Below are 72,089 nucleotides of genomic sequence, written 5' to 3'. Positions count from 1 at the left end.
GTTGAGTTGAGGCATATTATTCTTAATGAGGCTCACAGTAGTCCATATGCTATGCACCCCGGTGGAGATAAGATGTACCAGAATTTGAGGGAGAGGTATCATTGGGTCGGCATGAAGAATGACATCTCAGATTTTGTGGCAAGGTGTTTGACTTGTCAGCAAGTTAAAGCAGAGCATCAACATCCATCAGGTTTGTTACAGCCTATCAAGATTCCTGAATGGAAGTGGGAGTGTATTACTATGGATTTTGTTACTGGGTTACCAATGACTCCTTCGAAAAATGATTCAATTTGGGTGATTGTTGACAGACTTACAAAGTCAGCTCACTTCATTCATGTGCAGGTAAATTATACTTTAGACAAGCTGGCGAGATTGTATATTTCAGAGATTGTCAGATTGTATGGTGTTCCATTGTCTATTATATCTGATCGAGATCCTAGATTTACTTCGAGATTTTGGAAGGTGCTACATACAGCTTTAGGAACAAGATTGGATTCTAGTACATTCTTTCACCCACAAACTGAATGTCAATCTGAGAGAATGATTTAGATTCTGGAGGATATACTGAGAGAGTGATTCAGATTCTGAGTCCGACGGTGTCGTCCTTGTCTCCGTAGGCGGCGGCGCGTGTGGGAGGTAGAGCGGTCAGAGATTCGACCGAGTTGAAATCGAGCTCTCCACCGTTCAAAAATTTGAACAGAGGTTGGTAAGTGACTCAAAATCGCTTAAAAGAATTTTTAGAATTTTTTTCATGAATTATTGGAGATCGGACGACACCTCACGCGCCCCCACACGCCGACCCTGCGCGTGGGGGAGCTTCGAACTGGTTGATTTCATGTTGACCGGCTTGACCGGTCCAAACCGGTCTGACCCGAACCGTTGACCGACCGAACCCGTTGACCAGACCCGACCCAGTGACATTCTGGGAATTTTTTTGAAAAAGGTGACATTCTGAGAAATATTTTGAAAAAGGTGACATTCTGGGAAATATTTTGAAAAATGTGACATTCTTGGAAATATTTTGAAAAAGGTGATATTTTGGGAATTTTCGAATGTGGACTATTGAACCCCTTTGACCATAACTTTGAACTGCTTTAAACGGCCATTAAACGACCTTTGATTTTGTTCGAGTATACTTATTCTGACATTTTTCGACGTGCCGAATCCGTTTCCGAAGTCCGTTTCACCAAAGTCGAACTAGAAGGCCTCCAAATCATTAGTCAAACCCGTTGACTTTGATTTTGACCAAGAATTTGAATTTTTGAAAAGTCATACTTTATGTTTTTCGACGTCCTGATTCCGATTCCGCAATCCGTTTGGTCAAATTCAAACTTGAAATCCTCCAAATTGATAGTCAAACCCGAAAAATGCTTATATACTTAAGAATTTAGCTTTGAACAATTAAGTAAGACTTGGGGCTGATAAATTATTATTGTTTGAAGGTACAAGAGACTCTCCGGATCGTTCGACAGCTCGACCCAGCTCTTCTAGATCAGTTAAACCACGTGTGCCAGTATTCACCCGTAAGATCCGTAAATTTTATGATTTTAGAGATTAATTATGTTACCCATTAGTAATATAGTGTTATTATAAATTAGGTTCGAAAACTGTAGCAGAACGTGGTGAGACCAGCAATCAGTAGATCTACTACTTGAACCTATTATCGAGGTGTGTTCCCTATTTATTACTAAAATGTTTTATTTTGTTTTAATAAGTGGTACACTGAATTCTTTGGTTATTGTTTTACTGATGCACCGATTTAATGTGATGGTTTATGGATTTTGACCGCTATCTGATTTTGTTTTGAAATGGTATATGATTACCATGTTTATGGATTTATGGAATTTATGTCACGATGCAATTGAATTTTTGGAATACAAATTTATAAAGTACAGCTCTGATCAAGCTGGAAAATTTTACGGACCTAATGTGACTCTTAGGTAGGCTCTGCGGCCCTGAGATCATTATCGGGTAGGCCCTGCGGCCCTAAGATGTGTTCTTAGGTAGGCCCCACGACCCCGAAATCTATCTTGGGTAGGCTCTCAGGCCCTAAGATGTTCCCTTAGGGTAACTCTTTTATGAGATTTATCGCAGTACAATTTTTATGAGATTTACTGGACTATGATTTGTTTAGTGTACCTATCATGATTTTATAGTAATGTTGGGACACACTGAGCCTAGCTCATTTTTCGAAAATGTTTTATCTTTTAAATTAACTCTATTTTGGTAACATGGGCCTTATTTTAAAGTATTAGATTTTATAATAATTACTCCTTTGCTAATTATATTTGGTTTATCGTAAATTTGGATTTTTAAGATATGTTTAAATTAATTTGTTTTTCCTCATTATATTTATGATTTGTATTTTTATAGTATACATTATTATAATTTCATAAACATCATTTATAATGTGATTTTACCATGATTGAATAATGGTTTCGGAACAATATCTTTAAGAATCATGAATGTGATTCACTAGACTTAGTCAAAACGCATAGATCGGGTCTAGGGGGTTATATGTGGAATGACTTTGAACCCATCCTCCTATCTTCACTATTAATGTCCTCACTTTTATTCCCTACTGTAAATCCAGTTATGTTCCTATCAACCCCCACAGACACATTACAAATTTCTTCTTCACCATCAGTCAAATCATTCTTATTATCCTAAAAAAGACTGTCAGAAGTACAATAATTAGAATCTTCTACAATACCCCAATTTTCAGGTCAGTAGTTTCGCTCAAACCGATACCCGTCAATAGAGCCCATTAGATTTTCCAAGCTAAATTGGACCAATTCTTTTGAATATTAGGCCTAAGGTAGGCCCAAGAATTAAGCTAAGTGGTAGTTCTAATTTGAGGTAAAAAAAGGGAGAATGACCAAGTTAGCAATTTACCTATAGTTGTTTTAAAGGTTATAAACCTCTTTCTTCTCCAGAAATTTCCATGTGAAAACCAAACTCAAAATATCCTCTCTTCTCTTCTTCCTTTCCTCTCTCATGGTTAAGCAAATAAGTGAGAGCCTTTGAGATTTAAAGCTTAGATTGAAGAAATTAAGGTAATAATCTTAACCATCATCTCCTAAGCTTCCATTAGAGCCCTTAATTTCAAGCTTTGGTTTAGATTTTCAAAAATGGTTTTTATGGGTTTTAAAAAATTAAGTGATTCAAGCCATTTTAAGGAAATATTTGAGTTATAGAGAATGTATTTAAGTTTTATTCAGCCTCTAGTAGAGTACATAACTTATATCAAATACCTTGTTAATGAAAGATGATGAAGAGAGTGCAAAAACCAAGGGTAAAAAAAGGTGGATTCCTAGTTGTTTGAGAGAGGGTATAGAATCCAAAGAATCCATGAAACACACTATTAATTTGGCTGGTTTGTAGAATATAAACTACTCACTATTGTTTCAAGAGATGAGTTACATCGTGAGTACATCAACATCTATGAGAGCAGTATTTAGCATAAAATAGATTTTTACTTATTGTTTTGTCGTAGCATTTTTAGTAAGCTTGTTTGGATTGCTATAGATATATTATATCTTTTTAAGTTGTTTGGTGAATATATGCAAAAGAGGAATAACCTACTAGGTTAATTCTAGACATATCAATCGTGTTGTTAATGCATTGTTAATTGCATGTTGTTATTTGATATGTCATATTTATCTTTTGCCCAATAGATCCATTGTTTCATTTGTGTATGTTGTAATCCCTTTCACTTTATTTTTTTTCAATATCTTTGTCACAACATTGTTACCACAATATTTTTACATTTTTTAATACTTTGTTATAAACAACTCTGATTGTAATCACTGGTCTTTATGGGTTCGACATTCGATACATTCATTTGCATCCACTTTTACTACTTGGTAAATGATACACACACTTGCGTTAAATGCCATAGCAATAAGTGTATAATTAATTACTCACTATAAAAGCGGTGTATGGACTAGTGCAACTTATGAGATATATTATGTTGCCTATGACCCTTGTATATTCCACCTGGTGAACACTTTTACCTAACCTAAATTTTTAAATAGACGTGAACAAGAGTCTATTAGAGTTATGACTATATCAGAATCATCTTTGTTAAATTTCTCAAAAATCTTGTCCACAAAGTGTGACCAAGTTAGTATAACACCTTCATATAACCTTTTAATTTGGATGTCCAGAATCTTATCGATAAATCTCATATCTTTCATGTCAAATCTTGAATTTAACATGTATTTGATATGTTTTAATATTTTGTTGTTACTTCCAACAATGAATATGTCATCGACATACAAACATAGAATGATATATCCAATGTTTGTAGTTTTAACATATACACATTTATCATACTCATTTATCTTGAAGTCGCTTTTAATCATGACACTATCAAATTTCTCATGCCAATGTTTGGGTGGTTGTTTAAGTCCATACAAAGACTTCACCAACCTACAAACTTTTCTTTCTTGACCTAAAAGTACATGACCCTCAGGTTGTTCTATGTATATTTCTTCGTCAAGGTCTCCATTTAGGAAATCTATTTTAATATCCATTTGATGTACTTCTAGATTTTTCAAAGGCACAATTGCAAGTATCATTCTTTTAGATGTTATTCTTGATACATGAGAGTATGTATCAAAATAGTCAATATATTCATTTTATCGATATTATTTTATCATCAGTCTAGCCTTGTACTTATCAATTGTTCTATTTGCTTTCATTTTATGTTTGAAAATTTATTTAGAATTTAGTGGTTTAATCCCTAAAGGAATACTAATTCTCACGTATGGTTCTACTGATGGAATCTATTTCACTTTTAATGTATTTCTTCCATTATGTGCCTTCAGACGATTGTATAACATCACTATATGTATGAAGTTTAATCTCCAACATAAAAGTTAGAAAGTTTGGTCCAAAGGATCTCTTCACACTTTCTCGTTTTCTTCTTCTAGGTTTTATTTCAATTTCAGCCTCTTGTTGATCATTTAGACTATTTTCATCGTTAATCTCTTAGTTTATTTTATTGAACTTTGATCAACCTCCCTAGATTTATAAGGGAAAATATTTTCAAAGAATGATGTATTTTTTGATTCCATTATCGTGTTCTTATGAATCTCAGAATTCTTTAATTCATACACAAGAAATTGATTCGCATTGTTATTAACTGCATAGCCAATGAAAATACAATCCAATATTTTATAACATATTTTCATTTGCTTTGGTAATATATCCATTATCTTGGCAAGACACCCTAAAATTTTCAAATGTTTATAGGAAGGTTTTCGACTTTTCTATAAACCGTATAGTGTCTTGACATTTTCCTTGCGAGGTACCTTATTTAAAAGGTAATTAACTAAAATGACAGTTTCCCCCACATGTTCTGTGATAACCCAAATCTACCTAGCAAGGCTTTCATCATTTCTTTTAGATTATAATTTTTTTGCTCGGCTACTCCATTTGATCGAGGAGAATATGATGGTGTGACTTCGTGAATAATACCATGTTATGAACAAAATTAATCGAATGGTTCATCGTATTCACCACCATGATCACTTTTTACCATCTTAATCTTTTTATTAAAATAATTTTCAACTTCTACTTATAGAGTATAAATTTATATATAGCTTTATCTTTGCTTTTAAGTAAATACACATAACAATACTTTGTTCTATCGTCAATGAAGGTAATAAAATATTTATTCCCTAATCTCGTTTAAACAAATTTCAAGTCGCAAATATTATTGTATATTAAATCAAACAGTTCAGTGTTTCTTTCAATAGTTTGAAAAGAAGACCTTGTTAATTTTGCCTCAACACATGTTTCACATTTATGATTATAATTACTATGAAAAGAAGGGATATGTTCTAAGTTAATTAATCTCTTTAATTAACACGTCTAAGACTACCATGCCATAAATTAAATGACTCAAGCATATGAACATAATAAGAAATATTATTCTTATTCATATTTTTCGCTTTTACAAAGATAGTATTGAGTTTTCACATATCATTCAATGCATATTCTCTACCCACAAACATTCCCCCTTAGAAAAAATCATCTTTTGGGATTCAAATATCATTCTAAAGCTGTGAACACTTAAGAGTGTTCTAAAAACAAGGTTTTTCCCTATGTTAGGCACATACACACATTCCACAACTTGATTTCTTTTCTAGAAGTCATTTTCAAGACCACAATACCTTTCCCCTTGATTTTGAAAGTCGCGTATTGCCCATATAGAGCTTCTCCCCATTGTTGCAAGGTGTCAATAAGAAAAAGAGTCATTTTCGCAACAAATATAACGCGTGGCTCTAGTATTAAGTCATTATTCTCTTGGATTAGAGTCAACCAAGTTGACCTCAGAGATCATAACATATAGATTTATTTCCTCCACGTCCTTAGTCATTCTTTACACATCATTAGTCTCGTGAGCTTTGAATTTCTTTATATATTTGCACTCAGAGTACTTTTGCCCCCATCTTTCCACAGTTGAAGCACTTTCCTTGGAATTGCTCCTTTTTTAAAATTCTACCTTTAATTACTTCTTCGACCTATTTTTGGTTTGTGTTACCTTCTTGAAGCCCCTAAATTGCATCATGTTTGCCTTAGCCTCTTTAAAGTTTTCTTTATTGAGCTTTTTTGTATTAACTATTTTGTCATCTTCTATTTGAAGTCCGACAATCAATTCTTCCACGGTCATTTTATTCTTTTTGTGATTCGCCTATGATCATTCTTTCACCAAGAATTCCATTAAAAATTAGTTGGAGTTCCTCCACATATTTTACTACTGGTTTAGATTTAACCATAGTAAAATTCAAGAACTTGATAACTAAAAACTTTTTAGCTCTAGTATATTTAGCTTTGTATTTGTGGTCCAATATAATGAATACAATGAATCTTGTAGACTATTCAAAATATAGTTCTGACATTCATAATTAGTTTACTTCCAAGCATTAATAATATTGAAGGCAATAATATTGTCTACCTCTCATTCTCATTCTCCCTTTTTAAATACATGAGAATCTTCGTTCAAGAACTTAGAAATGTTCATTGTGGTCAGATAGAAAAACATATTTGGTATCCACATTTTAAAATTCTCTCCACAGCTTCTCGTTGTGGTTAACTGTAACATCCCAAAATAAGAACTAGTGACTATAATGTAAATTTTAGAAACTTTGAGCTCAATTTTGAAATAAATTAAAAGTTTAAGGACTTAAGTATGAATATATTAATATTAGATTAAATTATAATTATGGAAAGAGTGAAGGGTATTATGGTAATTTTAGTTTAAAAGATATTTTATTCCTTTTTATAAGAGATATACATGTGAAAAGTATCCAGAATCTTTTTTCCTTCTTCTTCCTTCCTCCCGTTTGGTCTAGCAACAAGGTAAGTTTGATTTTAATTGATTATTTGTTGAATTTTATATTGGGTTATGATCCTTGGGTGATACATAAGCTTAAGAAAAGCTTAGGTTATCTTAAAATCATAAGGTAAAGGAGTTATGAGAGATTAAAGATAAAGAGTTTTTGAATGGAAACTTGGAATAAAGTTGATAAGTGGAATTTGGAACTAAATTTGACTTGTCATTAATAGAAATAAGAAATTCAAAGTGATAGAATTGGATTTAGAACAAGTGAAAAAATTGGTATGATTCTTGAATTCCACGTAGAGGGTAGGATTTTGAGGTGAGAGATGTGATAAATGGGTATTAATGAGTTTAAGTAAGTGTATGTGAGTTAAGAATTTAAAAGGGGTTGAAATATGACACAATTGAGCTAGAATGAAGTGATTTCCGTGCTTAAAATTGATTTTTGGGCAAGGGTGTATCAGTACCCATTCAATAGGTACCGATACATCAAGAGTAAAATTCAAGAAGATATTCAAAGTATACCGATACATAGGTAGTGTATCGATACCCTCCTTAAAAAGAAGAATTTTGAATGCAATTTGTGTACCGATACATAGGCAGTGTATCGATACCTCAGTAAGGAATGTACCGATACCCTATAGTGTGTACCGATACACTTCAAAGGGAAAATAGAAATAAATCTTTATTTTAGTTTAAGAAATGAAAGATTAGAGTATGCAAAGTGGAATGTTGATATGTATATTATACGTGTGATTGTGTAGATATCAATCGAGAGCAATGTCAGGACAAGGTGTCAAGTAATACCCATCAAGAAGAGATAAGGATTTGATATTGACTAGTGAGGCAATGTGAGTGCATATTCATTGGTATATGATATGTATGGAAATAAGACTCGCGATGAGTCTATTTTCAATATGTGATTGCATGATTTTATGAATGTTAATATGGGTGATATGATTATTATATATGCATGAATACATGAATAGAGTTATAGGTGTTATATTTGATTTCGTGTGCTATGGGTATAGGTAATTGTATGATGATAATGTATCAATTATATGAATTAGATTTAAGCGAATAAATGAGAAGTGAGATAAACGAAGTAGGATTGACCCATATGATAATATAAAAATATGAAATAAGTTATATGATAGAGATTGAACATGTGATTTAAACTACAAGTTAAAGAAATTATATGATATTTGTGAACATAAGATATTCAAGTGTAATATATGTGATATTGTATAAGGGATTATACGAGAAAAGTTATGAGCTCTATAAGATATGAACTACGTGATCATATGAAAATATGACAATGAGCTATGTGAAAGAAGCTATGAGATTATGTGCCAATGTGATATATTTATATGAATATGTGAAATGATAAAAGATAATGCCCATGCTATGTGTCATGAGAGTTAGAGGTATAGTTGGTATGCCAAAAGTCGAGGGTTCTACGTAGTCCTTCGGGACATATGTGTTCTACGTGGTCTTTTGGGACATATGTCTTCTATGTGGTCCTTCGGGACAAATTCTACACTTCCCTAGTGGGAATAATATGAGTTGTGGTGACAACATATGTGCACAACCTCTATGTACTCGCATATATTTGGTTCTCACATGTGTACATGGGCTAATAAAGAAATAACCCTGAATACAATGTATGTAATATATATATATATATATATATATATACGATGTGTGATATGAATTGTATGACATGATATATGTGTGTTATTGATTATTGTATTTGTTATATGATATACATGAATATATGTTAATGTATATGTGAATGAGTATAAATGATTTATGTGAATGAGAAGGTTAAGGAGCAAAGAGGAGCAAGACATGTCAGTTTCTCCTTATCGAAGATCAGATCAGAAGATAAATGAATAATATGTATTTTATTATATATAATCTAGTTGGCATGTAGTTAAAAGATTGAAATTTTATTCGCTCTGATAAGTTTTGTATAACTTATGCATTTTGATTTAATAAAAGTTAGAAGTATCATTCTTTTGGAAAAAGTAATTGTTTTGAAAAGTCAATGTGACACCTCAGACTCGTATCCGGGTCGGGTACGGGTTGGGGTGTTACATTAACTTTCATTGTTAGTCGACTCACATTCAGATTTGAATTTTGAACTGGAATAATCATTGTAGCCTCCTAGTTGTGTAAATAGGTAGAGTCCACTATCTATTTTCTATAAAAGAAATAAAACCAGAATTAGAAATAATTCCAATAAATAGAAAATTAATTTTCGTTTATTTTGGATTTGTTATCAGACAAAATCAACATTTTGAAACAAAATCAGTAATCAATGTTACTTTCATGACTATTTTTGTTAAACAAATTTATCCACTTTAAGATTTAAGCAAACTCGTTAATATGACATGATAAATCTCGAAATAAATTTATATACTATCTTGATTTTTCCCATAATTTCTAAATCAATTCAGATTAAAGAAATGTAGAAGAATGAGCCAAAAGTCTGTCTTAAGATTGTTAATTAAAATTACAACTTGAGATGAAATCAAACCTGAGAAAATAAAACAAAAAGAAATTAAACTTATTTTGAAAAATAAAATAAAATATATGGAAAGAAAAAATATTATTGATCGATCTATCGATCAATAAGGAGTTAAGGCATATTGTTACATAGTTTCTTAAAGACAGATTTACGACTGTTCATTAGTGCTTGAGATGTTTTGGTCGTTTATCTCTCATGATACAAAAACTAAATGATCAACGTATAGTAGCACGATTATCGAGATCACCAACTGTTCTTTGCCTTTGCTTATCACCATAAAACTAAAGAATGAGAGAAAATAATTTTCAAGATTTTTAAAGTTATTGAATTATGATATATGTTTAACCTAACAAGTTAATTCAGTATTTATAAGAGATTTTCAAGAGAGATTTACTCAAAATATATATCTTTTAATATTCAAATTCAAACAAGTAATAATATCTTTTAATTTAAAATATTTAAAAGATATAAATACATTTTACTATTCAAATTTAAGTAGATATTATTTTAATTTAAAATATTCAAAATGATATAATTATCTTTTAATATTCAAAACTAAATAGATAATAAATACTTTTTAATTTAATATATGCAAAAAATAATTATTCTACTCATATTCAAATTAAAGAGAAAATTATATTTTAATTAAAATATTTAAAATTATATGAATTAAATTTAAATATTAAATTCATCCATTCACTCAATTTTTTCCAACAGATACAAATCTAATTAATTTATTAAGATTCTTGACACCTAGAAAAGAATCCATCATATAAGGTCACAAATCACAATCAAATAATTGATTTGTTAAGATTTTTATCCTATTAATTTTGTTTGATTCCATTTTTAATGATACCAAATAACAATCATGCCAACTCATCCTGAATTGATCCCTCAAAGTCATTAATTAATTATATATATATATATATATATATATATATATATATATATATATGATGTTACTTTTACGATTATAAATGGACATAGGTGGAATTGGTCATGTTTTTTATTTATTTGAATTTAATTAAAGTATCATATCTTTCATTTAACTTGATTTGAGTTTAGAGAGATTCTACTGATCTAAATTTGACTTAGTTTTTTTGGGTAAACAATCACATTTGACCTGATCTATCACAAATGTATATTTATTATTTTTATTCGATAAAATATAAATTCAATTGAAAAATATATTTATTAATTTATTGAGATTCCCCCAAAACTAGTATTGAACTTAAATTTTATTTAAGTCATTCCGGCAAGTTATTTAACGACGTAGTGATGTGGTTAGGAGTGTGCAAATTTAGATATCGGATCCGATCCAAAAATTAGTATATCTAAATATTTCAGATACCTTAAATAGTGATCTGATCCAAAAAAATATCAGATGTCTGAATTTTTAGAGATCCAAATTTTTTGATCAGATATCCAGATATTTTGATCTAAATATAAAATTTAATTTGACAAAAAATAATTTTAAATTTTGTGATTTTATATAATTTATTCGATACTTCTACTGTATATATAATTACTACACACAATAAATAATTAAATATTCTAATTTTTATTGGGTTAGAGCTTTTTTTTGGTTGAAACATGTAAAAATGGGTTGCCTAACTGTCCGTTATATCAGCAATTAACAACTCCTCAGCTTCCTTAGGGTAATTTTGCAGAAAAATTGTGTCTTCTTGATACTTCCACATCTGCTTGGCGATAAAATCCGTGACGCGATTGGCATCTCTAGGTATGTGCTTCAGCTCAACCACCCAATTTTTCTTTAAAAGTTTCTCAATGTGTTGCAGAATAGTTAGCTTTCTGTGTTCAATCGATCTGTTCTTGATAAGGTTGACAACTTCTTTAGTATTAAATTCCAAAATCACATTCCTTTCTCAGCTCATCCAAGCAATTGTTAAGCCCTCATGTATACCCCACAGTTCTGCTTCCAAGATAGAATAATTTCCTATTTTTCTACCAAAATCCCAACGCCAGTTTCCATTATAGTCTTTTGCAACTACCCCACACATAGCTTCTCCCGTGTTCTGTCGTTTGGTTCCATCTGTGTTTATCTTACAATAACTTATATCTGGTTTCTGCCATTTGCACCAGAGGTTATTTCTGGTTTGGGTGCTACCAGAATTGGTAATTTCTGAGTTATGTAATTCTTGGGTGAGTCTTTTAGCTTGTTGAATAATTGATTCCCTTTCAATCATTTATGGGTAAAAGATCGTCTGATTTCTTCTCTTCCAAATGTACCAGATTACTGAGCTAAAGAAGGTAGGCCAATTCTCAACTCTTGGCGTAGGGGAATGGGTTGCTTCAAGGTTCTCGATGATCCATTCCTTAATATTTTGCTCAGAAAATTATCCATATTCTGGGGGTCTATCAGGTCTGCCCATATCGACAAGATTTTAGGACAAAATCTCAGCATACGGTTAATGTCTTTTGTCTCGTAATTGCACATAGGGTAGCTTTCATCCATCGTCATATGCCTGCGCACTCTTTCTGAGTTGGTCAGTATTCTATTTCTTCCAATGAGCCATAGAAATGTTTTGATCCTGGGAATATTATTGTGTTTGGCAATGATGCCCCAAATCTTCTCTTCCATAGAATTATTGATATTTCTATCCACTTTTATGCATATTTGACTGAGAATACCCTTTTCTCCAAGGGATCTAGCCTGGAGAGTCCGCAAGGTTTTCTTCCACTGAAGGTGGTGTAGCTTTCAACTTATTAATGACTTGAGCCGGAAGTAGCATTGTAAGTTTGTTCCAATCCCAGGTACCATTATGGTTAATCATCTCCTTGACTTTAGACTTGTTATTCTCCACTTCCATTGATTGATTGCATAATTTGGATAGGGGGCCTTTATTATCTAACCATATGTCATGCCAGAATTCAACATGTTTTTCATTTCCAATATTCCAACATATGTTCTGTTTAAACTTTGGCCATAAGAAGCATATGTGATTCCATAAAGGTAATCATCCCCTTTTTTTCTAGCTCTTCAGGTAGTGTCTCTTTCATCTTGTATTTGTTTCTCATCACCTGCACCCATAAAAGATCAGTTCTATTAGTAAGTTTGTAAGCTAGTTTAAAAATGAAAGCCCCATTTTGGGTCCTTAGATTCTTTAAGCCTTGTCCCCCTCCTTTGATCAGTTTACAGAGAGTATCCCAGCTCACAAGATGTATTCCCTTCTGATCATTTGTATTCCCCTAAATAAAATTTCTGGTTAGTCTTTCAAGCTCATTGCACGTTCCTTGGGAATTAGGATTGATTGTATGATGTATGCAGGAATTGAATTGAGGACCGATTTGGCAAGCATAATTCTTCCCGCCAGAGATAATGATTTAGCTTTCCAACATGAGAGTCTGTCTTTTACTCTTTCGATGATGCTCCTATAAGTTCTTTTGTTGATCTTGTTATGCATCAGAAGGACTCCCAGGTAATTCCCAAGATTCTCGACCTCTTTGATGCCAATCATATTTGTTATATTGTTTCTGGTATGGGCATTAACATTGTTGGACTAGTAGATGTTAGATTTTTGTAGGTTAACTTTCTGACCCGAGCTGCTACAGAATTTTTTTAGGGTGCTCTGAATAATTCCAATTTGAGAGTTGCCAGCTCCCGCAAAGAGGATGAGATCATCTGCAAAGAAAAGGTGAGAAATGTCAGGACCATTTCTAGACAGTTTAATAGGTTTCCACCTTCCTTGTTCCACAGTTGACGCAATTTCTTGTGCTAATCTTTCCATGCAGATGATAAAAAGGTAACTCGAAAGTGGATCACCCAGTCTAATTCTCCTAGACGGTTTAAAAGGCTCAATAAGTTCTCCATTCCAATTAATTTGTATTGTCATGGAAGTAATGCAGTTCATTATGGCCAAATAATCTTATTAGGCAACCCCAACTTCTCGATACTATCCTTAATAAAACTTCATTCCAATTTGTCATATGTTTTTTCAAGGTCAATTTTGACGGCCAACCACCCTTTCTTTCCTTTCTTTTTATTCATAGAGTGAATAACTTATTGTGCTAGGATAATGTTGTCACTAATAACCCTGCCCGGTATGAAGCTCGTTTGGCTATTGGAGATGATTGTAGGAAGAATAGGTTTAAGGCAGTTTACAATAACTTTAGTAATAATTTTGTAGGTAACCTGACAAAAGCTTATAGGTCTAAATTGAGTAATTCTCTCAGGATTATCCACCTTGGGGATTAAGACCAGACTCGTTATGTTTAAAGCTTCCTCAATCTGTCCACCATTAAGGCAATGTTTGACTAGAGAGCAAACCTTTTCCCCAACCGTGTCCCATTTATTTTGGAAGAAGCTAGGATGAAACCCATCAACTCCGGATTATCCAAATTTAAAAGCTTATTTTTTTTGAATTTTCAGATTATCTGAAAGTGGAATTTATATGATATGTATCCAATCCGATTATCAAAAATTATTTTCATATATCCGATTCAAATTATTTAAAAATAAAAAAATCAGATCGGATATCCGAATTTTAAGATCGATACAACGAATCAGATCAAAACTTTTTTTACACCCCAAAATGTGGCTGATGATTGCTGACGTGGTAGTTACACCAAAATGACTACGATCTATCGGAAGAAATTGGTAAAAGTCAAGTGATGAAAACGCAATCTATTATCAGTCAAGTGACATGGGAGTATTTAACTCAATTTTTTTATAATTTAAAAATGAGTCAAATTTGCTTACTCCTCCGTCAACTATATGTAGGTTATGTATATAGTCTTTGTATTCTAATTTAATTAATTTTAGTTTATATAGTTTTTGAATTTTAAATCGAATGATAAAATTCAATCTGTTTATGTTTCGAATTTTGTATTATGTGTAAGCTATAGGTTTAGTATTTGTAACTCATTTTATTTCATCAAATACCTAAATATGAGCTTATTGGATGATTAGGGAGTAATTGAATGGTCGGTTCCGAAACTTCGCATACAAATGGTCAAATATTATTTAGATGCAAGCAGTGTAGGTGATATCTATTTTGGTCTTTAGCTGCTAAAGCCATTCGGACTCATAAGCGAAGAAAAGTAAGAATGTTTTTGTTTACGACTCAATGAGGTTTTGTTTTTTTCTAGGCATGAAATTGTTGGTGAGCCAATGGAAGTTGGTTCTAATCAACCGAGTTTAGGGTTGGAGTTGTTATTGGTGTTGGATGTTGCAAAAGTTGCTGACCATGCTGCACGAGCACTGAACAATATTGTCTCAAGAAGATCTGGTCATATAATGATGTCCACACTGATGGAAAACCCACTCAGGGCGGCATTGTTGGTTTCATGGTCGTTGATCAAAAGTGAGAATCAAGAACAAAATGTCCTATGCATATAATAATCATTATTGATTCCATGCTCACTTGTGTTTCTTATTAGGTTTATGATGAAAATCCCAGATGGAATGAACCCAGACATGCGACACCATTGTTCTGTGTAGGCTTATAAGGTGACAGTTTACAGTTCATTGAAACACTTTGGTTTAATAGCAAGTGAGTTCTGTGTAGGTGACACTGTTGTTGTGTGTCCAGCCAGTCAGTGTCGTAGAATTTGACACGATCGAGACCTTAGGATTTGAGTAGTTCCACTACCTTGATTGCAGACCGGAGGTTGTTGCCAACTCTTTCATAGTTAACTCTAATAGAACCACGGTATGCAAAACAACAAGAGTAAATGCGTCGCATGAAAAACATACAAAAAAATGGAAATGTGCCCATTTGCTCTTATTCTTAACCTTAAATTAGGCTGTAGTAGTATAGAACTATCCATATGAGGAGAGTCTAAGAAAATGCAAGCTAATTTAAGACTGAAGAAAGACGAGATTGAAAATGTTATAAAAACAATAACATTTTCCTTTGGGCGCGTAACATAAAATGTTAACTTTTTCTAAACATTTTTTGTTGAAAACCTTCTACATAACATTTTCAATTGAACCGAAAATGTTAAAAAATTAACATTTTAAGCTGCGTCCAACTGAAAATGTTATGATTTTCATAACATTTTCGGTCGCGTCTATTTTCTCTCGTTCCTTAACCTTAAATTAGGGTGTGGTAGAGCAGAATTACTCGTGTTACCTGCACTATTGAAGGACATTGTTTGTAGGTGTGTTTAAAATTGGGAATGACATTTTTTTTATACTTGAAATACCATATATCGGCATTTTTTATACTAAAATATCGGATCCAAATCTATCAAGTTTGAGTACCCGGAATTCGAGTACTCATAAAAGTCAAATACCTGTAATTTCAGGTCAAGAATATTCAATTCATATTTTTTTAATTTTCTTCTTTAAATTATATTATTTAAAAAATTTAATATAAAAATATAAAATATAAAATTCTTTAATATGTAATCTTCTCATAAAATTTAAATTCAAATTACATAACTAAAAATTCAAACTTATTAAAAGTTAAATTAAAGAAATACAATTAAACTTAAAATAATTTGAAATTTAAAGAAATAATTTATATTATTAGAGTGAAATAATTTAAGAAATCAATAATTTAGAATATTATGATGAAATAATTTAAATATTAGATATATAATGTTAAAATAAAATAATTTAAGAATTAAGAATTAGATTTATTGACTTTTGATGTCTAAAGAATGTTCGTAAAAAATATGTGCATAATGTTTTTTCCGTTACAAGGTGCCTACTGTTGAGTGACACGTGTCACGTTTATGTTTTTTGATTTTTTTAAAATTATAATAATATTTAAAAACACTTTTTTGAATATGAGCGTGCATGGGTCACTTAATGATTTTTTTAACAGTTGATACCTAAAAGTGTAACGGAGAAAACATTATATACATATTTTTAACAAAAAAAATTCTTCAATTATATTAAACATAAAAATGTATAAGGAACCATGTATCGGGTCAACGAGTATCCAGTCAAAGAATGATTTTTGAATTGGGCCTGATCTAAAAACCTAAAAAATAATAGACCAAATACTCGAGTATTTTGGCCTAATACCCCAGGCGGAAAAATTAATTGGCCCAATAGGCCAAAATAGATTTTAATTTGCAATCTACGAAATTTGCTATAATAAACTTGGAACTCTTCACGTCGAGGTGATGAGTTCCATTAAAAATATTTTTTAATGGTCCTATGTATGTAGGCCCCATGTAGGACAATATTTTAATATTTTCACAGGGACTCGTCACGTCGAGGTGAAGAGTCCTGCTAGAAATTAAATTTTTTATTTTTATGTTTACTAAATAATTTAAAATTTTTATAAAAAAACTTACCAATCTCATCAAGTCGATGTGACGAATTTATCTTGAATTTAAAAAAAAAGTAGTTGTTTCTAGTCGTTATAGAACGGGTAACTACAACGAGCAAATTGTAATGGTCATTATGAAACTCGTCACATCGAAATGACAAATTTAGTAGGATTTTTGAAAAACCTAGTCATTTATGGTTGTTGGTTTGGGGTTATAAATAGGGGTTTTGAGTTTAAGTTTTTTATTGTGTTTTGTTAAGAAAAAAAAACAAATTCAAAATTTTTGAAAAATGTCTACCAGTGATGAAATGTTACTCCTCAATAATGTTCATATTTCTACGCTCGAGCTCGATCCGGATGAAGAATGAAGCATTCGTCAAAGAGGAATGAGTCTTAGAGATCTGCCTGAGCGGATTATTATATATTTGCAACAATCTGAGTTGTATCCAGGGACATTTTTACATGGCTTTAAGGTGAACCTGAAATTGATTACGGCTCTCATTAAACGTTGGAGGTCAGAGACACATACTTTTCATTTTTTGAGTGAAGCGACAATTATATTGGAAGATGTCACTTACCAACTCGATATTCCGGTTAATGGTGCAGCGATAGTAAGGAACAATAGTTTCGACTAAGTCGGAATTGCTTACAAAATTTTGGGAAAGGTGCCACCAACAGAAATTTTAGACGGGTATCAAATACAAATTACTTGGTTGGAGTCTGAATTTAATGTGACAGACGCCTCTACCAAGCAAGATGTGATTTTTACATCTCGAGTGTATTTACTTCAATTGATTGAAGGGAAATTGCTATCGGATAAATTTGGTAATTAGACTCACATTTAGTATCTTCCGATATTGTAGAATTTTACTGAGTGTCACAACACTAGTTTAGGTTCGACTATTTTGGTTTTTTTATACTGGGAACTTTGCAAGGCTATAATTGTCGAACATGGTCAAAAAATGAATGTAACGGGTTGTCTAGTCTTGCTACAATCTTGGGCATGATACCAGTTCCACTTTTTTACGCCAATTACAACAGTCTCAATTGTTTCCGCTCGGCGCAAGGTATTTTTTAGTAAATTTTTAATTTTTATGATATTTTTAATTTTTATATTATTTAGATACCGAAATAAAATTACCGAGATGAAGTTGTCGTATGCAACTAAAAAAGATATATGAATGATAATCGATATCACCGGTCGATATGCGTTCAATATTATTTTTTAAAATTACTAAATTTAATTAATATTTTTCACTTTATTTATACTAACTTGTATTATTAATGTTTACATTTTTTTTTTTGATCCTGTATTATGACGATGAGATCCACTAAATATTGTCATCGGGGTTTTTTAAAGGGTTGGAGTTGTGGTGTGTCGTAACGCCTTTGCTACACTTTGTAATTGTTGAGATTCACGCGGAAAATAGAGTGTTGTGACAATTTGAGTCTCATCAACTGATTCCTATGCAAATTATTAATATGGATGCGCTCCATAAAATTGATACGCGTAGGAAGCATAGCCACAATTGACGAGGAAACATGTTGATTACATTGAGCAATGGAATCATCGTCATTTCTCGATCCCTATGCATTACGAGATTACACCTATCGTTGACCTTAATTTTGACATTTCTCCCTACCTCCGAAATTATGAAGCAAATAGAAAATCATATTTAACGATGTCGTTAGAGGGGGAATAATGGGAATGAGCAAAGGCCAAGAAGAAATCATTATTATTTTCGTCTTCTACTTATGTTTCCGCCTATTATTTTACATCTCAAACCAGTTTTGGTCTTTATCCTCCATATCATGTTTCAACGGAGACTCAATCGAATTGGGTTGAAGGTTCATAGGATGAAATGCAAAGCTCTCAAGCATCTTCGACCGAATATGCAAGTGAGGGTGAATGAGATCATAATATGTATGGTCAACAACATCGCCAAGTCAAGTCAATGATGACAATGGTGGCGTCAAATACTATAAGTCAATCATCGTATTTCGAAGGTGTATCTCAAAGTGAAGTTATGTTCAGTACACCTCTTCAAGAAGAAAATGAAGATGAAGACGATTAAGGCGAATGTCCCGATGTACTCGACGAGTCTCGTGTCATTATCATTCAACGACTTTTCTGCATCATCAAAAACTAAGAAAATATAAATAAATTTTATTATCCATTATATTAGTTTGTAATAAAATTATATAAGTTCATTAATATTATTTATTTATGTTTATTTAATATTTTTAAATTAAATTTGATGAAACTCATCACCTCGACGTGATGAATTTCAACAATTCATTTTTTTTTAAATTTCAAAAGTTGCATTTTACACAAAGAGTATTTTTAAAAAAAATTAAAGTAAATTCGTCACATCGACGTTACGAGATTGACTATCTTTTTTATTTTTAAAATTTTAAAATTATGTAGTAAATATAAAAATAAAAAATTAATTTCTAATAGGACTGTCACCTTAAAGTGACATTTCCCTGAAAAATATTAAATTATTGTCCATGAAAAATATTAAATTATTGACCCAGATAGAACCATATGCCTGAGATCACTAAAATATTATTTTCGATGATTCACGTAACAAATGTCTGAGATTACAAATTAAAATTTATTTTGATCTATTAGGCTAATTAATTTTTTCGCCGAAGGTATTGGGAAAAAAAACCAAATACTAGACTCATAAAATCAAATATTTTCATTATAAATATAAAAATATTTAATTCTCATTATAAATATCAGAATATTTAATTCGAATAGTCGGGTCGATGGGCCAAAAACTAAATTCTAAAATTTACCCTTCCATACAAAAATGAAAGAACAGAGCAGAACGTTATCTCACCGAACTCCAAAAATATCCAGCGCCAAACCAAAACGAAACCTCAAATGCTGCTTCCATCTCTCCACCTCCCGCCACCCAAAACCCCGCCGCCGACGCCACTTTACCTCAAATTCCGCACGTCACGCCACCAAAACCTCCGCTATCTCAAAGCCATAGGCATCATCCATCCCCACACAAAACCCACCAATCTCCCATCCCCTCAAACAACCAATCACCTCATCTCCACCGTCAATTTCCTCAAATCCAAGGGCATCCACGACCAAGACTTCCCCGGCCTCGCCATCCTTTGTCCTGAACTCTTCGCCCCCGACTTCGACCCATCCCAAATCGAACACGTTTTCCATTTCTTAATCTCCGATCTAAACGCCACCGTACAAGACTTCCGCGGCTTGATCGTGAACTGCCCGCACATCTTGTTATCGGACGTCGAATACTGTTTGAAACCCCCGGCCGAGTACTTGAAAGGGCTCGGAGTAGAGAAACTGAACGAGCCGAGTAAACAGAAAGCGTTTCTGTTGAACGCGAGGGCGAAGAAATTGAAGGAGAAGATCAGGTTCTTGAGGAGTAGAGGGTTGAGGTTCAAGGAGGCGGCGATTTTTTGCGCAAGGATGCCGGCGATCTTCGGGTACAACGTGGATGATAATTTGAGGCAAAAAATCGAGTTTCTGGTGGAAGAGATGGAGAGGGAATTGAAGGATTTTCCGCAGTATTTGGGTTCAGTTTGCATAAGAGGATTGAGCCAAGGCATTGGCATTTGAAGCAGAGGAATGTGAGGATCAAGTTGAATGGGATGTTGTGGAGTGATCAAAGGTTTTACTCTAAATGGAAGTGAAAGGAGGGTTTGGTGAAGATGCTCTATTTGAAATTAGGGTTCGTGTAATTACTATTCTTTTGGTATAGATTTTTTTTTATCAATTTAACATTTTTTTACAATATTGTAATCTAATCTAATAAAATCAAATCAAAACAATTAGATAATTATATGATACTGTAAAATACCACAATCCATTACCCACAAAAATAACCTAAACTATGATAAATTGTCATTAGAAGAGTATTAAAACAATAAATAACAGGCAGCTTTTCAGGTTGAAAATGTACTCATTTTTTTTATCTCGGAGGATTTCAGATTTTTGGTTAAAGCCCCAAAGCAATTTTAAACATATAAGCAACGCATGATTAATCAAATGAAAACGTAATAATTTGATCCATTTTGCATCATTTGCTTTGCCTGTTTTTCTGAACAAATGGCCCTAAAAAGATCAACCCAAGCTGTGTACCATCCCATGGCAATTATGTAAAACAAGAAATTCTGCGGTAAACATTAGGTTTCATTAGATGAAGCTCCAAGTTCCCCTGTATACGATCAGTTAAAATGAAATACTCGACCTGCTTTTTGTCTACAGTCTCCAATCTGATCACTACACAGAAGATCAGTCCAAACTCTCGACCCTTCGCTTATCCTGCAATTGTCAATCGATGTAAAGATAAACATATATGTTCTCAAGTCCATAGAACACAGTTTTTCGTTCTGGTGGGAAAAACCAGAAATAAGCCCCGAACATCCAGGGTTTCTGAGGGGAAAAAACTGAAGCATGGGTGAATGGTGACAGAATTACTCGACCAGCTTTTCGTCCGCAATACAACATAGGCAAAGCATGAATATAAATTCTCCATGCCTCGAAGGTAGAATCTTCATACAATTTTGGTAAAATACTTACCAGGAACCGCACGCTTTAACTCTGTTTTGTTAACAGTTCGATGTCAGCTCCGACCTCTGCAATCTTGGCATTCTTGGAAGCCTTTGCCAGTCGGGCAATGTTCACAACATCAAAGTCCATTGCTAGCTTTTTCACCAGACCCTCGTGCATCTGTGCACAGGAAGATTTAATCTTATCAGGAAAACTAAAAGAATCTGGAGGAAAATCAAAAAGTGAATCAAGTAAAGCAACAAGTTAATCTGCAAAGTAGAGAGGAATAGTTTTGGGGGGAACTTCGTTATGCTGCAGTTCATGCGGTCACAAATCCAAATGACAAACAACCATGCTGAAGGTAAGACATTAGAGTTAGAAGATAATACCAGTGATCCAATGGCAACTAAAGCTCGGAATCTTGAATCTACTTCTAGGTTTTCCTGTTCAGCAATCTGTGCCAGAAGTCAAAACAATGAATAAAGTTAGTATTTCTGTTGCCGAAGATCATTACTAAACAAATTATCATTGTAATCCATTGCAGCATGCACAAGATTGATTTATTTGAGAAGACAAATCAAATCGGAGATTGATACTGGAAATATGGAATTTAATTCCAAAGTTCGGGAATAATAGAATAAAGCAAACCTCTAAAGCTGCTGAAAGAACATGGGATTGGCCTTCTTCATCCTTCTTTTCAACTAGCAGCACTGCATAACTGTGAAGCACCCGCATGATTACTTACATCAGAGAAGGTGATTCATTGTAATTATCAATGAAAACTAAAAACATGTATAAAGCAGTGGAGCAACAAAAGCAATTTATAAAAGAGATGTAAGTGACAAAGTCAACAATAAAAAAACAAGCCTGGCAATATGGTAGTAATACCCCACCCCCTACCTCTCTTCAACGTCAAAAGTCATAGAAGTAAAAAACGTTGCAAAAATTAAGGAAAGGTCAACTCGGCCTTTTAGGACAAACGATATCTAAAATAAGAGGCAACCATTAAACTGTCACAAATGTATTCATCTATTTACATAAACAGAATGCTTACTTTAGTATCAGTGTAGAATAAGCCAATTGTAAATTCTTGTTTGGAGATGCGAGACAACTTGAAAATGCATCAAGAATCTGCAATAGCAGAAAATAAACCCTCTAAAAGCAATACCAATATCCTAGAAGATAAAACAATAACAGTGTGATCAAAATGTAAATATAAGCTGTGGAGAAAAGGCTCAGAAACATAATCTACAGCTGCTCCTAGAGTCGGTAAATTATTGCATTGATCCTATGTGGATCAGACAAACAAACCTTTTTTTCTTTCATGGGTATAACGTTAAGAGCAGGGATTTGATAACATCCAATTTAAAAGCCAATCAAACAAGCAATGGACAGCAGTAATAGTTTGTTACAGAGAAGAGAAACGTTTGTTAGCTTAAACATTTATTAAAAAAGTGTAGGAATTATAGAGATGATTTGTTACCATTCTTATAGAGATATGATTTGTTCCCATTCCTATAGAGATATGATTTGTTCCCATTCCTATAGAGATATGATTTTGTAAATAGATTTCTATAATCCCTTATTTTAAGGTATCATATCCTAGGATTATTATTTTTTCCTTTCTTAGAGTTTCCTACTTTAGAGAGATATTTTGTATATAAATATGTAATCTGTCATATTGAAAAGAATAAGAAATTACAGAGAATCACTCTGATTTCTACATGGTATCAACTTAGGTTACGGTTTCTTTCCAACCTAAACGATGTCCACAACTTCTTCTCCTACTACGGAGATCACTTCAAATCCAAAAAAAATTTCTGGTTCTGCTGCTCAATCAGAAGGTAATCTGGTCATGAAAGAACCAGAAGGTAAACCTCATACTACAGTTTTTTTCTCCTCCCAGTCATCCCATAATTGGATCCTCGATTCTGGTGCTACGGATCATATGACTGGTAATAAGGATTTATTTTGCAATTTTTTTTTCCAAACTTTGGTAAAGCTGTCAAAACGGCTGATGGTTCTTTGTTCAAAATAGAAGGACATGGCACTGTTATTCTCAATGACCAGATTGTACTTAAAAATGTCCTCTTCGTACCAAATCTGGCTTGCAATCTCGTTTCCGTTAGTAAACTTTCCACCGACTTGCACTGCTCTGCAATTTTTAATGATATTGATTGTACTTTGCAGGCACTGAACTCGAAGAAGATGATTGGTAAGGCCAGCTTGCAGAATGGTCTCTACATTCTTCCTGCCTCTACTAAAACCGAAATCTCGAAATCTTTCACCACTTTAAAAAAAGTTGATAATGTTATGTTATGACACTATCGTTTAGGTCATCCTAGTTTTCACTATCTTGTAAAAGTTTTTCCTCCTCTATTCATTCATAAAATGCCAAAAAAATTTTCTTGCAAAGTTTGTTCTCTTGCCAAACATAATAAATCAACTTATTCTCCTTCTACATATAAGCCTTCTCACCCTTTTGCTTTGATCCACAGTGATATTTGGGGTCCTTCTCGGGTGAAGAATGCTGATAATTGTAAGTGGTTTATCAATTTCATTGATGATCACAGTAGGATAACTTGGACTTATTTGCTAAAAGATAAATCTGAAACTGCTGGTATTTTTACCCAATTTTATAACATAGTTCTCATTCAATTTGGGTCTAAAATTCAGCTCTTTAAATCTGATAATGTCAGTGAATTTTTTGCTAAGTCTTTGGGTGCGTTTTTCAGGAAAAGGGCATAGTTCAGATTAGTTCTTATGTTGACACCCCACAACAAAACGGTATTGCCGAAAGAAAAAATAGACACCTCATTGAAGTTACTCGTTCTCTTCTATTTACCACTAATGTATCAAAATATTTGCGGGGGAAGCCTTATTAACTGCCACATATTTAATCAATCGAATGCCTAGTAAGGTTTTACAATTTCAAACACCTCAATCTATATTTTTGCAATACTTTCCCCATTTTAAACCTATCTCCTCCATTCTTCCACTTAAAATATTTGGTTGTACTGTTTTTATCCAAAACATTGCTCCTAATAAGTCCAAGTTAGATCCTAAATATTAAAGTGTGTACTGGTTGGGTATTCTTCACTCAAGAAAGGTTATAAATGTTATCATCCTCCTTCTAAAAGATTTTTCACCACTATGGATATCACTTTTTATGAGCAGGATCTCTATTTCATTCAGGCTGAAATTCAGAGGGAGACATGGAGGGATTTTTAGCCATATCAGGTATCTCCACCCACTTTTCATTCTCAACCTTCAGAATTGCCATCATCCTTGTCTTTACCTCTAGATTTGTCACCTGTAACTACTCCCATTGATCCACCGGTAGTCCTATCACTTCACCCATACCCACTTTAAATCCTTCCTGAAAAATACACCTACTCCCATTCAAAATCTTCCACAAACAAACACCAATCAAACAGCTCCGTTTCTATACAAGGAAAAGAAAACACATTCCGACGCTGTTTTGCAATCTGATTCTTGCCGAGAATTGGATTTGGGTCCAGCTGCCAAAATAGAAGAAGAAATCAGTAAGTCTACTTCCACTACTTCAGATGACTTCCCTATTGCTATAAGAAAAGGGGTTAGACAGTGCACCAAGCATCCTATTGAAAAATTTGCTGGTTATAATTCTCTAATGCCTTCTTTTCAAGCATTTACAGCAACCTTGGATAAAAAACAGGTTCCCACAAGCATAATTAAAGCTCTAAAGGATTCTAAATAGAAAAGGGCTGTTGAAGAGGAAATTTCTGCACTAGAGAAATGCTACTTGGACTGTTACAGACCTTCTTCAAGGAAAAAAGGTTGTTGGCTGTAAATGGATCTTTGCTGTAAAGTATAACTCTAATGGTAGCATCCAACGATACAAAGCGAGACTAGTGGCCAAAGGTTTTACGCAAACATATGGGATAGATTCACATAAAACTTTGGCACCTGTGGCAAAGCTGAATACTGTTCGAGTACTCCTAAGTTTGGCTGTAAATTGCGATTGGCAATTACACCAACTTGATGTAAAAAACGCTTTTCTTAATGGCCAGCTAGAAGAAGAAGTCTATATGAAAATGCCACCTGGCTTACAGTCTGCTGAAGGTAGCAATAAGCAAGCTCAACAAGTCTCTATACGGGTTAAAACAATCACCCATAGCTTGGTTCGAGAGGTTCACTAAAGTCATCCTAAAAAACGGCTACAAGCAGTCCCTCGCCGATCATACTCTTTTCATCAAGGTAACTTCTATAGATAAGAAAGTATCCTTATTGTGTACGTGGACGACATAATTCTTACCGGAGATGATGAAGAGAGATTTGCAATTTGAAGAGGTGTTAAATAAGGAATTCGAAACCAAGGATTGGGAAAGCTAAGGTATTTCCTAGGAATGAGGGTGGCAAGGTCAAAAGAAGGACTTGTGATCAACCAAAGAAAATATATACTTGATTTACTCAAAGAAAACTGGTTTTCTTGGGTTGTAAGCATTTCCTGTAAATGTGATAAGTCAACACATGATAATCCTACTAAAGAGCATATGGCAGCAAATAGAATTCTCAAGTACTTGAAAAACTCCAGGACACGGTTTAATGTTTAAGAAGACACAAGACAGAACTGTTAAGATCTTTACAGATTCTAGTTGGGCCGGAGACCTTACTGAAGGAGATCCACTAGTGGCTACTGCACCTTTGTTTGGGGAAACCTTACAACTTGGAGAAGTAATAACAATCTGTCGTTTCAAGTAGTGCTGAAGCTGAATTCAGAGCACTAGCATTGGGAATATGCGAAGGAATTTGGCTACTTAAACTACTGAAAGAACTTGTCACTAATCAAGAGGATCACTTTGAAGTTTTGTGTGATAATCAATATGCTATTCAAATTGCCAGAACCAGTTCAACATGATCGGACAAAGCATGTTGAGATTGATAGGCATTTTATTGCTGATCAAGTTAACAAAAAGACGGCCACACTTTCATACATTCCTTCAGAAGAACAAGTTGCAGACATTCTTACTAAGGCTTTGCCAAAGCCTGTTTTCAATAAATTCCTATTCAAGCTGGGATTATACAATGTATATTCTCTAGTTTGAGGGGAAGTATAGGAATTATAGAGATGATTTGTTACCATTCCTATAGAGATATGATTTGTTACCATTCCTATAGAGATATGATTTTGTAAATATATTTCTATAATCCCTTATTTTAAGGGATCATATCCTAGGATTATTATTTTTTCCTTTCTTAGAGTTTCCTACTTTAGAGAGATATTTTGTATAAATATGTAATCGTCATATTGAAAGAATAAGAAATTACAGAGAATCACTCTGATTTCTACAAAAAGAGAGGAATATAATAATGTGTCTTAAATAACTAAACCACAACTGCACAAACAATTAAACAGAGACAATGTCATGCACACATGCACATTAGTTTCACTCAATAGCAATCTAGGTCCATTTCAAGGTCGTGGAAAGAGACACAAGGACCAGGAGCTCAACATCCCATTCTGTAATCAAAACGCCGAAGTCAAAAAACTTGATTTAGCAAAATAAGATTTTAAGTTTGATAGATGAAACTTACATCACTGCGATGCTTTTGCAGCCATCCTAGTAGCTAGAATTCTTGAAAAAATTAGTTACAGCACGGATACTGGTTAAAGATTTGCTGGAACTGCAGGTTCAGTTGTGACTTTTGTAATCATTTCCATTACCACATCTAGTTCAGGACATAAACTTGAAGTTAGAACTTAATATAGAGTATAACAAAGAGGAAGGAACAGTTGCATAAAACATTATCTACTATTTGGTTTATAGATTTTAAAGGACATGTTTATGCCAGAGCAACTAGAGGTCCAACTCAGGCCATCTAGTTTATAGAGCAGTCCATAGAGGTTTCATCAATAAAATAGGAGCTAACCTGTTCATTGGAGTTGTCAAATATAATTAGGATATATTCATATATAGTTATTTGGATAAAATATAAAGTTTATAGGGACATTCCCGGTTGCAACAATTACTTTACAAAAAGAAAGGTAAAATAGTGGAGAATCTTTAAGCTAGGTACCATTGATTTCAACATGCCTCAGAAGTACAGCCGCCCCATCAGGGTGCAAAACAATCATCCTCAGAATGTCGATAACTGCAGAAACAGAAGCAAGCCACCGGAAAGGTGAAATATTGAATTTGAAACATTAAAGGAAGACTATCGCTGACATGAACAAGAATAATCAGCTTCACATATAGTGCCGCTTCAATTAAAATAACACACCCATACCAAAGGCAAAGAAACAATTTAACTAAGAGATCACAAACTAAATAATACCTCCATACCGAAGAAACAATCTAAAAAAGACACCACAAACTAAACTTTAAAGCTTCTACACACTAACCAGGAAATATCATTGCAAGTGGCCATGATTTCAGCAATTTCAGCAACAAGGCTATGTCAACATCAGCAAATGTGCTTGAATGGTAATGTGATGTGTCCTTCAGAATTTTAACAATAGCACCCAGTCTAGATATCTCAGGCTCTGTCAGAGACAAGTCCTTTTTTCCTTCACAAGAATGACAATTGATCCATTATATGGGAAACTCGGTACAAGAGAATAGCAATGATGTAACAGAATAACAATGGTACAGCAGGCAGCCACATAAGTAAACAAGGCAGGTCCAAGACAAATAAAATAATGCGTACGGATATTAGGTAGTCAGTCAAAACTTGTCCCTTAGAAACCAAAGGATAAATCTAAAACAGGGATGAAGACTATTAAGGAAACCATTAGGACCACAAATATAAATTTATTCACGATTCAAGGTTCGATATATGAGAATGAGCTATCAGCATAACAAAGTGATGTATAAGATGTCTCAAAAGTTAAACACTAAGAACATTATGAGGAATATTGGTGCAGCATAATACTATCATAGACAAAAATAAACATAAATGCAAATATATAAATAAGAATGATTGATTTCAGAATCTACCAAATCAGCCAGTAGTGTGCTGTTGAACTCTGAAATCTTTTTGAGGATGCCATCAAATTGAGCCGCATCAAAAACCAGCATTCCCCTCTGGAATGAAAAATAGAGAATAATCTAAAACATTTTTTTATTGAAACTAGAAGTAAACACAGCTAAGAAATCTAATAATTATAATTTACACAGGTGCGGAGTGCAAGAATATTCAGCATTGTTAACCAAAACAAAGCACAACTCTTTGTTGTATTTTAAGCAATCAATTCCACCTAGAAGAATATCCTTCTAGTAGAGAAGACACGAGTCAGATTTTAACATCTACTTAGTACTTGTATGTGTTATGTACTTATTTGCTTAAAGATAGTGTGTAGTTACAAACCTTAGGGATGTGCTTAAAGGTAGGTTTAGCCGATATACCTGCATACAAATTAACACGGATATATACATATCAGGGATCAAAAGAAATCTTGTTGGCACTTGGCAGAATTGAGAGCAGATCTGCTAGAAATTCAAAAGATCTGCTCTCAATTCAAAAAATAAGAATCTATATATAATTTCACTTTTTAAGCAAACACAAACCAGAAGAATATGATGGCTGTCCAGGTACATAAGCATTCGCTGCAATAAAATACACAAGACGCTAATCATTGCTAACAATTAACCAGTAGTGAACCTCATATAAGGCTTCCAACAGTGAGGTCAGAATCGTCAGATCTAAAAAATTATTATACTCACCCCCGGTATATGGATCTCGGAATGTTGGATCAATATTGAAATCCTTTTGCCCAGTATTTTGAAGTATAAACTCCACAATTTGTTGACGGTAGGAAAGAGGAAGGTTCTCCTTCAGAAGCCATTTATCAGCAGTGTCATAAGGATTATCTGGAAACATAGTAGGTCGTGTTATCATTTAAGGTTAATATTGCATTCTCAAATTATCTTTTGTATGACACTTACAAGTCGTTAAAATTATAATGTAAAATTGTAAAAGACATGTTCACTATCATGAATTTGATCACAAGTGATAAGGTAGTCCTTAAAATGGTTTTTCCTCGTCACAAACAACATGGTTATAAATAGTAAACATTGCATGCCTGATACATGATAAAATTTCACAAAGAATAACAAGCTGGAGGAAGACATGCTTCCTATTGTTCATAAGAAGGTAAAAGGTGATATGATAAAAAAAATTATTTTCTTGTCTTCTTATTTACAAAGAAGATAGTAAATTTTTACAAAGGAAGGCCATCAGGGGAATTAGAGAAGGATAAAAGATAAGGGTAACAGAAGGGTTGCACCCAAAAGAACTGAGGGAAAATGCATTAATTTTGGAACAACAGAAAGTACAAGGCCAAGAATAGAGAGAAACCTGATCGATTGTAAGGTAACTTACGAATAGGCTCCCCATCACCGATATCAACATCAAATACTGAGTCAGGATACATAAGAATTATGAATATATTTACATTTACGTCATTAACCTTAAATGAGTAAGAAGCAAAGCTGCAGACCATAATCATATTGCACTCCATCAAGAACAGAGCGGTTCGTGCTGTCATCTGGACCGTCAACTACTTCACCAATCTGAATCAGAAAGCAACAGCCAAATATAAGAATTTGTACATGGAAGTAGCAAATGTTAAGCCAAAGTTAGCAAGAGATCATATTGCATCACTAATAAATGGTCCAACCCCTATCCAGGGGCAGAAGCCAAAAAGAATTTATGTGGGGGTGGGGGGGGGGGGCTGAATTATTACATATGTATATATATATATATATATATATTGGGGGGAGATGCAATTAGACCATCGTATTAACTTATACTTTCACAATTTTTAATGGACTTAAGTGCATGTTTATCATTTTGGAGGGACAAGGCCAGCGTCTGCCTCTATCTAGGGAACAATTTGACTTGGAACCTTTTAGAAAGACAAAGTCATACATTTATTTAAAACAAAATCTGAAAAATGCTACTTATGAATCGAAAAAGCAGAATAAATAAGGACAAAAACATCAAAGCTTTCATGTTTCTCAAATAAAGTGAAGTGTCAAAATGAACAGTGCACTCCAGATAAGTGAGACAACTTTTAAAGGAGAAAGAAAATAACCAAGAAGAATTAGAATGAAGTTACTTTATCCCATTCTGTTCTCTCATATTCCATGAATAAGCTACACCATTATCGCCTTCTCTAACAATTTTTGTCTGGCCATCACTAGTTCCTGATCAAATACACCAACCATTAACTAATATATTTAGCTGCTACCACCAAAGATATGATAAGAAGAAAAAAAACACTATGGTCAGGAAAATTTAGTAATTCTAAATCTCTAAAGAGAATAATGCCCTTAGCACCATATAAAAAACTAAATGTACTGGCAGTTAGTTAAACCTCCGACACTCTCCCTAATACAAACACAAAGGTAAGAGATGGAATCAGGCAAATCTAAAAAAGTTAAAACCTTAGGAACTCTTGAGTGATCCAGAAAGCAATCACTGCATAATAGATGAACTGCTGGGGAGAAGAATATTTTACTGAAATATAGAAGAAAGGAGAATCGGAAAAGAAATAAATAGTTGCCAAAGAGTTCCATGTTTTTACTAAGAAAGGTGACCAATGCACAAGATGATCAAATATAACAATAAGGTAAGCATATGATAACGGCAAGTGTTATAGATCATACCTACTCAATTTGTATTCGGAAAGTTCTGAAGCATATGCCTCAAGTTCCACTGGATCTGCAACGTTTCCCTGATCTACTGTCCAATTCTTGACTCCGAACATGCAGTTGCAATATCCCATTTCCAAAATTTAGCATCCCAAACACAACCAGGTGCTCTAAGCTTTGTATACAAACTCCATCTGCGATAAGAAACATTAATCTTAGCAATTATAACAATACCTGTGAATCACAGGACCCATTTTTAGCTATAAGTGTAAAGAAGATAAAATCCTATAACCAGTAATGTTTCTTACAGACTATTCACAAAAAATAAAACATAAGCTTACTACTGAGAGGGGAAAAAAGAAAATATTCCTTTAATGTGATGAAATATATCAAAGGAAGTTAAGGAACTGGTGATAGAAAAAAAAAGAACAAATTTATCAACTGAAGACGGAAAATAAATAATTTAAAAACGGAAGTTATATTATTGTTTTACTCATGTAAAAATGCACTCAAAACCAAGAAAGCCAAAGAAGATTCACAGAATTTGTTAAGTAATCTAAGAATAAGCAACTAATAGTCCTCCAAAGTCAACTAAAAAATTACTCTATATTATGAACCCCATGACTAACAGTTGCATACCTTAGTCACTAATTCATGAATGTGGTTATATTTTAAACAGAAATATAAATGGAAGACAGAAACAATCACCTTTCCATATCTTTGCAAAACGGTCTTCACTACCACTGACAATTAGTCCAGAAACATGAGAATCCACTGAATAGACAATGGATGTATGACCAACCATCACCATTAATACTTCACCACTCTGTGCCCATAGCATAATGGAACTAATGCAGACAAAAGAAAGGGTATTAAGAATTACTCACATACATTTAAGAAATAGAAACACAATCAATAACTAAAAGAGATATAAAGTAACAAGTAAATGAAATTAAAAGTAAAAGCGCAGCCTCCTTGTAGTCTTAATTTGTGGTAACGGAATAATGAAAGAAGCGGTGAAGTTTACTAACCCATCATGTGATGCAGAAAGAATCCCCAATCCATGCATGACTGCCAAACCCCGAACAGTATCTACACAATCCTCAAACGCATGAGTGCTAGTGCAAGCCAATATCTACCGTTGTATAACAAGACATGCTCTTTCCGAGTAACGGCAGTTAAACCCGGCAAGCCTTTATAGTTTATACCTAATAACCCAACCAATAAGAAAAGCATGATAAAAGTAGGGGAGCAGGGAGACTTACCGGTATGCCCAGTAAAAGCGTGCAAACAAGTCATGCCTCTCCAAAGTTTCAAGGTTGTGTCAGTCGAACCTGCAGTAAATTAAAGAAGTTAAATCTCTTTTTCCCCAACTTTTTTTGTTCACTCACGATTCATATAGAACTCTTATGATAATATGACAAAATAATTATTGTTAACAGACCAGAAGACAACACTTTTACCAACAAAATAGATGAATTTGCTTCATTGAATAACTTTAAAAAAAAATAATGAGAGAGAATAGATGTACCTGAAATTAGCTCCCCTGAAGGAAGCTTTATTACAGCTTGGATGGCTGACTTATGTGCCTCCCAAGATTCAACAGGTGACCCTTCTCCATCGTTTTAAAGTGCTAAGATACAGAAGCACCACATAAACAGATGGTTAACTAAAACTATTTTTGAACATTAAAGGAAGCCAAACATAACTATTTCACACAAATGTAAAGCACTTCCCATCGAACACTGTAATTAACTCACCAATCAACGGATGAGGAAACAATATCACCATCATCCAATACGACACCAGTAACTTGCAATTGGTGACCCTTCAGTGACTGCACTTTCTCCCCAGACCTCAAGTCCCAAACAAAAGCCATAGTATCCATTCCACCGGACACATCCCACCTTCCGCAAACTCCTCATCCGGGAAATCCAAGCCAATGGACCGACGAAACTCGAATGCCCTAAGAGAATCTTAGACGAAACATACTTACGCTTATCTGACGAATCAATTGACCAGAACCTAACCGTTCTGTCTCTTGAAGAAGTGGCGATACCTTCATTTCCACAAACACATATTCCACGAACCTAAAAAATAATAAAAACTCAGCTACAACTTTTTTCAAAAACCTAACTGATTGAAATTAAAAGGAAGATGGCGAATACATAATCAAGAAGAAGAAGAAAACAGAGATCTTACGTCGTCTTCGTGGCCTCGTAATTGGCATCGGAGCTGATATTGCTTGAAATCGATTTCCATGGAACTCATTGCCGCGGGGTTCTAGAGAAAAAAAGGTGAAAAATCTCTCAGTTGATTTAAAATTGAAGTGATCTTAGAAAAAGAGTTGCCAAAGGAGTATCGCTTCTTTGCCAAGTCTTTTATAAATTCTCTGTTTTGTTAAATTAAACAAAAATAAAGGAAATTGTTTTCTTTTCTGGTCTTTTTCTTCTCTTTATTAACTTCTCCTCTCCATGATATATGTACAGTAGGGTTATCGACTTAATTATTAAATTTTAAAATTACAAATTAATTTTAATACTAAATTACATAAATGATCTTCCGATTATATGATATTATTTTATTGAGTCTTTCGATAATTAAAATTTATAAAATGGTTCATTGATTTTAAATTATTGCTTTGTTGAGTCATTTGACTATTAAAAGTTACAAAATGATTATCTTACTATTTATTATGTTATTTTTCGTTAAAAATTAACGATGCATGTTAATCTATTGTATGATATATGAAAGTCGTTTAAGATTTTGTGACCAAAATTTATTATATATTAAGCAACAAATTAATATTCAGCTCGTCAATTTTCTAACAAAAAAATAAACTTGAAACATAATGAATAATTAGGTGATCATTTTGTAACTTTTAATAGTCAAAAATTTCAACAAAACAACATCCTATAATTAGAAAACCATTTTATAACTTTTGATAGTCAAAGACTCAACACTATATAGCTCGAGGACCATTTGTATATTTTACTCTAATTTTAACATCACATTTTTATATTGAATTATTTTTGTCACTAAATTAAATCATTAATATTGTGATTACACGGTTGAATCTTTTTCTATTTTTATGTAGAAAATTCTCCACTATTCCGACTATCATTGTCAATAAATTGTTATTTGTATCGATCATCATTTGCAACAAAATTGATATAAAAATTTCGCATTTCATACACATACTTAAATTATTATTATTTTACGAAATTTACTCAAAATCCATAATTACTTAAATGCATTACATACACATACTCCACAAATTTGGGTAATTAATCAAACTGAACAAAAATCTATTATACTCGGAAAAAAATCAAACTTCTTAATAATATTTCTGAAATGTTTATAACGGCGTGATAAAGGGGGGAAATAGAGTAAGCATCGAATTGAAAACCCTAAACTTTTCTATTGCAGCATTACTCACTAAATATAATTTCGGATCCAATGGTCCACCTGCATGCTGGAGATTCTACGAGTCTACTTGCTGTAGAGATGGACAAAGGAGAAGATGAAGAATCCTGCCATCTACACGCACAGAAATAAACACATTAAACGTCAAATACATCACCCTAGTGATTCGTCCGAAAATAAAATTGTCTGATGAATGATTGGCCGATAAGTTGATATGTCAATTGGGTGGCTATCAGAACAAGTCTATATGGGTCGGTCAATTCAAGTTTTGAAATTTTCAATATTAAGGCTCAATTTGTTGGCTTTTAAGATTAAATTGGGTAGGGTAGGGTTCAGATTCAGATTACTCGTATCGGATTTTCAGGTTCTGATCAATCTTGATAGGTCTTTTTATAATCTATAGAGCTAACAATGGTTGAGAGAGAGAGAGAGAGAGAGAGTCTGGTACCATGGAAAATGCAGCTCCATAATAGGGGTATGCAGCAGGTATAAATCTTTCATATTCATTGTGCTTGTATGGCCTGACAGGAATCTGCAATCCAATTTCAATATGTTAACAATTTTAGCCAACAAATTCACGAAATATATACGTGAAAGACCCAAAGCAATATCAACGAAAGGCAATCATAGATGAAAATGTCTGTGCTGATCCTTCTCAAATTTTAACTTTGATTACAAGCTTCCATCAAATAAAATGGGATAACCAGCAAGATATTTAGGTCTCAAGAAAGACATTTGTATCCGGAATCCTGAAAATAAAACAGTAGTTACCTGCTTTGAAAGGGATAAACTTGTATACCCAAGCTTTTGGTACTCGACCTTGAATTGGAAAACACCATAAACATCGGGAACTTTAAACGATGTGGAAAATAGACCCTGCAAGACCAAAATGGACCGATATTTTTTTTTATGGATGACTTCATAACGAGGGAAGACTGATATCACAAACTATATGAGCTCAAGAGGCAAATGTCATACCTTTTTGTCGTGTGACATAGTTTTCAAAACATAAGGACTCATCATGTAAAACTGAACTTGGACATCATTAGCAACATATGGCTCCCAGCTTGTTCCAGACCACTCATAGATTTCAACTGAGTACTCCTTCAAGAAATACACCCATTTCTTTTTAGTTAAATTTCTTATATGCTACTAAGCCTTGCATCAAAGTAGGCAAGGTAGAAGCATTACCAATTCATCATTAATCCTATATAGAGCAGGTTCATCGGTTTCTCCAACTTTGTGGTGCTTTACATTTACAGCCTAAAGATAAAAAACACGTTAAAAGTCTATGTTGAATACAAAAATGTATTGAAAAACCAAGCAGATGCCTTCATAAAAGAATCAAATATTTAAGGAAAAAAACTGATCAACATGCCTACCTTAAGATGACCTCTTTCATGGAAAACCCATTTGCTAATTTCAGTCAAAAATTGCTCATTGCCTGATTTCTCATGTCTGCAATCAGAAAGAACTTTACAATATAATGTATTTTTAAATACATCGGTTAACCAACAATCCAGTATGCACTTGGAGGAACTCCAAAAACAAAAAGTTGATCTCAAATTTGGAAATGCATCTGAATAAAAGATCCATATAAAAGATGAAGCTTTAACATGGACTTCATACAATGGAAACCTAAAAACTAGTTTTTCTTTCTTTCTTTTATTTAGTCAGTATAAATTACTGCTAATTTGTTTAATATGGCTCAGTTTCTCATATTTAAAAGGTAGTTCAGAGAGTTGAAGTTCACTGACTTGGTTTGGCTCCCAGCCTTCTGCACACCAGATCTGAAAAATCTGAAAACATTTAAACAGTTCATCAAGAACCGTAACATGTTATTAAATTCAAAATAAATATTCATCAATACAGGAACCAGTTAAAAGCTATTATATCACGTACCTATTGTTGAACATACTTAGCGAGCCAGTAATCAGAATCCGTGCATTGTTCCTGGCCTAAAAAGAAAATTAAAAAAGAGCTCAGTTTAATTGAATTGCTTGATATATTTGAGTCACAACATACGGTTCTTCCATTCTTCTTGTACAAAACCATATGGAAAGGAAACTTTCATGCTAAAGAGTATAGACACAGAAATATACAACAGTTTTCATTGATCTACCTGAACAATTGAAACTAAGGAGATAGCAGAACCAATCAATGTTGGAGGAGTTGACAGCTTGGACTTGGGATTAGCAGAATAGGCAGATGGAGAAGCTGAGAGAACTTTTAACACCTAAAAAATAGTACGTGGTAAGGGGGAAATAGGATGGTTGTGATCATTAAAATTGTAAATGATTAAATTCCTTCAAATCAGATGCAAGCAGCATACCAGTTATTGGCAGGATTCAGTGAATGCCCGATGCCTCGGAAAAGTATAGGAGCCTGCAGAGGAAACAAATCAGAAACGATAACTATCATCACTGTACTCAAGAACTGCATAACATGAAATGGGCTTCAATATATATCAGAATTCATGTAAGCTCAAACAAACACATGGCAATGTTTAGAATAATTGAAATTCGTCATTCCCCATTTGACATTATTTAAATTATTATAGAACAAAAAATAATAAAGCATACCTTTGTCATGGTCTGAACAAGCCCAAATTTGCAGATAAATACATTGAACAAACAACATCAATACTTGGGGTTAAAAGCATCTAGAAGGTGTCACTTACTACAATTCTCTTGCTTCCTAAGATCACATCAGACTTGATCAAATCATCACTTGCAATCAACGTATGATCTCCTTCGGTTTCCGATACAGCATAGCTGATGTGATCAATAACCACAGCCAAAGGATCCTACACATCAGCAAAGAAGGAAGCTCTAATGATCAATCAAGCTAAGCAAAAACAAAGAAAGAAGCATCGAATTATACAATAAATGCGTATCGAACCTCATCAAATTCAACTCCACATTCATTACCAACTTCCCGAATCAAATCGGAGGCATTCGAATCGGCGGCAATAATTAAATCATGACCAGAATCAAAAAAATCGATAATGGCAGCAAGATCAATAGATCCTCCAAATCCTAAACAAACAAAACGATTTCCTAATTCGACTGGTTACGCATTTAAAAAAAATTAATTCGAAAACAATAAATGATTGAAAATGTGAAATGACTGACGTTCGACAGAGGGGCAGAAGAGGATCAAGGCATCGTAAAGATACCGTCCGTAGCGTTGCAAGGCGATCTTTGGATCATCGGCGAGTTTGAATTCGAGGTCGAAGCCGCGTGATTGAGGGAATTGAAGTAGATGGAGTGGGACGACTTGAATTCGAGGTCGAAGCCGCGATTGAGGGAATTGAAGTAGATGGAGTGGGACTTGATGGCGAAATCGTCGAGGAGAACAAGGAGTCGGCGATCGGTCGGCAATTCGGAGAGAATGCATTGCAGAGAAATGGAAGAAGGATATCGAGCAATAGAAATTACCCACGGTTTCCCCATTTACTGATTAGGGAATTTTCGTGTGATGTGAACTGGGAGTTTGAGTGAGTGAGGGTTTGTGAAGGTCAGCAAATAGTCACCACCGTATTCAACCGAGTCCCGAGTTTTTCTGAGCAGGGGTTTTGGTAAATTACAAAATCACCGGACATTTTATCAGAATTGCAATTAAGTACATAATTTCTAGAGTCTGATTTTACAACAAATGGAAATTGTAAAAGAAATTAGATGGAATTTGAAAGAATAAAATGTAGGATGGGCAAATTAATAATAAAAGTGTTTACCACTTTACCTGAAACGAGTACACGGTATTACGATTGAATATTAAATATATAATATTAATTTTCAAAATATTTAAGTGTATAATATTAAAAATCTTCAAATTTTAAATAATATTTCTTCTAATTATTATAATTAAGATCTAAAGCACAACTGAAAAAAAAACGCGAAAGTGAGGAACACGCATTGCTGCTTGGTATAATGACAAAATCCCTAACATTTATACACATAATTATTTTATTTTTGTTTTTTATTTGGTGATACAGTACTTAATGTTTCTGTTTTCATCAAAACAATTAATATAGATAAATTCATCAATTAATTATATTAACATATTTTTATATATGATATTTTTACTATGTTCAATTGTTGGTGTGATACAAATCACATCATTAATTTAAATGATATGGTGCATGTCACGACATCATTTTAGAGACGTGATAATGTCATATTACTACTATAAATGATGATGTATGACATATCTTATTATGGATGACGCAACACATACCATGATATTATTTTTTAGGTAATATAATACATATAATGACATCATTCAGTGTATAATATCACATTATCACTTTTGGTAACACGACATATATCACGTCAATAATGATTACATGTGAAAAACATCATGCAATAATATGTTGATCATTAGTTAACTAACATTTTCATCCAACAGTTTGTATTTACAAAAATTAAAACGTTAGTGACTAAACACTTCAGAAAAAGAATATATGAGGTAAAATTATCATTTATGCAAGCATTGGTGAATTTTGTTATTATACCTACTGCTTTGCAACAACAGCTAGCCTACAAAGCGGGAAGCGAGAATGATAATAGGTTTTTCAATCAATCTAAGGGTATGTTTGATAATTGAAAATATTTTCATTGTCTTTTTTTCATCCAAAGGATGATGAATTTGCATAGCTATATCTTTCCACCACTACGCATATGCCTAAAGCTTTCGTTAGATCTCTTTTTATACTTTGCAACATCACCGGTCATATCTCATGTCATTCACATGTTTGTATTATTTTAAGAAAGACTTAGCGAGATTTTACCAAGACTTGATGTGAATCATGTTCAGCTGATTGTACCAATAAATTACTGAACCTGATAAACTTTCATGAAAATAGTGAATCAAGAGTTGATAATTTCGTACATTATCTGTCATCTTCCGACGTAACATGGTGATATAGGTCGAAGGACAGCTATTCCATCATATTTTTCAAAGTTGGGACTTTGAATTTTGGGGGCAAGACCAAGTCTGAGACCAAGCTTAGTTATAAGGCATCGACCGTAGAAACGATCTTCTCCTTTTACCATTTTATCTAGTCTTTAATTGCCTTATCTTTTCCTCCATTTTTTGTCCCTTATCCTCTTCATCGCAGTCCGAGACACAAGAATCTTCAGGGTTTTGTGTGGATTGGTTATTGATGTCTATCCTCTGCCACTACTCCTTCAGAAATACCTTCCTCATGTATGTTTGCAAAATTTAATCCAACTAGCTTCTCCGATTTGGTCAACCAAGGACGACTGACCTTGCGCGATGGAATCCATAGTAGATTTTGGTTTTGGATCATGTTTTATTATAGTTTCAACAGATTATCTTTAACTTGGCCAATCTTTCTTCCATCTGGTTGATTTAGATCAAGAGTTGTGAGGATGTGGTGGGTATAGAGGTTGTTACAAAAAAATTATCTTTATTTATCATTTATGTTTTAATAATGAATGCATATAAATATATAATGCATAAAGATTTCGAGGTATTGATCACAAAATTATCATAAAAATAAACTACATTTGAACAAAAGTGTTTTACAATGAGACTAAAAATATTTTAGAGGTAACTTTAGTTAGGTCTTCTAAACCCTTGATAGCTTCCAGCAGCTTGACAAGTCGTCTTCTTGCTTCACTGGCTGGATACATGTCTCACTATTCTAAACCCTTGTAAACTGCTCTAGGAACTCGCGAATGACCACATCTTTAGCCTACATTTTCTGTTGAGCCTTCTCCTGACAAAATCGTCATTGCAGACCTCCATCATAGGGGACTATCTAAAGTTTGCTTGCCATCTTTTGTATCCTTCCACAATGTTCTAACTCAAATACATGTTTTTTCAAGGTTTCACGTTTTAATGTTTTCTTGTTCGTTCTATTTTAGAGAGACCTCATCACTTTTGTTTGACTCGATTTACTCTAAGAATCTTTGTCAGGTTTGAAATGGATCCGATATGTCTAGAATCGTTCATAGTGCAACAAAATTGTGTATTCCTCATAGTGCACATCATATCTTTGTTAAAAAGTGAATCAATTGTATACTGGGTTCCAAAACTAAACTTAAAACCTCATCCACTTTGACATATAGCAGTTGTGCGATGTCACCACAACGCTGATAAAAATTCTGCTTTTTCTCATGTTTTCAACTGTCCCACATGCCTTGCAGCTCTTATCCTTTAAAAAGGTAAAATTATTCTTTGGGTCCTTCTCATCTTTCTTCCATTCAAAAATCTCCTTTTTATAACTAATTGGGTCAATTGTCAGATTTGTTCAAGAAACTGTAACTATGGGGTAAAATATATATAAATTACAAACCATAATGTACACTTAAAGATGGTTTACCCGTGACTTTACTTCTCGATGCATTGTGCAGATACTGTATTAGGTCATATCCCGCAGTCGTCCACTTATTGTAAGCATCAGTGCAGACGTTTTTCATGAAATTGGCGGCCTCACGCTCGGTCATCTCAGGATGAAATCTCTTGCGAAGGTTTCCAATGGGATCACCCTGCTGAAACAAGGCAATCCACTGTCAAGCATAAGCAACACCGTGTTGATGATCCCATTCATACGACGGCGAGTAGTAAGGTATCCCTTCACGCATAAACTGCAAAGCATTTGACAAAAGAATCATTCAAATGACTTGACAATAAAAATAATATGTAGATAAGATATAAGGATAAAATCAAGCAACAAAAGTGATCACCTTACGAAGTTGTCTCAGGTCTCACTTTCATAACCCCCGAGGGGTCTAATAATTGAGTCATCTCATGACTCAACTTGAAATGTGCACTCTCGAACCGCATATTTCCACCAGGGGATGTTTCCAAGATGAAACCGAAATCAATATGAGCAAGCCTCCCTTCACTGCATTGACATGCATATCACAATGGTTGACATAATTTAACAGACAATACCAGTTTGGTACTAAGTCGTGTGTGTTATAATTCACTCCTATGATTGTGTTTCTGACACTAGTGCCATAACTGTTCATAGTTTTTATTACATTAGTGTAACTATTTGTCACGATAAGTCGTCACTTTTTAAGAAAAATAAGTCGTTATGTTGTATTAATCATCAAGTCATCATGTTTTGGTATATAAATAATTTTATTAACTATTATAAGTTTCTAACAACTACGGGTAAAGGAACGCAGAGCCATACTTGTCAAAAGAAGGTTTCCATTGTGCCGATCCTTTGGCTGAAGTAGAAGGCTTGCTACAGCATACCCTGCACTGCTAAATGCTGTGGCATAAAGAAAGTTACACGTTCAGGAGGGTAGGACTCCAAAACCCTTAGAACATAAGCCATGACGCGTGGATGACCCTTGTATACAGGAGTTAGGAATTCAAGTGCTTGTGTAATTGAACAAGCAGCCCAGTGAGGCAATGCTGTAAAAGTGCTGAATTTCATCAACTGCCGTCGGAGTGACAAAATATGGCAGCGCCTCTGGTATACAGCGGATATCTGTTATTGACTGCATGCGAAATGCCAGTAAATCAAGAAGCAATCAACAAATATCATGTCATCATGGCACAATAAAAGATTAACAATAGAAACAGAAGAGCAGAAAACAAAACAATGAATGTTTCTGAAATGCTCAGCATAATAACCACAATGGCAGTGGCAATCATCATTATCACCAAAACAATAAATAGCCACATGGTAATTTAGAAGTTCCATTTCCTTGCCATTCCAAATCAGCTATCTGTGAAAGTAAACCATACCTGAACTAACTGAGTTATTCAGCTTTCAGATGAGGGTTCGTTGGAAATCTTGAGGCTAAGAAAAAGGCAATTCGAGGATCTACTGAGAAAGCAGCCCTGGCATATCAATCCATTTGTCTGCTCTAATCTTGGGTCGAGAAGATGTGCCTTCCCTGAATATAAAGATGAATACAAACAACAAAGCTTACTAAAGTAGTTAATTCAACAAAAAGATCCCAAAAGAAAAAAGGTGTAGAACTAAAACATCAACAGATATATTCTGCAGACAAATGAAAGTACTTTGAAAGAGGTTGTGCCCAAACTTCAAGCCGATCAGCTTCATGCTGACACAGCATTAAAACAAGCTGCTTCCGTTTTTCTCTTCCCACAGCGTAGTTGTCCATCTTGCCCCAGACAGGGTAAGCATTCTGCGATATTAGCAACACTAGGATTAGAATTGAAACAGAACACACAATCCAGACAGGGAAATATTTATCATTCTGCAAATGTTTAAATAAATTTAGGATTTGTATGACAACAGAAGATACATGAATACGTTGCAGATATAGAATGTCTTCTGATCGAAATATTTTAAACCAAGAAGCTGAAACATGACCATCTTACCGCCTCAACCAAAGAGTTCCATTTTCAGATGCACGGCCCCTGGAATCAGACTGCAGAGAATCTAAACTCCCACTTGAGAGATAGTGAGCAAAAAGGGAAACAGATGACCCTCACTCTGAGCAAAATTAATATTGTTTGTGTCGAACCACTCGGGCTCATAGGAAAACAACCCCAAAGAGGCCCTGCATGCACCAAAAACAGCTTAAAGTACAATTTGCAAAGGTAAGCCACGTAAGCTAGAATTTAACAGAAAACACACACAGAGTGACACCCATAAGAAGAAGCCCAGGTCAGAAGGATGTTTTGGACCTTAAGACCTTACCTCTCCTTACAGGGGGATACAACAAACAAGCCTAGGTGGTTGAATAAATTTATCAAATTAATCTCATCCATTACCAAAGCCCAAAGACATCGATGGGTTCCAAAACTCGATCAATTGTATTTCCTTCCATCTTGACATGCAGCATTAGTAGAATGAGCCAGAAATGGAACTCAAAAGCATGTGTAAATGGTTAGAAACTGAAGCTATGTAAATTGATAAAAATGTATTGGTCTGATGTGGACCATGATTTAAATGTTGAAGCTCATCATTTGGCATAAAGATGTTCTAAATTGAAAAGGAAAAATAAAATGGAAAACATGGGATCTCAGAAAACGTCAACGCATAGTGATTTCCCCTTTTTCGTAATTAGAACTTCCATAGACCTTAAAAAGTAATCATCCTTTGAGCTGAACTGCTTCAAAAGCACATTTTCTTAAACAAACCAAGGACATATGGTATGCATATCTACTGGGACGGAGCCAGGATTAGACAATGGAAGGTGCCAAAACGACTAACTTCAAAGTTAACAGGAACCTAGTAAGTATTTCTAAAAATTGGCAGGGGCGGGGTTAAGTTTGACAAGTATTTCAACTAGCCGAGACTAAAATTGCCATTAGACAATGGGAGGGACAATGACTTGTCCAAAATAAAATCAAAGCAAAAATAATTGAGAAGCTGTAATTCAAAAGTGAAAGAGTCAACGAAACAGGAAACAATTCATTACTAGATTTTTATATAATTTGGCATAATATCAAAAATATTACATAACATTTGATTAATAATCAATTTGATCTCTATTCCTTTTTAGAAATATTTTGGCCCCCACTTAACTTGGGATAAAAATTACCTTATATAGATGAAAATTGTCAGTTAACAAAGTTAAACACGTTAAAATAGATGTTTTTTCACCCTAAAATAAAATATTAAGGATTAAAAATACTCAATAAAAAATAAGGATTAAAATAATTATTCGACCAAATATTAAAGGCTTTTTATCTTAAAATGAACATTAAGATCAAAATACTAAAAAATAAAGATTAAAATGACTATTTTGATACTATATCTATAATTTAATAACTTATTGTGTGTTTTACCCTTTTAGTAATACTTTTTCTAGGATTCTTTTTATTCGGTTTAATCTGTCTTGACCGGCAGGCTGGCACGGGTGTACTAATTACTAATTTAGTCCTTCTACTCCGACTCCCATTTAGGCCCGCCTTCGGTTTGTTAACCTGTTTATGCTCATTCGACTATCAACGAATTTCGAATATTGTTATAAAAAGAAATTAAAAATCCCAATCTGACTCAATAACTACCTGAGTCATGAATTAAGATACTCGGACTCGACTCATCTTAAATTGGACAACAGCCAATCTTGATTCAGGGTTTGTTTTCAAATTCAAACAAGAAAATAATCTTTAAATATACAAAAGCGATGATAAAAAAACATGTCCACGCTCATCAACAATACGAATATGATATTCATTAACAAAATCACTAGTTTATGTAGAAAAGAAAATGAAAGAACATTCGATCTGTTACGTATGATTTGAACACAAAGATAATTGCCTCCAGAAAACAAAGATCTAAACTGTGACACTTCTGCTCATTTTCATCCACTCATTCCCTTCTTGCTGTTCCAAATAGTCCCTTCAAATAAACCTATAAAAAGAAGAACAACTAACAGCTAGTGTTAATCCAATGTTGTTCATTTTTCTTTTAGTATTCAGATTTAAATTCATGTCAAACATGTAAATAAGACAATAAACCCCCCTAAATATATGGTAAAAAACCTTTAAAATTTTAGATAAACATGAATATCCGATACCTTTCTTAGAAAAATATATTGTATATTCGATACCCTTAGATAATCTAATCATACATGACACATGTTTGAATCATATTGTATGTTCGAATTCAAATAATAACGTAACTAATAACAAATTGCTGATAAGAGTGAGAGCTAATAGAAATACTGCATACAATGTAGTCCTCCAAATGTAAACCTTTATCGAATATATATATTCATATCCGATATTCTATTCAAATCAGAATAACATAATATTTGGTAAGATATAATAGAAGTGCTACGTTATTCTATGCTTCATGCAGCATTGGTTATGTAAAGTGAAATCCATTAGGGGAAACAAGCATTTATGGAACAAGAAGGTGTTGCCAATATAACAACTGTGTAGTTTTTGTATCAACGACGTAAAATCATAAACAAAATAGTTGTTGTATCAATGACCCAAATTGCAAAAAAAACCTAAGAACAAACGTAAAATCATAAACAAAGTAGCTTGATATACGTACCAAGATAATATGAAATCTTCCCGGAACCGATCCGATCACCAGAAAGCATCAAAATTATCGATCAAAAGGGCCAGTGGGTCGAGTTGCTTGCAGAGACAAAGATAAGCGAGATAAATAACGCGATCTTGGCAGCAGTGCGATGAAGATTGGTGTGTTTGCAGAAATACTTGAGGTGTTCGAGAGTGCAGCAACCGATCATTTGGCCGAGCAGCAAGAATAGCCAGTTGATGGCTTTCTTCTTGGCTGAAATCACCGGCTTCGCGCTGTTCTCTTGGCCGCAAAACCTGCATTTGGGTAACACGGGATTACGCCAAACAGGTGGTGCTCGGTCGTGCATGGAGTGCTTGTTACGCGCTATGTAACCGCCGATTTCAGTGAACTTCTCTATCAAATCGAACTCCATCTGGTACTGTCTCTCGCACCGCTTGCATTTGACGTCGCCGGTGATGGTACGGATCCCGTTCGACAACAAATGTTGAAGATCATGAACAGTGGCTCGGTGGTTCGTCGCCCATGGATATGGAGGTTCGATCGTCTCGCTTTTCCCTTTTCGCGGAGCATTTGTAGTAGTGTTCCTCCGATTACGTACGTTTCTTGATGGGCCTGCTCCGGTTATGGTCCCACTTCGGGGAACATCAGCCGGAGACGGCGAAAAAGCGATCTCCTCTGGTGGCGCGTAGAGAGAATGGTTGGCGGACAACTGAAGCGGGTGGGAAGTTGGTGATTCATAGAGAAGTGTTTGCACCGGCGACGGCAGGGAAACCATTCTTCGTGTTTCTTGTCGGGGAGACACCGTCACCGGTAACGTAACCGCCACCGGCGGTGCCCTGGAAGACGGCCTTGGACTGATAGACAAACTTAACTCTAGATTATCGTCTTGTTCGTCACCCATGGTTTCTTGAATTGAGAAAATGGGAATGAACGATGTAACAAATGTAAGATTTTTCCGGTGAGAATTTTCTTTGAAATTGGAATTCTTTATAAAGAAACTACTCGGATTCTTTTCTGTTTAGGGTTTATGTTCTTGAAGATTTTATACCGTGAGGGGTCGATTGACTTGGTCCGGAGGGGTAGTTTTGTATGTATGGGTGATCAAATTGTATGTTTAAAGGGACTATTTGTTCTTTCGGTCCCTATACTCTTCATACATTAGTTTTCTCTTTTTATTCTTTAATAACTATAGGTCCATTGAATATACTAACTCGATAAAATTTCTTGTTGATAATCCAATGTAAATATGAATATTTAAACTACTAAATCAGATAAAAGTTAGTTTAAAAATCATTGATTCTTATTACTCAATCTTATACTTATTTTATTTTTCAACTATATCTTAACTAAGAAATAATAAATAGTAAATAATAGTAATAGAAATATTGTATCCCTGCTAAAAGAATGTAAAGAATATTTATCGATTGATGTCTTCAGTTAATTGAACTTTATTTTAATAAGCAACCTTAAAGATAGAGTGTGTGATTAAAAAACATAATATGTTGGGAACAGTGATATTAATCATATAATTAATTGATGTTAATTACTCACCATAGTTCTTTGAATATATTAGAATTTTCAACATATCAATAATTAATTGAAGTTATAACACATTATTACATTAAATAATTGTCTTACAACTTAACATTTCAACTATTAACATGTAATTAATTCAAAAAAACTTAATAATTCAACGATTTTCTTAGCGAAATGTTCGACTCTCCTAAATCTTTCAGAGGTGTGAGATGAAATTAAAATATTCAAAAATTTGAGAAATAATATAGAATTAGGGTTACGGTTTAGGATGAACATAGAATGTTAAAAAAATAAAAGACTAAATTAAGATGAGGATAGTAATTTAAAGATAAACTTAAAATATTCAAAACTTTTAAGGATTGAGAAATATTAAATATAGAGTATTTTAAATAAATTTCTTAGAAAAACAATCTAAAAGTGTTTAAAAATAAATAGAAAACCTTAGTTCAATAAATATAAATAGACAACCTTAAAAATAAATTATCTAATTAAGTCCTTTATGAATTAAAGATTATAGATTATGGAAATGAGATTAAGAGATTAATGGATTATGGATTTTAAGAAATTTTTTTAGAAAATTAAATATTTTAATTTTTTTAATTGAAAGAATCTAAACATCAGATCGTATGTCATGTATTTATATAATGATATTTTTTTATGGTTCGATCTTGAAATGATAACATAACGAACCATTAAATATTTATTTTGAAAAAAAAAATAGACATCTAAATTAAAAAATAGTTTAAACACTTACTTTATATTAAGTCAAAAAATCATATTATCTTATTGTTATTTAGCTATTACCTATAGTTATTCAAGTTAAATATTATAAAGATCTCCCTCGATTTCTATAATATGTATTTTTCACATGAAAGTTTTGATTAGTACGGTCCATGCATTACGATAATACTCTGTATTGGTTGCAATAATTTGAATCTATAACTTGAAATTAGGCTACATAACTAGTCGATTAGGTCATGCAAAGTGTCACATATTATAAAACTTTAGACTTATCTAAACTCGATACTTGAAGAAGGTTAGAAAATCCGATTACAAAATAGTCTCTCGACTATAAGATGCTACTTTGTTGAGTCAAAGGACGGAGCCACTAAGGGTTTGGGAGGGACTATGCCCCCTACCAGCCAAAAGTTTGTTTTTTAACCTTTAATTTATATGTAAAATTTAAATATTTATGGTATAAATATTAAATTGCCACAAAATTTTAAAAAAGTTATAGTTTGCCCCCCTCAAGTTGAAATCCTAGCTCCTTCCTTGGTGGAGTCCCCCAACTATTAGAAGTTACATAATGGTCACTAGACAATTTAATATGTTCCAAATTCATCCTTTCAATAAGAGATTGACCATAGTCTGAGCTGGATGTTAACCTGTTGATTGAGACATGATAGTTCTTTTAGATTCTGAGATCAAATTTTATCATATCTTAATCAACAGTTTAATATCTAACTCAGATTGACATCAATTTTTTAACGGAAAATGTCGAATCTTGAACAAATTAAATAATCAATGAACATTTTAACTTTTAATTGTCGAATGACTCAACAAAGAAACACCCTATAGTCAGAGACCATTTTTTTAGCCTTAATGTCGTTTTTGGTGTTTGGTTTATACAAACCTTAATGTTTTATTGAACTTACGGTTCTCACGAGTTATTTTGTAGGCTAACTTAGACAAATGACTTTAATTTCTTTAAGTCCGCATTTTTTTAGTCGAAATTGTAACCCCATAACTAAGATAACACCTATCGTAGAAGTAATTCGACGAGCTTTAAGGCCAATTATGGTCGAGGCCATTGATAAATACAAGAATGAAGAGAAAATTGAATCATGTTGTACAAATTATATATTACATGTCAGCAGGGATAAGGTAATGGGTAGATAGGATAAGGATAATGGATAGATTTTAAAAATAAGAGATTAAATTTTAAATTTACTAATAGTATAGGAATAATGAACAAATTATACAATTTTTTTAATGTATACCCAAAAGTGGTATTGAATTTTAAATAAAATTACTTGTGATAATTCAATATAAATATGAAATTTTAGACTACTAAAAAATATAAAATTAGTTTAAATTTAAAAAAAAAGATTAATAAGATGATAAGATAAATTTTTTAGCTTTTTATATTAATATTTATTTTCAAAAATCAAAACTAATTTTTGTCTTATTTAGTTGTTTAAAAGTTCATATCTACATTAAATTATCAACAATATTATCCTTTAAATATATAATTTAATCTTTTTAAAAAAACTAAGAAATTTATCTTATCATCTTATTTAATATTTACCTTTTAAAATTTAAACTAACTTTTATCTTATTTAGTATTTTAAAATTCATATTTACATTGGATTATCAACAACTAATTTGATGTAAGATTCGTTCAAATTTTATATTTACATAAAAATTATATAATTTCTAACCATTCTATACTCTTTGTAAATTTAAAATGTAATATCTTTACTTTAACTTTTAATAATTTTAATAATTTTATATTTAAATTTCTATTGATAATACTATCAAATGGTTATCATGAATAATTTGATTATTTATTCATTTAAAAACAACATATAATATAATGGGACGAAAGTCCTTTGAAAGTGTTGTCAATTAATTTATAATAATAAAAAAATAAGGAGACTAAATTAATGTAGGAAGAGTATAGGGACCGAAAGCACAAATATACCCTTTAGACACCCAGTTTCACCATACAAAAACTACCCCTTCATATAAAAAAATGCTCTATAAAAAAAGGGTAAGTACACCGGATGGTACTCTGACTATATGATATTATTTTATTGCATCCATAAACTATTAAAAGTTACAAAATAGTTCATCAACTATAGGGAGTTGCTTTATTGAGTCCCTCAACTATTAAAAGTTACAAAATAGTCATTCAATTATTCATTATGTTCCAAACTCGTCTTTTTTTTTGTTAAAAAATCCAGTAGTCATCTGAGTTGGATATTAACATGTTGACTGAGATATGATAGTTGTTTGAGATTATGAGATCAGATTTTATCATATCTCAATCAACATGCTAACATACAGCTCATACTCCCGTCAATTTTTAACAAAAAAGACGAGTTTGAAACATAATAAATAGTCAAATAACCATTTTGTAACTTTTATTTTTGGATAAATTCCTCATATTATTATCCAAGAAGCAGTAGAACTCACTATTACAACAATACAATGCCCAAAAACAGCACCCACCTCCTAGGAGGAGCTAATTCCCCAAGCTAGGCAAATATCCCTGTTAACTACGCTACTCTTTATGGCTATACGAACAGATTTCATCCTAACAATCTCTTTAATACAATTCACAATGTTATCAACGTCTCTGCTGTTACCCCTAAATTGCCTATGATTTCTTTCTTCCCATATACAATATACATATGCACACCAGGCTATTCTAAGTATAAAAACAAGAAAAGTTTTGCCCTTAAATCTAGAGATCGCCCAGCTTAATTCCTCATCCCAGCTTCCCACTGTTCTGTCAACATTACACAGTCGAGTGATGATCCCCCAAGCAGCTTTCGAGTATGAGCATTCAAAGAATATATGGTTGCGGGTCTCAGCCTCAACACTACATAGCCTGCACTTATCGTCCACCCCAATCCCCATTTGGATAAGTCTGTCAGCCGTAGGTAATCTGTTAAGGATAGCCATCCAAGCAATGAAAGAGTGCTTGGGAATGTGCATAGGAAACCAAACAACCTTGTGCCATTTCACCTTCACTGTCATCCCCCTAATCTCCTGCCACAGCCAATGAGCATTAACCTTCCCCCAGAATAGAGGTCGCACTTCCTCTCTAACCTTCAAGATTTTACGTATGCTCCAACTGAAAGATGGTTTACTTTCAACTGACTAGAGATCAACCCCTTTAAAATAACAAAGAGAAAAGAATTAACCAAGAGACCATTTATATACTTTACCCTAAAAAATAATGGGAAATGGCTCTATAAAATCCTCGATAAATTTAACCCTATACAGAAAAGAATTTGAACAGTTTCTTATTTAAAAAATCTCCCATGTCAGAGCCAGATTCTCCCGAGAAAATCTTTACATTTGAATCTTGTTTCATTGAATTCAGAAGCGTACACATTCATTTCAATTTTCTCAAATATTCAAGGAATTATGGATGACCAACGATAAATCAACGAAAGTCCTTCACAACAAGACGATCTTCTTGAGTTAAGATTGTCTACCAGTTCAACGCCGTCTTCCAGGACGCCGCCGGCGGTTACGGTACCGGTGCAGGTGTCCCCGCAACAAGAAACACTAAGAATGGTTTCCCTTCCGTCGCAGGTACAAACACTGCTCTATGAATCACCAACTTCCCACCCACTTCAGTTGTCCGCCAATCATCCTCTCTACGCACCACCAGAGGAGATCGCTTTTTCGCCGTCTCCGGCGGATGTTCCCCGAAGTGGGGCCATAACCGGAGCAGGCCCATCAAGAAACGTACGTAATCGGAGGAACACTACTACAAATGCTCCGCGAAAAGGGAAAAGCGAGACGATCGAACCTCCATATCCATGGGCGACGAACCACCAAGCCACTGTTCATGATCTTCAACATTTGTTGTCGAACGGGATCCGTACCATCGGCGGCGACGTCCAATGCAAGCGGTGCGAGCGACAGTACCAGATGGAGTTCGATTTGATAGAGAAGTTCACTGAAATCGGCGGTTACATAGCGCGTAACAAGCACTCCATGCACGACCGAGCACCACCTGTTTGGCGTAATCCCGTGTTACCCAAATGCAGGTTTTGCGGCCAAGAGAACAGCGCGAAGCCTGTGATTTCAGCCAAGAAGAAAGCCATCAACTGGCTATTCTTGCTGCTCGGCCAAATGATCGGTTGCTGCACTCTCGAACATCTCAAGTATTTCTGCAAACACACCAATCTTCATCGCACTGCTGCCAAAGATCGCGTTATTTACCTCGCTTATCTTTGTCTCTGCAAGCAACTCGATCCCACCGACCCTTTCGATTGAGATTCTTGATACTTTCCGGTGATTGGATCGATTCCGGGAAGATTTCATATTATCTTGGTACGTATATCAAGCTACTTTGTTTATGTTTTTACGTTTATTCTTACGTTTTTTCTGCAATTTGGGTCTTCTGATTTTACGTCGTTAATACAAAAACTACACTGCTGTTATTATTGGCAACATCTTCTTGTTCCATAAATGCTTGTTTCTTACAATGATTTTCACTTTCCATAATCAATGCCTGCATAAACCATGAAGCATACAATAATGTAGTACTTCTATTAGCTAGCTATTAGCTATGTTATTCTGATTCGAATAAAGTGTCGGATATGAATATATATCGAAGTACAATGGCTAATATATGTTGCCGTGTCCACCTTAAAATTTCTTGGAATTCAAATTTTTTGTTTTAAAATTTAATTTTTTTTCTATTAATATAATTTTTTCCTATTAATATATGTGTCATCAGCTTACAATTTTATCATGTTCATTCGGTACAAAAAATTATAGTATTAATACATGTGTGTCCATCCTGAATTTAGAAAATGTAAAGATACTTTAGATATAACATATTTATTTGAACAAGATATTAAAAATATTATACCGTAAATATAATTTCTATATATTTTGAGGTTTATGATCTCTTATTTTTATGTTTAATTTTGTTTTAGATATAAATATAAATATAAATATTTTAGGAAAACTGAAAACAAAAGCTACTAACATCAGCTGTAACCCCCTTAGACTGATGCGGATAGCCTGATCCGATCTGAAGTGTCACATTAAGGCCACCAGAGCGACCCACCGTAAAATAATAGAAAATTTAAAACTTTTTATCAAAACATATAAACTCATAAAATTATTTATGAATACAAAATAAAAGTTATTAGTATTCGAAATAAACCAGATTTTGAGACTCATATATATAACACAAAATACAATCTACATGTCCCCTAATCACATGTATCATACTCTACAAACAACGCCGGAAGAGCTCCCTTACTGAATTCGATAGATGCACTGGTACAATTCTTTTAACCTGCAATGGTGAGTAATAAAGTGAGTTTCGGAAAACTTAGTAATACAGAACTACCATATGATGTTACATGACATGCAGATAAATGGGAAGCCATAATTTCCTTATTGAATCAAATGTATACCAATTGTGGAATAATTTGGGGTCCCATTAGTAGTTCATCGAGTAGAAGCCATGAATCTCAGTTCATAAGAAACCTTTCATACTATCACATTTTCATGAGGTCGAATAGAATGTCTAGTGTGTTCCATCAGTACGATAAAATCATAATCGGTACACTAATCAAATGATAGTTCAGTAAAATCCCATAAAACATACTGTAGTGGAGCTTTTTAAACTCGTATTTTAAAACCATCTTACAAAGAGTTAACCTAATGGATTATCTTAGGGCCTGAGAGCCTACCCAAGAAAGTTCGGGGCCACGTGGCCTACCTAAGAACACATCTTAGGGCCGCAGGGCCTACCCGAGAATGATCTCAGGGCTGCAGAGCCTACCTAAGAGTCACATTAGGTCCATAAAAATTTTCCAGCTTGATCAGAGCTGTACTTTACAAATCTGTATCTCCAAGATACAATTTATACAATCATACAAATCCATAAGCCATCACCGTTAAGTCGGTGTATCCATAAAATAGTAACCATAGATTTCAGTCTACCACATGTTAAAACAATAAAACAATTTTTCAAACTATAAGGAACACACTAGAGAATCCAAATAATTTTCAGATGCATTTTGTAGTTATCGGAATGGATAACATGAACTTGTGCAATTTGATCGGATTCCAGGAATAAGATCTTATTGAAGAGAATCGATTTCTAACCGATCTAATCAGACATTTCAGATTGATACTTTAGAATTCCACTAAGTTTCCATGTGCATCAGGAAAACGTTCAGGAACTTTTATACAAAATAATTCTAAATTCACATTTACTGCAAGTGATTCCATTACCCAAACAATCAGGGGTATTCAGGAATATACTTTGAATTAATAGGATTTCAGCCAAATTTAACCAAATGAGGTATTAAGAATCTTTTCCTTTTGTGTTACTTGTGTTTTCAAACATGACCAAAGTGATTTTAGATTGAAATATAGAATCGAAGATTTAAGTCATTTACAATCTATGACTATCGATCGTATTATCAAACAACTCGAGTTACACAACTCCCAAAATGATGTATGTCAACAAGTCAATTCATTATCCTTCTAGTGTATTCACTCTTTAATACCATAATGCAGATCCATAGATCATCCCCATAATCATCGTTGAATACATCTTCGAATGGTCTTTATTTCATTTCCACGTTTCAACGATATCAGGAAATACGAAAGTACTTGATTCATGGTTCATAACACATAAAGACAATTCATCATGTAAGTTCAACAGTGTTTCCAGACTCATCCAATCACCAATTTAATCCTCAGCCTTTGAGGTTACTTAGTTCGTTTAGCAATCAAATCTATCTCGGATACTTAAGAATTTTCTAGATTAATTTAGACATTTCTAAATTTCAGATACATATTGTATTTCCTTTCAGTTCAATTTAGTCATATACTAGAGTCATTCTGGTATTCGTGGTTGATCTGTCTCACGAATATCCACTTCTTAGTATCGAATGTGTTCTAGAGTTGATATGAGCAAAGTACTTCCAGAATTATCATCTATCCAAACTTGAGAAGACGAACACACATTCAAGTGATATCTATGTCATTCAGATATATACATAGCATTAGGGTTGATCAACTCACTTAAGTTATGTCCCATAATTTTTAGGGTAGTACAACACCTATGTTTGTTTGGATTCCTTAATTAATCCAAGACAATTACTTAGTATAGGCCATAAGGGCATTTTGGTCATTTTTGTGCTCAATATTTTCCATTCATTTCAAAGCTTGAGGATATCTATTCATTCATGGGCTTGGATATATTCTTTAGACATTCCCATTACAGTGGTATTTTGGTCATTTTACAGATCCAGTGTATTTCAATCATTTTATTTTTCCAATCTTATTATTAAATTCAAACTTATTATTTATTTTAGTCTTTTCGAACAATTCTGACAAAAGAACACCCTCGATAATTTATTCCTAACTCGGATATTTTCAGGTTAATTGCCTTCTCACAAGATACAAACAAGTTATCAGGAATTTTCTCTCTCTGTACAAAGATAAATCTTAACAATTAAATTCGTAATTTATCGAGTTAAATATGAATCCTCAATGTACTTTCTCATTCAGGTTTAACTCAAACTAATTTTACCTCTCAAGGGCATTTTTCATAATTTCTTAACCAGATAATTTCGGTATTAACTCTTAACGAAAATAATTATAATTTAGATATCCTATGGTTAATTGCTTTCTCGAACAATCTCTGATCTTAAAATGATTTCTTTAACAAACTTCTAGTATCTTGCACAAACCCTCTTGGGGTTAAAAACCAGTTATCCAAATTTTCTAACCAAAACTATCATTTCTTATGCACATCTGTAGTTTTATCATATTAATATGTCCTTTCAGAGTTATTAATCAACTTCCAGGGACAATTCTTGTCATTCTACAACATAAGGGTATTTTCATAATTTTACCAAATCAGAGTATTCTCATAATTTCTCATCCAAGCACCTTTAACATTTAACCTTTGATGATATAAATTAATAATTACATATCCAGGCTAATTCATTTATCACTTAATCATAAAACTTGTAGTTTCATTCCAATTGTCCTCCAATTTCTTATATCACTCATCTGAACAATATTCAATTACCGAATTTTTACCGCATTCATATCGAGTGTATGAATTTATTACATACCCAAATAAAACCAAACATATTCATTCATGCATTTACCAATACCAGCATGTTTCATAAAGCATAAAGAGATAGTAATGTATTACCTCATTTTCCGTGCCATACTGGTTGACCATTTAAATTCTATTCGAACGCCCTCGATCTTTAATTCAACTTCTAATATTTTCCTCACGATCCAGGCCATCAAAATTACTAACTCGTATCTAAATAATTTCCCTTGCCATAAAGATAGCTTATTAGTATTGAAATAATAATTTGAAAACCCAATTATGAGGACTCATGATACGATTTTCCACTTATTTTTTTATCTCCACCCAATTGATTTCCTGTTGGAATCATAACCCCATTTTCCCCACATTTCAATATCATTTATTAAGGTAAAGGGTAAATCCATATTAAGAACTCCAAGAGATTCACGAACGTGTTCACGCAAAAACCCTTTTAGCCACACTGTCTTCTGCAACTTTCATCAATTCCTTGCTATTTCTTCAAACGTTCTTGAGTCCTATTCTTCCAGTATTCAGTTGTAACATGCGAATCAATCATAGCACCAGCTACAAAAGGAAGATGCTTTACATAGTCTAATTTGAAGTAATGACGTTGTATTTCATGGAATCACCGCAACACCTTAGGCAAAACATGATGAACGTTTTTTTAGAACAACATCCAGTCATTTCCCAGCAACATCAGTGTTCAAAACAACCATATCAGCTCTTAAAGCAGTATCTAAAGCTTCTTTCCCCCTAGCCGGGAAAACCTGTACTCCTCTGTCCAAGATCCTATGTTCTAAACTATATGTTACTTATCTGTTTCAGATGCTTTTATAATTGTAATACAATAAACTTCAGCACCAACACTTCTTAATAGGAATGTCAGCTCCATCAGCAACAGTGGTCCGTCAGAAAGCGGGAGCTCGTCCGACGCCAGCAGAACGACCTTCGACTTCATAAAACTAAGTGGACTCGGCTTTGTAGCAGCGATCTGCGGCGTTCGTTTCTCGGAGGCTTGAATGACATTCTGAGCAGAGCCGATACCATCAACAGCAGCAGAAACATTCCGATCACATGAATCGAAGGCATCTCTCATAAAGAAGGCAATAACAGTTGAAAAAGAAAGCATTAGGAGAAGAGCCAAAAGCCAACGGTTCTGTAAGTGATGGTGGTTTTGTAGGTGAATAAAATGTACATGGAGTGGAGCTCACGTTATTGGCCATTGAGCAAAATAATTTGGTATAGTTTTTCATGCCAGCTCAAACGTTGATTGTTTGGGGATTTTAAGCTTGAAGTTAAGGCTTTGGTGGATACTTGTCGAAAGTGAAAGCTGGAGGCAATGTCATTATCATTAATTTAATCCCATCACAACCAACAATTTGTCCACTTCTACCTACTCTATTATCATTCATTTGTTTAATAAAATAATGGTCTAATAAAACAATTATTTTCCAACCAATTTCATATTTAATCTAGAAAAAAAACATAACCCCTAAATTAGGGTGTTACAATTCTCCCCTCCTTAAAAGAATTTCGTCCTCGAAATTCATTCATGTCACCGAATTGCAGAAATGAAACTTCTATCAGTTCTTTCATATCTTCAAGTAGCTTTTACAAAAGTATGGATCCTCCACTAATCCTTACCCGTTGAGTATACATTCTTCATAACTATTCCTCATTTCAATAAAATAATCAGAACGAAAATATCCTTGTAGAATCAATTCAGCATTGGTTACGAAAATAGGCTCATGGAGCTGTAACATATCAAAATTTCATTTCTAGAGTCGGATCGGAATTTCTCACATGAGTAACTATCACATGGCTCGCAAGGTACTTCACAAAATTCAAATAAACGTTATTGGTATTCCTTTATGCAAAAGTAAAGTCTTAACGGATAAAAACTTAGGTTTGCTCGTTACAGATAGGGACTCAACCTTGGAGTTTCAGCTCAGAGAAGTATGATTGTAATCTAGGGGCATGTACTGACCAAACATCTTTTTGAAATTTGACCGGCCGGTCTATCATGAAAATTTTGACTCAAACCAAAGCTCTGATACCATTAAATGTAACCCCCTCAGACCGATACGGATAGCCCGATCCGATCTGGAGTGTCATATTAGGGCCACCGGAGCGACCCACCGTAAAATAGCGAAAAATTTAAAACTTTTTATCAAAATATGTAAACTCATAAAATTATTTATGAATACAAAATAAAAGTTATTAGTATTCAAAATAGACTAGATTTTCAGACTCATATATATAAGACAAAATACAATCTACATGCCCCCTAATCATATGTACCATACTCTGCAAACAACGCCGGAAAAGCTCCCTTACTAAATTCGATAGATGCACTGGTACAATTCTTTTAACCTGCAATGGTGAGTAATAGAGTGAGCTTTGGAAAGCTCAGTAATACAGAACTACCAGATGATGCTACATGACATGCAGATAAATGAGAAGCCATAATTTCCTTATTGAATCAAACGTATACCAATTGCGGAATAATTTGGGGTCCCATTAGTAGTTCATCGAGTAGAAGCCATGAATCTCAGTTCATAAGAAACCTTTCATACTATCACATTTTCATGAGGTCGAATAGGATGTCTAGTGTGTTCCATCAGTACGATAAAATCATAATCGGTACACTAATCAAATGATAGTTCAGTAAAATCCCATAAATCATATTGTAGTGGAGCTTTTTAAACTCGTATTTTAAAACCATCTTACAAAGAGTTAACCTAAGGGATCATCTTAGGGCTTAAGAGCCTACCCAAGAAAGTTCAGGGCCATGGGGCCTACCTAAGAACACATCTTAAGGCCGTAGGGCCTACCCGAGAATGATCTCAGGCCACAGAGCCTACCTAAGAGTCACATTAGGTCCATAACAATTTTCCAGCTTGATCAGAGTTGCACTTTACAAATCTGTATCTCCAAGATACAATTTATACAATCATATAAAATCATAAGCCATCACCGTTAAGTCGGTGTATCCATAAAATAATAACCATAGATTTCAGTGTACCACATATTAAAACAATTTTTCAAAATATAAGGAACACAATAGAGAATCCAAATTTTTTAGATGCATTTTGTAGTTAACAGAATGGATAACATGAACTTGTGCAATTTGATCAGATTCCATGAATAAGATCTTATTGAAGAGAATCGATTTCTAACCGATCTAATCAGACATTTCAGATTGATTCCACTAAGTTTCCATGTGCATCAGGAAAATGTTCAGGAACCTTTATACAAAATAATTCTAAATTCAGATTTACTGCAAGTGATTCCATTACCAAACAATCAGGGGTATTCAGGAATATTCTTTGAATTCATAGGATTTCAGCCCAATTTAACCAAATGAGGTATTCAGAATCTTTTCCTTCTGCGTTACTTGTGTTTTCAGACATTACCAAAGTGATTTTAGATTGAAATATAGAATCGAAGATTCAAGTCATTTACAATCTATGACTATCGATCGTATTATCAAACAACTCGAGTTACCCAACTCCCAAACTGATGCATGTCAACAAGTCAATTCATTATCCTTCTATTGTATTTACTCTTTAATACCATAATGCAGTTCCATAGATCATCCCCATAATCATCGCTGAATAGATCTTCCAACGGTCTTTATTTCATTTCCACGTTTCAATGATATCAGGAAATACGGACGTACTTGATTCATGGTTCATAACCATAAAGATAATTCATCATGTAAGTTCAACAGTGTTTCTAGACTCATCCAATCACCTATTTAATCTTTAGCCTTTGAGGTTACTTAGTTCGTTTAACAATCAAATCTATCTCGGATACTTCAGAATTTTCCAGATTAATTTAGACGTTTCTAAATTTCATATACATGTTGTATTTCCTTTCAGTTCAATTTAGTCATATACTAGAGTCATTCTTGAATTCGTGGTTGATATATCTTACAAATATCTACTTCTTAGTACCGAATACGTTTTAGAGTTGATATGAACAAAGTACTTCCAGAATTATCATCTATCCAAACTTGAGAAGACGAACACACATTCAAGTGATATCTATTCCATTCAGATATATACATAACATTAGGGTTGATCAACTAACTTAAGTTGTGTTTCATAACTTTTAGGGTAGTAAAACACCCATGTTTGTTTGGATTCCTTAATTAATCCAAGATAATTACTTAATATAGGCCATAAGGGCATTTTGGTCATTTTTGTGCTCAATATTTTCCATTCATTTCAAAGCTTGAGGATATCTATTCATTCATGGGCTTGGATATATTCTTTAGACATTCCCATTACAGGGGTATTTTGGTCATTTTACAGATCCAGTGTATTTCAATCCTTTTCTTCCGTCCAATCTTATTATTAAATTCAAACTTATCATTTATTTTAGTCCTTTTGAACAATTCTGACAAAAGAACACCCTCGATAATTTATTCCTAACTCGGATATTTTCAGGTCAATTGCCTTCTCACAAGATACAAACAGGTTATCAGGAATTTTTTTCTCTGTACAAAGACGGATCTTAACAATTAAATCCGTAATTTATCGAGTTAAATATGAATCCTCAATGTACTTTCTCATTTAGGTTTAACTCAAACTAATTTTACCTCTCAAGGGCATTTTTGTAATTTCTTAACCAGATAATTTCGGTATTAACTCTTAACGAAAATAATTATAATATAGAGATCCTATGGTTAATTTCTTAACCAGTTATCCAAATTTTCTAACCAAAACTATCATTTTTTATGCACATTTGTAGTTTTATCAGATTAATATGTCCTTTCAGAGTTATTAATCAACTTCCAGGGATAATTCTTGTCATTCTACAACATAAGGGTATTTTCATAATTTTACCAAATCAGAGTATTCTCATAATTCCTCATCCAAGCGCCTTAAACATTTAACCTTTGATGATATAAATTAATAATTACATATCCAGGCTAATTCATTTATCACTTAATCACAAAACTTGTAGTTTAATTCCAATTGTCCTCCAATTTCTTATATCACTCATTTGAACAATATTCAGTTACCGAATTTTTACCGCATTCATATCGAGTGTATGAATTTATTATATACCCAAATAAAACCAAACATATTCATTCATGCATTTACCAATACCAACATGTTTCATAAAGCATAAAGAGATAGTAATGTATTACCTTATTTTCCGTGCCATACTGGTCGACCATTTAAATTTCATTTGAACGCCCTCGATCTTTAATTCAACTTCTAATATTTTCCTCACGATCCAGGCCATCAAAATTACTAACTCGTATCTAAATAATTTCCCTTGCCATAAAGATAGCTTATTAGTATTGAAATAATAATTTGAAAACCCAATTATGAGGACTCATGATGTGATTTTCCACTTATTTTTTTATCTCCACCCAATTGATTTCCTGTTGGAATCATAACCCCATTTTCCCCACATTTCAATCTCATTTATTAAGGCAAAGAGTAAATCCATATTAAGAACTCCAAGAGATTCACGAACGTGTTCACGCAAAAACCCTTTTAGCCACATTGTCTTCTGCAACTTTCATCAATTCCTTGCTATTTCTTCAAACGTTCTTGAGTCCTATTCTTCCAGTATTCAGTTGTAACATGTGAATCAATCATAGCACCAGCTACAAAAGGAAGATGCTTTACATAGTCTAATTTGAAGTAATGGCGTTGTATTTCATGGAATCACCACAACACCTTAGGCAAAACATGATGAACATTTTTTTTAGAACAACATCCAGTTATTTCCCAGCAACATCAGTGTTCAAAACAACCATATCAGCTCTTAGAGCAGTATTTAAAGCTTCTTTCCCCTTAGCCGGGAAAACCTGTACTCCTCTGTCCAAGATCTTATGTTCTAAACTATATGTTACTTATCTGTTTCAGATGCTTTTATAATTGTAATCCAATAAACTTCAGCACCAACCCTTCTTAATAGGAATGTCAGCTCCATCAGCAACAGTGGTCCACCAGAAAGCGAGAGCTCGTCCGACACCAGCAGAACAACCTTCGACTTCATAAAACTGAGTGGACTCAGCTTTGTAGCAACGATATACGACGTTCGTGTCTTGGAGGCTTGAATGACATTTTGAGCAGAGCCGATACCATCAACAGCAGCAGAAATGTTCCGATCACATGAATCGAAGGCAGCTCTCATGAAGAAGGCAATAACAGTTGAAAAAGAAAGCATTAGGAGAAGAGCCAAAAGCCAACGGTTCTGTAAGTGATGGTGGTTTTGTAGGTGAATAAAAGGTACATGGAGTGGAGCTCAAGTCGTTGGCCATTGAGAAAATAATTTGGTATAGTTTTTCATGCCAGCTCAAATGTTGATTGTTTGGGGATTTTAAGCTTGAAGATAAGGCTTTGGTGGATACTTGTCAAAAGTGAAAGCTGGAGGCAATGTCATTATCATTAATTTAATCCCATCACAACCAACAATTTGTCCACTTCTACCTACTCTATTATCCTCCATTTGTTTAATAAAATAATGGTCTAATAAAACAATTATTTTCCAACCAATTTCATATTTAATCTAGAAAAAAAAACATAACCCCTAAATTAGGGTGTTACATCAGCTATTAGTTGTCTTCTCTTTCTCATTCTCCTTGTGTAGGTTTATTTGAAGGGACATGTTTGGAGAAGCAGCAAGGTGAATGGGTGGATGAAAATGAGTAGAAGAAGAGTCACAGCTTAGATCTTTTATTTTTCTGAGGCAATACTCTGAGTGTTCTTTCTTTTTTTCTATTTCAACTATTGATATTGTTAATGCTGATCATATTCGTATTATCAATGAGGGTTGGATATTGATATATAATTATATATTATATGTTCAATGTTTTTTTAAAATTTTATTTTCTTATATTTGAGGATTATTCTTTTCTTCAAAATTTAAAGAGACACCCTAAATTAAGATTAGCTATTGTCCAATTTTAAGCTCGAGTTTAATTTCAATTTATTAAATAATTTCAATGATAAAAGAGAATATTATTATTAATCCTACTTAATTAAACCTAAAAGGTGATTTTTTCTAAAAAAAATTATTCAAGTTTATAATTAAATTATTATTGTCTAAATTTGATTAAAGTTATAGTTAGATTTCTATAATGCATTGAAGAATATGATTTGTATCATAATCGAATTTATTTAATGATTACAATTTCATTATCTTTGATATTTATTAAAGAACATGATTCTAACTCTAATTAATATTTAGATATGGAAATGTATTGAGTTGGATTAGGTTTTTGATCAACTCGATCCAATCTTAGAAGCATATTCCGTCATTCGAGTTTGACCTGATTTGAGTTTAAAAAATATCATTTGACTCAAATTTTAAGATAAAAATTTACATTTGACTCGGCTAAACACAATTCGAACATATATATTGTTATTTTCATTCAAGAAAATAAGGATATAATTGAAAAATATAAAAATATTATAGTATTTATCTCTAAATATATAATACAAATATTATAATATTTATCTCTAAATATATATAAAAATTATATTATTATCTAGAAAAATTAAAAAAAATCATCTTATACCTAAAATTGACTCTAACTTAATTTCATCTTAAACCTAAATTTGACTCAACTTAATTTTTTTTAAAATGACTGTATCAAATTAAGTCGGAAATCAACAAAGTCAAATAAAATTACTATCCACCTATTTTAGGATGCTTTTTCTATACGGTAATATAATGTAAAATTGAACAAAAAATATTATAAAAATAACATTTTAAATTACATTTAATCTAAAATATTATAATTTGTAACACATTTGCCGTTGCCCAATATATTACTATTTTTCGACCTTAAATTAGGTTAACATCCGTACACTTTTCTGTCTTACGAAAAAAAAAACAAACAAACTTGAATGATATTAAATATTTTGTTGTTTTTTATTAAAAAAATATCTTACGTGTAACACTGTAGTGAAGAGTCCTATTGTACACGGCGATTTGGCTGAGTTTGTGTAAAGTGAGTGAGTGAGCAATGCATTGATTGTCCAATCGCCGTCAACGCATATCCCTCTCTTATCCCCTCCCCTCTCAATCAATGCCCTTACTATCGCATCACCCTCTTTTCCATCCTACCCTCCTCCCTTATCGCCACCTGTCACTTACACCACTCCTAAAATCACCACACAGCACACATCTTCTGTCCCTCCTTGGCACTAATCTTCCCACTCCCCAAATTGTCCCTTAACAAAACGCACGACATTTCTACGATTCTTCTCCATTTCTCTTCCAAAAACACTACGACTTTATGGAGAATTACCCTTATAATTCTTATCCAGATTCCGGCAACTCGTCGCCGCAGTCGCGGGAGATCGAGTTCGAGAATCCGTCGCCGTGGGAGGATCAATCGCAGCAACAACAAAGTTACAAGGCTAAGTTCATGTGTAGCTATGGTGGAAAGATCCATTCTCGGCCTCATGATAATCAGCTAGCTTACATCGGCGGGGAGACGAAGATCATGGCCGTTGATCGGAACATCAAATTATCCGCCATGATCGCTAAGCTATCCGCTTTATGCGGCGGAGGCGACGTTTCGTTCAAGTATCAACTCCCTGGTGAAGACCTCGACTCACTTATCTCCGTTACTAACGATGATGATATCGAACACATGATGCACGAATACGATCGGCTTTTTCGAGCCTCGGCTAAGCCGTCGAGGATGCGGCTTTTCGTGTTTCCGGCGACCGGTTCCGTGAATTTCGGTAGCGAAGGTTCGAAATTGGACCGCGAACGGTTCGTTGATGCTTTGAATTCTGGTCCGACTTCAGGGGAAGAAAAAACCGCTGCGATCCCGCAAAGCAAAGTGGATTTCTTGTTCGGACTTGAGAAGGGGATGACTCCACCTCCACCGGTTAAAATCCGTGATCCGGTGGCGGAACCAGTGATCCAGTCACCGCCGCCTCCGCCGCCGGTACCGGAAGTCGTGGTGATGGATCATGCTTTGAATCCGAGTGAAATTCAAAGGCAGATACAAGTATTACAGAGGCTCCAAATTCGTGATCAAGAACAGCTTTTTATGTATAGGAAGAAAACTGATGACGTCGTCGCATCTTTGCCTTACACCGGAGAATACTACGCTCAGAAGTTACCAGAAAAACCGCAACCGATGACCGTACAACAGCAAGTGCCGGCGACGGCTGGATTCTGTCCGGAAAAACATATTTCTTCCGGTGGTTTCCCAGCAACCGTAACGGCAGCCCCAGGCCCACCGCCGCCATCGGATCATCATGTTTACATGATCCCAGCACCAGTTCCAGGATCAGCTCCTGCCACCCTCTACCACGTGCCGCCACCCGCTCCCGCTTCCGCACCATCATCAGCACCACCACAAATGGTTCGATCAGTACCCGTACAAGCCGGTCAAGGCTACTACACCAACGTACAAAGAATGCCACATGATGTTTACGGGGAACAACCCGTTTACAACATGGTGGCGCAACAACAACAACCGCCGCCGCCTACTCAACATCAGCCGATGTCAGCCACACCACAACAGGTGACGAGGTCGCCGAGCGGTGGGATACCAGATGCTGCATACACACATATGGCAGCGTACGATAGGCCTATTTACTATACTGCGCCGGGGGCCATCGTGCCACCACAGTATCAAGGCGTCAGCACGGCGGTTAGCGGTGAAAAACGTGGCACCGTTGACAAACGGTAAGGTGGTATATAAAGTTTCACAAGGTTCAGTTTAATTTGAGATTGTATCTATTAGTTTTAATTGGTATAAATCAAAATCTTAGCTCGTAGTTTCGTTGAGTTCTTGTGCTATATGAAATTATGACTACGTGATGATATTTATTACGATGTAAATTATGTCTTTACTTGAAATTATTAATTATCATAAATTAGTTTAAACTTATAAGAATTAGTGTGTTATATCCTCATCTTCAGAAATATTATTTAGGAGTAACAAATTTCTTTTATTAATGAACACAGTCAAATCATTTCAACACAATTTAAAACATATCCTTAATTGCTCACTTCTATTATCGTACAACATTAAAATGATTACCATATGACCAGGATGAAGACAATAACCATTTACTAACTAATTAATAAACTATAAAGCTTGATTATTGTAATCTAACATTATTTATCATTAGACACTCATTTTCATCTATTTCAGTCTAGCAGATAACATTTTCATATAATTGGTATTTTTTAGAGATGGACATGCAACTCAAATTCGACGAGTTTCAATCATATTTTATAGAATTGAAATTTTTTATTAAAAAATGAATCAATTCGGGTCAACTTTTTAAGAACAAAATTTACTCAAAATCGAATTCAATTTGAAAAATATTTGAATTAACCCGAGTTAAATCAAATAATCGTATAATTATCAATTATATATTTAAATTTTAAAGATAATCATAATAAATTAATAATATAACTATATACATATTTTAAAATTAGATCCTATATTATTGAATAAAAATAAGAACTATATATATATTTATATCGAGTTGGAGCAGGTACGGATTTTTACTAAAAAATCGATTCAGATGAAATCCCTTAAATTCATGTCAAAATAGATGACATATAAAAAAGTATACTACTCGGTTTAAGTTTGAACCAACTAAAAACATGATCCAAGCCATTATTATCCTTGGTATTCTCTATCCAAGAAAGATGAGATGCGTGCATACATAAGATTTTATGAAAATTAGATTGCCTTTTAAGGCATGCAATCTTCATAATTATTGAAGATCATCGGTCAATTGACAGACAATTCAACTGCTTTTGTTTGCTCAACCATCTCTCAAAATAAATTCACCTACAGAGAACAGATTATGAAGGGTTAGCTACCTGTCATTCTCAAACGGAAAACACCAAAAATATCTGATAATGAAAGTTTTTCAAAGCAAATTGACAGACAACTCCAACGGCCCTTGAACGCTTGCTACTGTTCGATGGTCACCACCGTCTCAGCCTTACATCAAAGTCCATGTAGATGCAAGTTATAATTTACAAGAGGAAAAACCACGTACATGGGTTATTATAAGAAACGAAGAAGGCATGATTCTTGGATCCTGCTATATGATTAATCACCATGTTACCTCTGTTTTTTTTTTTGGCCGGAACATATGCCATCTTGCAGGGGATATCAGTTTTAGATGTGTGATCATCGAAAGCAACGCAAAGTCGATCATTACCAAACTGACCATTCGACTATAGGTCCATCTGCGACGCAAAGCAACCGACCATTCCACTATTTCAATCTTGCAAATTCAGTTCCATTTTATTTTAATAAAATTCTTAAAAAATAATTTATCATTTCATAATTTATTTTATTATTTAAAAATAAATATAATTTAAATTCTATATTTAACATAATTTATTACTTGATTATTTAATATTAACATCATTAAAAAATAATTTATTACTCAATAATTATTTTAATTATTTATTACTTAATAACTATTTTATATTTTTATTATAATTTAAGTGATATATTTTATATATCATAGTATTAATAAGTATAAATATAATTTAAATTCTATATTTTTAATTTATAACATAATATTTATAATGGACATTTTATCTTTTCAATAATTTTAATTTATAACATAATATTTGTAGACACCCGTTTTTGTCCGGGTTTTTTATCGTTATTTTATTATTATAATTATTATTATTATTTATTATTATATTATTAATATTACATTTTACATATTTTTGCAGGCCAAAGCCCAATACAACAAGGCCCACCCGAAGCCCAATCGGCCCAATCCCGGAGCCCAACAACCCATCAGATTAGGGTTTCAAACCCTAAATCAGATTAGGGTTTCAAACCCTAAAACAAATTAGGGTTTCAAACCCTAATCCCCTACTCAGCCGCCACAGCCGTTTGGCCTCCAGTTTCACAGTCGTTCAAGCTGGCTACTTCCCACCGCCGCCGTCGCTGCTGCCGGTCCATCTCATCGTCGCCGTCATCATTAACAGAGGCCGAACAGTAAAAAAAAAAAAAAAAAAACAAAACAATCAACAGAAACCAAATCAATATCAACTTATCATCTACAGTTCAATCTCAACAAATCTGAAAACCCATTAAAATATGCCTAAATCCCGGTAAATCGGGAAATTGGTCACCCTAAATCAACAACCCATAATTTCCCCTATTCCTAGACCTCATCATCTCAACCAAATGGAGGATTAAAGCACATGCAGTAGAAAAAAGGGGGTCATTCGGTTGAGGTTTGAAAAACAGAAGAAGAAAAAAAATATGAAAAAATAAAAAGAAAAAGGAAAGAAGAGATTACCTTTCGTGATACCTCTGCCGTGGGCTTCGCCGAGACCAAAGCTAGGCCACCGCACCGAAGGTAAACAAAAGGGGTTATCGTTTTTGGTTTAGGGTTGAGTGTTTCAAGGGTTTTGAGCGATTTAAACAGAGGATAGAGGGAGAGTTTAAGGTTTTATTCGTATAACCCCGTGGCCACCGATTCACGGTGGCCGGGGTTTTCTTTTCTCTTTCGGCAACAAGAAAGAGGATTGAGGGTCTTTAGGGGTCGGTTTGCTCCCCATGGCCACCGATACGGTGGCCGGGGAGCCTCTGTTTGGTTGTTGCGGCGAGGGAGAAAGGAGAGTAGAGAAAGGAAAAGGAAAGGAGGCTGAGAGAGGGGTGAAAGTGATTTAGGGTTCGGTTAATAACCCTAAAATGGGATTATATCCCAGTTTCAAAAACGACGCCGTTTAGAGGTTTCCGTGTTTTCATATTAAGGGGTAAACTACTCTTTTAGTCCCTGATTCTTTGTAACCGTGCGATTTAACCATTGAATGAAGTTTCATTTTATTTGACTTTGGGCTTTCATCTTTTCACTGTTACATATTGGTCACTATCCGTGCTTTATGGCATTTTGTCTATATTTGATTCTGGTTTTAATATTTTCAAATATTTCAATTTGATCACTGATTCAATGTATTGTATAATCTTTGTGTTATTCGAATCTGGCCATCACATTTATCAATATTTTATTTTAGTCCTATTAATGCATGTTATGTCGTTTTTGTGGATATTTGATTTTGGTTCCAATGTTTGTAATAGTCTCATTTTAGTCACTAATTTCGTGTGTTGTGTATTTTTGTGGATGTTCGAATTTGGCCATGATATTTATGTTTCTTTTATTTTAGCCACTGTTTGGTATTTGGTATAATTACTGTTTGAATCTTTAAGTTTCTGTTTATTCTAAAATTGACCACTGATTTTGTTCTGTTTTATTGTAGCCATTGATTAATCTAGTTTCTTTATTTTATGTTTCTGATATTGTAGTTTCAATTTACACAGTTTAGTCACTTGTCTATAAAGCTTAGTTATTTTATTTTATTTTGCGTTATGGTTTGCCATGTTTGCATGTTTACATTTTAACCCATGTTATATTATTGTACTCATATTTTACTTTGGCCACAATGTTTGTATTAGTTTCATTTTAGTCATTGATTTTTTATATGTTGTATGTTTTGGCTGATGTTCAAATTTGACCCTACGATTTGTAAATCTGTTCATTTTAGTCACTAGTTTGCATTCGGTTTAATTACTATTTTAGTCCCTACGTTTCTGTTTTTGCCATTTTAGTCTTTTAATTTTCTATTTTTCTGTTTTAGCCCTTTAATTCGTTATTACCATGTTAGTCATTGTAATTATTAAATACTTACTTTTTGACCATTATATTTTGGGTTGTAACATTCTTTTAATCCCCTATGAATGTACATTTTTCATGTTATGTATTTATTTGTACCATATGTAATTAAACATGCTTAATTCTATTTGTTGTAAATATTTATTTCACATATTTTTATTTCTATTTATTTCCATTTTTCTTTATTTTAATATTATCCAAATATATTTTTAAGAACGCGTATGCGTAGAATGGGCGTGGAAAGTATCACTTGATCGAAGTGGTGTGATCCGGTACGGCATTTTAACGACATAGAAACTTGCAACAAGTCGAGTATATTTCACTAATTAATTTGTGCAAATGATGCAATGTGTGTTATTTTAAATAGTAATTCATTTTATTTTATGTAAATGTCAATTTCAAAATTTGCATTTGTATTCAATTCACATTTTAGTTAATCAATTTATTTTGTTGTATGCAAACGTCAATTTTATTTATATTCGATTCACATTTTATCAAGAGAGAAATATTCTTTATGGATGAGAAATAGTCGAGTTAGCTTTCCCGATGGAGGATTGCTAATTTCGAGATTTCTTTTCGAGTTAAAGAATTTTCTCTAATTATTTAATTCGAAGCAAATTAATCAACGTTCGATAAATAGATCATATTTTAACCTTATATTTGATTTATAATTTCCACCATTTACAATGATGTGTAAGCGACACAGTACCAATTTTGGGCGTTGTGGGGGTGTTTACCCTTCCCTGCACGTAACCGACTCCCGAATCCATTTAAATGAATCTTTGGTAACGCAGACCGAATCTTGTCTTAAAAAAAAATGATTTTTTCTTAAAATTGTTTTAAAAGACGTTTTTAGGTATTCGACCTACCTAACCCAAAGGTTGATGGCGACTCTTTTTAATTTTATTCAAATCAATTCAAAATCACCCAATCTTTCCAAATTAAAGTAATAATCGTTTTTTTAATAATATTTAATTGTTTTTTCCTAAAAATGGTTATGACAGCTTGGCGACTCCGCTGGGGACTTTTTTTAGAGAGTCAGGCTGTATGTCGTTTACACATAGTTAACTTATGATCCGTTTATTGAAATTTTTAATTGCTTCATTTTTAATTATCATACTAACATTTTATCTTTTTGCTTTCAGCTCTGTCCAAGTTTTTTGTCGAGTTTTTTCTTTTCATTTTGAGTCAAAGGTATGTATGTTCCTCCTCACACACATCACTCGCATTGGCATAACATAAGCTCTAGACACGAGCTTCGATCCAAGTTAGTCGGGGTGAATGCTTTACTCTCGTAAGAATTTATTCTTCGTATGAGTTTTAGCAAATAACCCATGGGATACATACCTTATACCTTCGTAGGGATTTATTCCTCGTACGGGTATAAGACAGTGAATCTCCTCGAATTGAACCCGTTCCGTTTGAAACCTGTAATGGGTGAGGATCGAGGGTCTGGCAGCCCAAGGGGGCACCGACATCAAGGACAATTCGAGTCCCTTTTTCCCGTTAGAGCCGAAACCATGCATATAGTGAACCGTAGAACGATTACCCTAGGTATAGTCATACCGAACCTTTGTCCGTCAGTAGGTACCCAAAATAGGTGTACACGAAGGAGGAACGACTCTAAACCTTAACCTTTTAAATTTGTAGAATATATTTTTTTCCGAATAAAGCATGCGAACTAGATACCATGCGGTTAGGACCAATTTCTTGAAAATAGATCATTTTGGGTAGATAGCATGTCCGGGTAGGATTGTTATTGAAAGCATGTTTGGGTAGATATCAGGACGGGGTAGGTGTTATATTCATCTCTGAATAACATTTTTATCCGTATAAATTATTCTACATGTACTAACTCGTTTTTCTCTTTTGTATTTACACCTTAACTTATTTATTTTGTTTGTCGTTTTTCATCCTTCTTTGCATTGCATTGCATCGTCATGCTATAATGCAAAAGTGTTGATCCGTAAGGGGATATTCGAGAGAAAATTTTCACAAGAAGAGATAAAAGTTTTCAATCAAGCGATCGCATACACAGACATGCATCGAGGGCTAAAAAGAAGTCCAGAGTACAAGAAGGAGACTTGCTCAAGACGATCGTGCAACGTTCGAGAGTAAAATGATGAGCCACTGATCCAATGAGTGATCCAGCAGTCGATTTTTTTTATCTACGATCGTTTCATCGCTATTTATCAAGGAGCGGCACACTGACTTCCGCACCACTGGGGCATTAACAGAGTTAGGTTACAGAATGTTTTAGGGGCATCAGTTCCAAATACAAAGATCCGAGACAAAACAGTGAGCTCGAAGATCGTGCAACATTTAAGACTGAAGTCT

At 33.8% G+C, this 72,089-nt stretch overlaps 4 protein-coding genes and 6 pseudogenes across 4 annotated transcripts; 3 read left to right on the top strand and 7 right to left on the bottom strand.

The window, feature by feature from the left end:
- The first annotated feature begins 19,946 nt into the window (after window positions 1-19,946).
- LOC120129391 lies at window positions 19,947-23,029 on the top strand (annotated as a pseudogene).
- On the bottom strand, window positions 21,160-33,715 carry LOC120129392 (annotated as a pseudogene).
- Window positions 33,716-34,632: 917 nt separating this feature from the next.
- On the bottom strand, window positions 34,633-38,134 carry LOC120129318 (dolichyl-diphosphooligosaccharide--protein glycosyltransferase 48 kDa subunit-like). The gene is made up of 13 exons (XM_039146841.1): window positions 37,870-38,134; window positions 37,637-37,773; window positions 37,416-37,541; window positions 37,064-37,120; window positions 36,858-36,971; window positions 36,638-36,693; window positions 36,493-36,534; window positions 36,118-36,193; window positions 35,927-35,998; window positions 35,714-35,839; window positions 35,507-35,611; window positions 35,184-35,267; window positions 34,633-34,849 (listed from the first exon to the last, which is right to left on the bottom strand). Exons 1-13 carry the CDS (start codon window positions 38,132-38,134, stop codon window positions 34,802-34,804), a joined length of 1,308 nt encoding a protein of 435 aa, XP_039002772.1. The 3' UTR covers window positions 34,633-34,801.
- A 2,918-nt stretch (window positions 38,135-41,052) lies between these two features.
- LOC120129316 lies at window positions 41,053-43,527 on the bottom strand (annotated as a pseudogene).
- Window positions 43,528-45,764: 2,237 nt separating this feature from the next.
- Window positions 45,765-46,602, bottom strand: LOC120129315 (annotated as a pseudogene).
- A 3,872-nt stretch (window positions 46,603-50,474) lies between these two features.
- Window positions 50,475-51,002, bottom strand: LOC120129314. The gene has a single exon (XM_039146840.1). It carries the CDS (start codon window positions 51,000-51,002, stop codon window positions 50,475-50,477), a length of 528 nt encoding a protein of 175 aa, XP_039002771.1.
- A 543-nt stretch (window positions 51,003-51,545) lies between these two features.
- LOC120129312 lies at window positions 51,546-52,256 on the top strand. Its single transcript, XM_039146839.1, has one exon. It carries the CDS (start codon window positions 51,546-51,548, stop codon window positions 52,254-52,256), a length of 711 nt encoding a protein of 236 aa, XP_039002770.1.
- Window positions 52,257-56,399: 4,143 nt separating this feature from the next.
- LOC120129311 lies at window positions 56,400-57,308 on the bottom strand (annotated as a pseudogene).
- Window positions 57,309-61,464: 4,156 nt separating this feature from the next.
- LOC120129310 lies at window positions 61,465-62,562 on the bottom strand (annotated as a pseudogene).
- A 1,725-nt stretch (window positions 62,563-64,287) lies between these two features.
- LOC120129387 (leucine-rich repeat extensin-like protein 2) lies at window positions 64,288-65,859 on the top strand. The gene has a single exon (XM_039146900.1). The coding sequence runs from the start codon at window positions 64,358-64,360 to the stop codon at window positions 65,771-65,773; it is 1,416 nt and encodes a 471-aa protein (XP_039002831.1). The 5' UTR covers window positions 64,288-64,357; the 3' UTR covers window positions 65,774-65,859.
- The last annotated feature ends 6,230 nt before the right edge of the window (window positions 65,860-72,089 follow it).

The sequence above is a fragment of the Hibiscus syriacus genome, unplaced genomic scaffold (assembly GCF_006381635.1).
Source record: "Hibiscus syriacus cultivar Baekdansim isolate YM2019G1 unplaced genomic scaffold, ASM638163v2 tig00110485_pilon, whole genome shotgun sequence".
NCBI lineage: Eukaryota > Viridiplantae > Streptophyta > Magnoliopsida > Malvales > Malvaceae > Hibiscus > Hibiscus syriacus.
This window is presented reverse-complemented; position numbering and strand designations above follow the sequence as displayed.

Excerpts from the sequence above, each read along its gene's own strand:
- LOC120129318 (XM_039146841.1), bottom strand. The coding sequence starts at position 38,134 with ATGCATTCTCTCCGAATTGCCGACCGATCGCCGACTCCTTGTTCTCCT. Across the intron at positions 35,999-36,117 it reads ATGAAAGAGGTCATCTTAAG|GCTGTAAATGTAAAGCACCA; the intron begins GTAGGCATGTTG and ends TTTTATCTTTAG. Across the intron at positions 34,850-35,183 it reads ATGGAGCTGCATTTTCCATG|ATGGCAGGATTCTTCATCTT; the intron begins GTACCAGACTCT and ends CTGTGCGTGTAG.
- LOC120129387 (XM_039146900.1), top strand. The coding sequence starts at position 64,358 with ATGGAGAATTACCCTTATAATTCTTATCCAGATTCCGGCAACTCGTCG.
- LOC120129312 (XM_039146839.1), top strand. The coding sequence starts at position 51,546 with ATGGTTTCCCTTCCGTCGCAGGTACAAACACTGCTCTATGAATCACCA.
- LOC120129314 (XM_039146840.1), bottom strand. The coding sequence starts at position 51,002 with ATGACAGTGAAGGTGAAATGGCACAAGGTTGTTTGGTTTCCTATGCAC.